At 33.2% G+C, this 72089-nt stretch overlaps 3 protein-coding genes and 2 pseudogenes across 5 annotated transcripts in view; 1 reads left to right on the top strand and 4 right to left on the bottom strand.

The window, feature by feature from the left end:
- LOC131652761 (alpha-dioxygenase PIOX-like) overlaps positions 1-745 on the bottom strand; it is a 5186-nt gene extending 4441 nt beyond the window's left edge. The window contains exons 1-2 of the mRNA XM_058922718.1: positions 555-745; positions 126-389 (exon numbers count right to left, since the gene is read on the bottom strand). Of these exons, the coding sequence (XP_058778701.1) occupies positions 126-389; positions 555-677 (387 nt within the window). The 5' untranslated portion in view covers positions 678-745. The remainder of the gene's footprint in view (positions 1-125; positions 390-554) is intronic.
- Positions 746-11433: 10688 nt separating this feature from the next.
- Positions 11434-12902, top strand: LOC131650464 (uncharacterized; annotated as a pseudogene).
- Positions 12903-43887: 30985 nt separating this feature from the next.
- On the bottom strand, positions 43888-54539 carry LOC131652762 (alpha-dioxygenase PIOX). The gene is made up of 10 exons (XM_058922719.1): positions 54330-54539; positions 47918-48181; positions 47662-47811; positions 47435-47568; positions 47130-47343; positions 47024-47046; positions 46277-46627; positions 45922-46124; positions 45550-45793; positions 43888-44333 (listed from the first exon to the last, which is right to left on the bottom strand). The coding sequence occupies exons 1-10, from the start codon at positions 54450-54452 to the stop codon at positions 44108-44110; spliced, it is 1932 nt and encodes a 643-aa protein (XP_058778702.1). The 5' UTR covers positions 54453-54539; the 3' UTR covers positions 43888-44107.
- Positions 54540-58538: 3999 nt separating this feature from the next.
- On the bottom strand, positions 58539-59885 carry LOC131650463 (WAT1-related protein At5g40230-like; annotated as a pseudogene).
- Positions 59886-67465: 7580 nt separating this feature from the next.
- LOC131652760 (WAT1-related protein At3g28050-like) lies at positions 67466-71175 on the bottom strand. 3 transcript variants are annotated; one of them, XM_058922717.1, is made up of 7 exons: positions 71023-71175; positions 70058-70126; positions 69832-69945; positions 69089-69320; positions 68366-68524; positions 68120-68271; positions 67466-67791 (listed from the first exon to the last, which is right to left on the bottom strand). In XM_058922717.1, exons 2-7 carry the CDS (start codon positions 70117-70119, stop codon positions 67617-67619), a joined length of 894 nt encoding a protein of 297 aa, XP_058778700.1. In that variant the 5' UTR covers positions 70120-70126; positions 71023-71175; the 3' UTR covers positions 67466-67616. The 3 variants fall into 3 exon arrangements, with proteins under 3 accessions (XP_058778700.1, XP_058778698.1, XP_058778699.1); XM_058922715.1 differs by lacking the exon at positions 71023-71175 and adding an exon at positions 70331-70872; XM_058922716.1 differs by lacking the exon at positions 71023-71175 and adding an exon at positions 70371-70508.
- Positions 71176-72089: the final 914 nt, after the last annotated feature.

Genomic DNA, 72089 nt, shown 5'->3' with positions numbered 1-72089 from the left:
TTTCACATCAATAATTTTTATTGTTCTTTCCTTATATCTAAATATAGCTAAATCTCAAAAAAAAAAAAAATCCAAAAAGTCAACTATTAAATACCCCCTCCGCTTTAAAATGATTGTTGTTTTACCTTGTTCTTCTGATCAACAGGGAGAATATTTCTGCCGAAGAAAGATCCTTGACTGCCAGCACCATCATTAAAAGGATCATTATATCTTCCATCAGCTGTTCTATATGGAAAATCAGATGGATTTGACCTAATTCCAACAGGTGTTGTTCCAACGTTCAAGAGATTGTATTCTTGATGAAGATGACGCCTTATGGCCAAGTACAATAGCCCTAAGAATACAGGCAAACGGTGCCATATTCCCAACTTGTCAATGGAATGCATAATCTGTACAAACCATGCAAAAAAAATAAAATAATGAAGTTAGAAGTCATGAGCATAATAAAGTTGAAATAATTAGTTAAAACAACAATTATGTATGTTATTTATAAAGAAACATGAATGAAAAATATAATATATATAGTTGATTTAGATGAAGAAAAGTAATTTTACAAAGAAGAGAAAGGCATCTATGATGGTCATTTTGGCCACTGCATCATGAAAATCTCCATGGATAGAATGTTTCACAACTCTTGAAATAAGAGTTTTAATGGGATCTGTTACTATAGACCACATGGTTTTGATTTGATACACAGATTAAATTTGATGAAATGTGAGTTTGATATTCTTCATATATAGGCTATATTTATATACGTAAAAGTGAGAGTTGAGAAGTCCATCTATGGCTGCCGAGAAAATGACCATTTTTATATTTTAATTAGAGAAAATGGATGGTGTACTGAAAGTTTAAATTATTTTTACACACTTAATCAATAACTATTCCGTCAAGTGAGACAATGAGTCTGTTTGGTAAGACTAATTTTTGAGCTTATAATTTATAAGCTAAAATGATAATTTAGACCTGTTTAATAACGGTCTTGTCATCACGAGCTTATAATTTATTTTGCTAGCTTATAACTTATTTTTCGGATGCTATTTCAAATAGCGTTTTAGCTTATAGCTTATCATTTTTTTCTTTTTTTTATCCTTATTTAAAAAAAAAAAACCACTTTTATCTTTTACAATTTATTTTAATTTAAAATAAAATAATTATGTATTAAATAACTTTTATGTCATTTTACATTTATAAGTTAGTTGAACAGATAAATTTACCAAACACTTCAATTAGCTTATCAGCTATCAGTCTCAACCATCAGCTATAAGCTATAAGTTATCGGTCATCAGCCATCAGCCATAAACTATAAACTATCAGCCAACCGCTATTTTTATCAAACAGACCCAGTAAATTTTAAATTATTTATCTGATTTGACACTTTAAAATACTCTAATTGGATGAATGTGTTATTAATGTTTAGTTTTGTTCAAAAGTTGGTACTCAATTTAGAAAGCAACTAATTTAAAAATTAATTCTTATATGTAGTCACAGATATTGAAATTAAAATCATAATAAAATTTTTTATTTATTGATCCAACATACTCTATACATGAACCAGAGATAGGTGGAAATCGAATGAACTTGAGTTCTCCAGCGGTCGAGTGAGATTTCAATGCGATGGAAAGACCCGCGGCATTAAAACTCCAACACATAAATTAGTAAATGAGTGAAAAAATAATTTGAGTGTATGAATGAATGAATACATATAATGAAGTGTAGTGTATTGTGCTATATATAAAGTGGTTAGTTAAAACAGTCTCCATGAGATTCGACGCCACATGTGTGTGGTTGTTAATCCGATTAAATAGTGAGGATTGTGCTGGAGGCTGGAGTCACGTGTCTTTTGTTGGGGTGAGGTCTCACATGCTTCAAGTTCTTTTTTATGTGGTGCTTGTTATTGGGCTCTTCATTGTGGGCCTTGTGAGGGACCTAAAACAGTTGTCCCCTAAGTCCTTGTTCATATTGATAAATGAGGGATTGTCGTGCATGTCTTTAATTCGAATTCCAACAAGAGGAAGTGGAAGAGCTATGATGGAACATCATCAGTAGAATTGGGAACATGCTCATTAATTACCTACCTTGTTATTAGCGACATTTAGCAAGGGAATCTAGACGTGTAGCCCTAATCCTCACAAAAATGATGCCTTCTTGTACTAGAGTATTATTACCAATATGAATTAAGACCTCGATCGTTGGTGGTGTAGCTCGCATTTCCTAATATTTATTATCATTGTGTTTCATACAATTGTCTTTGTTGTAGGATTTACGGCGAGTCCTGAAATTACACTACTACAAATAATACATTATATGACAAAACGTTCACCTCGGCCAACAAACATTATATGTCACATTTTAATTTTAAAAAATACTACATATTCCCTCAGTTGAGTTGGAAACCGAGGGAAAAGTATCCAAGAGACATGCCTTCGAATCCCAACAACTGCATTTTAGCACCTTTTATTTTATTTTAAATTGTTTTAAGACCTATTATCTCGGTTGAGCTGGAAACCAAGTGCAAAAGAATTGAGGGGACATGCCTTCGAATCTCACCAACTACATTTTAACACCTTTTAGTATTTTTTTTAATGACCTATTACCTTAGTTGAGCAGACAACCGAGGGGTAAAGAATTGAGGTAACATGTCTTCGAATCCCAGCAACTATATTTTATCACCTTTTAATTTTTTAAATTTTTTATGACCTATTACATCAATTGAGCTGACAACCGAGGGATAAAGTATAGTTGTATTTTAATGTTTTTTATTTTTTATTTATGAACTATTACCTTGATTGAGCTAGCAACCGAGGAGAATTTTTTTTTGTCTAATTTGATAAAAAATTAAGTAACAAAATCTTTCAGTAATCATGATCAAGACATTGCCACTATAACAAATAACGCTTTTCATGACGAAGTTTTCACGTCATTCACAAAAAATTGAGGTTTTATTCCAAGGTACGCCATATATATATATATATATATATATATATATATATATATATATATATATATATATATATATATATATATATATATATATATATATTGTTGTCTCGATTATTTTAAAAACCAAGGTGATATACCATTCAGAACATGCTTTGAATCCCAGCTAATGCACTTTATATTTTTATTTGTTAACAACTGTAAAATAAATGATTTAACCTTTTGGTTTCTTTGATAACGTGAGGGATATAATAATCAAATTTTAATATAAAACATTGGCTGAACAGATTTCACCCTAATGTTATCTTATTTGTAGTCGCTCCACCGTCGAATGCATTTTTTTAGGATGGATTGCAAACATGAAAAAATATATTCTTCTACCTTAAATTTTTTTTTTAACTTTTGTAATCCATCTCAAACAATAGTGTTGATGTTGTTGTTGTTGTTGTTGAAGGTTTTGAACAATTGTGAGTTATTCCTAAAAGTGTTCACTAGTGGATTGCAAGTGCAAAGTTTTTTTTTCAATTTTTGGAACAAACACCTAATTAGAAATTGGATACATTCAAAGCATGCAAATTGTATACGCTAGTGAAGGCAGTGATAATGATAGCATCAACAATCAATCTTTGTGAAGGCAGTTCTGTCATCCAAGTGCATATCTCTAGCATCTTGTATGGGGTCTGAACATGCTGTATTATTAATATTATGGGTAAACATTTTTGATATTCTGCAAAGATTTGTTGCTATAATGTATTTTTGATATTCTGATTAAACAATGTAACTATTTTTTTTATATAAAAAATATTCTAACCCCTCGATTTTTTTTTTAAACCGAGGGGCTAGAGTACAATAATATTTTTAACAAAAATGGTTACATTATTTACAGAGAATATTAAAAATACATTGTATGCAACAAATATTGTATGGGACCTGCGCATGCTGCAATTTTAATATTCTGGTTAAACAATCTTGATATTCTGTGAAGATTGATTGCATACAATGTATTTTTAATATTATGGGTAAAAAACGTAACCATTTTTGTACAAAAGAAAAATTACTCTAACCCCTCGATTGTTTTAAAAACTGAGATGATAGTTAAGTGTTTTTTTCACTATTTTCAATCAACAGCCTAAAACAAATCTTTATCGTCCATTTAAAGGTTATCAATGCTCAAGAATCTAACATTAGTGATCCGTGTGAAACCTAAGGAATATCCATTATATAAGTTCTCTTACGACATTCGAAATCTAAATGAAACATATGAAGCGTTTGAAACCTAAGGAATCTTGGAAAAATTCTCTACGATGGATTGCAAGAGTAGAAAATCATCCGGGTTCAAAGTTTGTTTTATTAAATTTTTATTTGTACCGAAAATATTTTTTATTATTGATATTAATTATCTTACCTTTTTTTCACCAGAAACAAATACATACAAGATCCGTCTAGAATATCCTTTAACAAACTCTTTTGTTTTGTTTTGAGAAAACAGTTTCCAAGTATTTGATCTTTCCCAGAATATCAAGGAATTGAAGATCCAACATATGATATTCATGAACAATTAATGTAATATTCTGGATAAACATTGTGATCGCGACAATGGGGTATGTCTATGATTATGACTGCAAGTGCACAGTCTATCGTGTAGTTTTAAAAGATATCGAACCCACAAGGACTAAGAATCGACCTAATGTAGTTAATCGCTACTACGTAAATCTAAGGCTAATATCTGATTGATTATTGATCAGACGGGAATTAAAAAGGAATATTATTGAATTAAATCTAGGATAAGAATATCGGTATGCAATGGCCGGACTTCGGGGATCTAGTAAGCCATCGATGCGGATCGTAATTTTAAAATCACTTTTCTGTAGAAATCATTAGTTTAAAAACCTTCCTCTCACACTCTCGTGTTTATTGATTATGATTTCACTATTAAACCTAAGTGAGCGCTCTCGCTGTATCAATTAAAGTTCAAAGTGATTTTTGAAAACCAATGAAAACTAATTACCCTTAAAGCGCTCTCGCTGTATTTAAGGTTAATGCCTAATTTCTAAGGTCCAGTTAAAATCTCAAACTCTCGTTTGTATTGATCCTAACTTCTATTATTTTTAACTCTCGTTACAAAACAGTTTAATTAAGCGTTTAGAAATATCAGCCAGACAAATAAATTCAATTAAAAAACTACATTGATAGTGTTACTCGATTCCCTCGGTTATGTGACCTTACATACCGATAAAAATAAATTAGCTGGACATTGTTTAATAAACAAAACAGGATAGATATAGCATGTAAATAATGATCCAGGCATAATTCTATAAACTAACATAAACTGACAATGATAATTAAATGCAAATAAATAAACCTGAATTAATATAGCAAACTGAATTTGAAATAGAGCAGCACTGGTTCTTGAATCTTGAGTTCTGGAAATTAAATTTGACGCTAAAACTAAAACTAAATCTGAGGCTGACAAAGAAAACTAAATCGCAATAGAGTTTCCGGTGTGGAAATCTATTGCAGGAAGCGGGTAGGAAATAAGAACAGAATCTGGAAATTGCAGAGGAACTAATTGACGGCAGTAGGGTAAAAATTGCGTCCTCTCTCAATGATTCTTGAGGGATATTTATAGAGTTGCAGATTCTTGGGTTTTATCACGTTCCGTAGCTGTTGCTGTTCTTTCGGAGGAGAAAATGGCGGAGAGTTGGAAAGCTGCGTCTTCTGGGCCTGGGTGTGTGACTAACGTCACACACCAATATTAAGGGGGGTGCCGAACGGAAGAGAGGGGGGTGCGCCGACCGGCGTGGACCTCAGGGTGCCCCACGTCACGTGCAACTCACTTTTGCGCATATGGGCTTATTGCTTCAGCATTGCTTTGGGCCTCTTTCCTTCTTCTATTTGCACCTCCTTATTTAAATGTCCTTTTAAGCAATTTCTCTTCCATTTTAGGTCCTTTTTCCGACTATTTCTTTTGCGAGCTCCGATTAAATAAATTCCTGAAAACAAATAGAAATAATAAAACCAAAATAAAATAGAATAATAATGCATGTAAATTAAGCTAAATATACGATACGTTTTCGTGTTATCACATTGTAACAAGTTTTATTAAAAAAATGTAATATTTCAGTAAACACTGTAACGACATTTATTAAAAAAAAAAACTAAGGAACCCTCGGTTTTTATGATAAACCGAGATAAAAAAAGTTGCTAGTTTTTGTAAATAATAAAAGTGCAAAAAATGGGGTTCGAACTCATGCGATAATAAACCTTTACCTTGGTGTTTTAATCACGGAGGTGATAAGACTTTACTTTTTATGACGACCTTATTTACCTCTCATTAGTGAATCCGAGCGCGAATATTACAACTATCCATCTTGGATGCAGAGTGCTAAAATGTAAACTTAACCTAATGAAAGTATTTGCATAAAGTACAACTCCATTATCTATGATGGATTGCAAGAGCAGGAAAATATTTTAAAGTTGGTTCCTTAATGTAATCTCTTCTCTTTTAATTTCTTGTTAAATTTTTTTAATGTTAGTTAGGAAAGCATGAATGTAGCTTTGCAATGTTACTTGTTGTTGTATCAAGTAAAATATTTAATATTGTTTTTGTTGTTGTTGAGATTTAATGTATAACGATCATATTGATTTTGTTGATTTGTTGTTATTGTTGTTGAGATTTAATGTTTAAGAATTCTACTGATTTTGTTGTTGTTGTTGAGATTAATATTTAATGATTCTATTGATTTTTCTTTTGTTGTTGTTGTTGTTGTTGTTATTGTTGATGATAATGAGGAAGATTTAGAATTTTTCAACAAACTTGATGCTATGCAAATTAAAAAAGGGCTAAAACTAAAATTATATAAACATAGTATTTCACCTCAGATATTAATTCTAATCGAGGGGTAAAGTGACGCGCTGTGAAAATCCAAAAAATGTTGTTGTTGGGGATTGAACCCATGACCAGTTCCATTTTTCCCCTCAGTGGAACTTTACTTGCGGGGAAAAGTGGCAAGATTTTAAGGCGCATAAGGCGCCCTTTGTTACCTCGCCTATGAAACCGAGGTAAAACCCATTTTTCATCTTCGGTAAAAAGGTTTTTTGTAGTAGTATTATCATATCCCTTTTTCGTTTCTCGTGGATCTTGAGAACTCTTCTTATCTGTTTACAACTTCTTTCATCTTCTCCAAAATCCTTCAGCTGTTTATTATTTCAACCCATTTGTGCCACCTCTTTTGGTGGAGTGCTCAACGAGCAAACTTTCGAGTTCATCTCTATTAAGTAAAATTTCAAAACCTTTCTCTTCTTTTAAATCAGTTTGCTTTGCTAGGGTTTATGAAGAACGGGATTTTGAAGTATAAACTCACCGTCGATGGTGGGATATTGGGTGGTGATATATTCTTTGGAAAGTTGTTAGGCCCCTTACGAAATCCTTTGTCATAGATTACTTTTAATAGGAATGCAAAACTCAATTTTATATCAGCCTCGTGGTTCCACTTATGGTCATTTATTTTTATATGTTGACATACATTTCAAATGGAGGACTCTCGTTCAAGAGCTCGAGGAGCGATAAAAGATAACTTAGTTGTGAGGGTAGATCCGGAGACATTGGATATCGTCTTTGAATTCATTGATAATGGTTGTATAGATCATGCCTTCATTGAGGTGGCCCTTCCTCAGAATGGGGGGTGCATCCCCTCAAAGGGTATGTGAGGATATGCAATAAGTATGATGGGTATGTCATCCCTCTCCATGAATGCATATTTTCTTTGATATGTTTATGTCTTCCTTTCAATCACTTCGAGGTAGGCGTTCTAAATTCCCTATCAATACCCGCTTGGAAATTGCACCCGTAGAGCTAGGCTTACACCAATGTATTCTAGTATTTATGTGAGTATAATAAGAGTGTGTTGACCTTGACACTATTAATTATCTCTTTGAATCTCAACGCAGCTTCGTTGATTCAGCGCATGGTCAAGATTTGATTTCTCAAGAAAAATAGCAAGATGTTTGAGGTTTAATCTGACGGCGTGATATTATCTTGTTACGCTTCATACCAAGGTGGTTCATGCTAGAATATGCAAGTTTGAGCCGCCTTCCGAATCTCGAGCGAATTCTCCAAGTTCTAACGTCTGAGTCATTTCTTGGTGGACACCAAGTTTTATGTTTACAGCTCACACGACTTGTCCCCAGAAGAAACTTATCTAAAGAAGAAAGTGATGGCCTTCTTTGACGGATGTGGTTTCATTGGCGGAGTTTCTTCTTTTGTGGCAATGCCAAAGAAATAAAATAAACGATGAATAGAAACACACTGCACTTCTTTTCTATACTTCTTTCATGGCGACCATATTCTTATTTTCTGGTTTGGAGATAAAATGATATGTTATTACATGATGCTACAAATGAATAAGATTCATAAGGTCTTTAATTCTTCTGTGGGGGCCATCAATGTTCCAACTATTAGGGGTGTTCCTGTCACTAGGTTTTTTGCTTGTCTGTTCTCACTTAACCCTCTTGTCTTGATCCCCTGAGAAATTTGAGATTCTCCCGATCATCCTGCGACAAACGGTACTTTTGAGAGGATAAAAGTAGAAAAAGATAAAGGGATAGTATAAATCCAAATTCTAGTGTATTTTGATATGAGAAAAAACCCTTTATTTATAGGAGAAATTTTAGCTAATAAAGAAAAATGATCAATGAGTTTTTTAACTCTCATAATTAATTATGACCTAAGTTTAATTGATTATGTAGGCTAAATATGGAAGATTTTCAAATCCATTGTCTCTTAATTGATTATAAGCTCATTTAAATGACTAGGAGGCATTACAAAATACTTAATAGATTAACCCTGGAGTTTTAATTGATTATCTAATGTAAAATACACTCCTAAAACTTTAACTAAGCCAATAAGCAACTAGGTACTCGGATAAAACGTTTTCAGGTGATTTTATATTAAAAAAGGCTTCAAAAATATTTTAGCATGTGTGTGTGAGTTTCCTTAGTATCTTAAGAGATTATTCAAATACAAACCAAACGAGCTTTCACACTTTCTCTCTTTACAAAACTAGACGAGCTTTTACACTTTCTCTCTTTCAACCTTGAAGCTTCAAGCTCCCTAGCTTGATTCATCATTGATTCTACACTTCATCAAGGCATTGACTTCTTCTATATGATGAGGCTTAATAAAGATTTTTTATAGATATTATCATCACAGGTTGCTTGATCAGAGACCCTTAAGGACTCAAGCGAATATTGTTTGACATTAGGTGTTGTCATCATCAAAACCACCAGGATCATCTACCACCAATATCATTTGCATATAGTTGTACATGCAAGTACATAACTCCACACTGTTCAGATTGAAACATGCCCAAGGACAATAAAGCCCAATCATGAGGAGGCCTAGTCCAAGAACATGTGCGCCAAGGCATTGATAACTCAGAGCACTCACCACCTTCGAATACAATAGGGTTACCTCCCGTGTGAGGCACCATATCACACTGTGCAACAACCACTCACACTATATAAAGTCTAACATTATCACCATTTCATGTATTATCTTATTCACACACAAAAATTTTGTTTTCACTCATTTACTAACTTAAGGGTTAGAGTGGTAACCTTGCAAATCTATCCTCTTTCTATCATACTAAAATATCATTCCACCACATTAGAAATCAGCTCATTCCATCTTCACATACTGCCTATTGACAGCACCAATGTTCCATACAATAACTAGAAATATGTGGAGATCGAATGGACTTGAGTTCTGATGCGGTGGCGTGAATTTCAGGTAAAGTGGAAGAGGACCTTCGAACGAGTGAATGAATGAGAAAGTATTTTGAGTGTTTGTATGAATGAATACTTGGAATGATACATATTATGCTTTATATAAGATAAATAGTTAAAATTGTCTCCATAAAATGCGATGTGACATGTAGGTGACCGTTCGTTTTGATCCAACAGTAAAGAATGTGTTGAAGGACAAAATCGCATATCTTCACTAAGGTGAAATCTCATATACTGTGCACACTTTTATGTGTGACACTTTATTGAACTATTTATCATGGGTCTTCCAAAAACAAAAATAATTTTTTAATACAAAATCTTCAAACTTAAAATTTTAAAAAGAATGCATCTTTAATATACAAGAGTTTAACTAATACTCCCTGTATTCTTATGTGTATTTTTAAATTTTTTATTATTATTAGATATATTAATTATTTAATATATTTTTAAAGCAATTATAATAGAAATTGGTGGAAGTATTTAATTGACTGTATATAAGAGTAATTTAAATGATCCGTATTATCTTGAATAATTCAACAATAGAGAAAAATAATTAGAATATTCAACCACGAGGATAATGATAATGATTTTTTAATGATGATAAGTTGTCTTAATTATTCACATATAGATATATTTTTTGTCTAAAAATAAGGTTGCTTCTTTCCAAATAACATGTTGGGTTGATTTAATTGAATACATATTGTTTAATGCAATTATGCAACTAGTCCGGCTGTGAAGAAACCAAGATAACATATCATAGTGTTAGGATTTGAGCTATTATATGGATACAATCAAATCAATTAACTAATTTAAAAATATGATTCCTGATATTTTGCTGATCGAGATGTTTAACACGTGGTCCTTTGGATTTAGGGTTTAAAAAATAACAAAAAAATCGTATTTAGAAATGTTACACTCTATCTATCCTTCTAGGACACTGAATTTAATTAAATACAATGAAGATCAACTTGATAGGGCTGGCCACGTTTCAAGAAAAAGTTTGGTTGAGTCAAATAGCTAGTATTGTCTTTAGTTAATCATAGGGATAAGAATAGAAAGTTTGGTGGAACCAATGAGGTAATTGCCATTTGTTTTCTTTTCTTATTTCAGCAGATCCATAAATATAGGCCAAAAAAGGTTACATCTATTTCTATAACTAGAAGTAAGTAAATTATATTTGAATTGAATAATCAATAAATTGGAATGTTAGCAATTAGGTTGTTATGAACTTTCATAACTTTCTTAATGAAAAATAATTATAAATCACTGTAGTATCTATTTGCTAGATAGTTTGCTTTCAAGTTATATTTTATTTTTAAGTTTCAACTAGAGGCAAACACTGGTTTGCCAATTTTAATACTAGGTCAAATTCACTATATGCATATGTGATAAGGGTGAATTTGAGTTTTTTTTAATAAGCAAATTCATAAAATGAGTATAAATGTATAACGGATACATTAAAATTGTTAGCACAACAATTGGGGAGAATCGAGTAAGGAATATTCTTATTTTTTTGAGATTTTTCTTTAAGCAACTCACTTTTGTAGAAAACATACCATTTGTCCACCTAAAATCTAAAGGTGTTAGGTGAGTGGATTCTCCCGCTTATAAATGCTCAAGTCACCACATTCATACTCAATGTGGGACTATTTTCCCATACCACTCACGCTTGTTATATTCTCAACATTCCTCCTCAAGCGTGAGTCTACAATGCTCTCCTCAAGGGAAGCTCTTTCTTCCACATACATTTGTACTTTTGTTGACTCTTCAACGGGACACTCTTTACCCACACACAGGACGCTTACCCATGACTATGTGAGGTACTTTTCGATTCAAGTAAGCTGGTCTTTTTCTCGAAACCAAAGACACATGATACCATTTGTTAACGCAATAATCGGGGAGGATCGAGTGAGGAGCATTCTTATTTTGTGTGAGACTTTTCTTTGAACAACACACCTTTGTAGGAGACACACTACTTGTACACCTAAAACCTTAAGGTGATACGAGAGTGGATTCTCCCACTTATAAATGCTCAGGTAACCATATTCCTATCCAAATGTGGAACTTTTCCCCCACACTACTCATGCTTTCTATATTCTCAACACTTCCCCTCAAGTGTGAGTCCACAATGTTCCCCTCAATATTGGAAGCTCTTTCTTCCACTTACACTTGTACCGCCGTTGACTCTCTTCAATGAGACACTATTGTCTTTACCCAAATGCGGAACACTTACTCATGAACATGTGTAGTGCTTTTCGATACAAGTAAGACGATCCCTTTCTCGAAACCAGACTCTGATATTATTTATTAGCGCAAGAATCAGAGGAGGATCGAGCGGGGAGAATTCTTATTTTTGTGGGACTTTCCTTTAAGCAACACACCTTTGTGAAAGACACACCACTAGTCCACCTAAAACTTTAAGGTGATAGGTGAGTGGATTCTCCCACTTATAAATGCTCAAGTCACCACATTCCTATCCAATGTAAAACTATTTCCCCCACACTGATCACACTTGCTATATTCTCAACTCCCACTTTAAAAAGGATTATCGAATTCATTTGACGGGTATAATTGATTGTATTCGATATTTATTAGCCCAAGGGTTAGCTTTTTGTTGTAATGATGAATCAATTTCATCAACAAATAAGGGGAATTTTCTTGAACTTATGAATTTTCCTGTTAACCACAATGAAGCTATTTATAAAGTTTCGAAATATTGTCGCGGAAATCTTAAGTTCACATCTCCTGATATTCAAAAGGATATTGTTAAAGCTATTGCAAGTGTTATTACGCAAGTTATACTTGATGATCTTGGAGATGACGTATTTTCTATTTTAATTGATGAATCTCGTGATATTTCAATGAAGGAGAAAATGGTTTTAGTTATACGTTATGTGAATAACAGAAGAAAAGTTATTAGGCATTTTCTTGGTGTTGTTCATGTCTCAAATACTAGTGCTCTAACATTGAAATCGGCTTTGGAGTCATTATTTGCAAAATAAAGATTAGGCTTTTCAAGGATACGTGAACAAGGATATGATGGAGCAAGTAATATGTAAGGTGAATACAATGGTCTAAAAAGCTTGATATTAAAAGAGAATAGTTCTACATTTTTTATTCACTATTTTGCCCATCAACTCCAAATAGCTCTTGTGGCATTAGCAAAAAAAACATTATGAAATTTCTCTATTTTTTAATTTGTTTGCTAATTTGTTTAATGTTGTTGGAGCATCATGTGAGCGTCGAGATATTTTTCGTGAAAGTCAAGCTACAAAGGTGAAAAAAGTATTACAACAGGAAGAAATCTCTAGTGCGTGGCTTGAATCAAGAAATTACAATTAAGAAGGCAAGGGAAACAAGATGAAGCTCACATTATGGTATATTACTTAGTATAGTTTCTATATTCTCTTCTATGGTTGATGTGTTAGAAATAGTTGATGAAGATATAGATAAAAAAAAGGTGAAACACTAATTCTAATGAATTATATGCAATCTTTTGAATGTATTTTCATCTTGCACTTGATGAAAAAAGGTTTAGGAATTACACATGACTTATCTCAAGCATTACAAATAAGTGATCGAGATATTGTAAATGCTATGAAGTTAGTAAAAGTATCCAAAATAAAGCTACAAGGTATAAAAGATAATGGAGAAAGTCAAAGCGAAAAATGGAGAAAGTATCTAATTTACATCATTGTAAAATCCAATTGTTTTATGAAGTGATTGATCGACAACTTCAAGAGTTGAATAATTGATTTATTGAAGTAAATACTGAGTTGCTCCTTTGTGTAGTCTGTTTAAGTCCAAGAAATTCATTTTCTGCGTTTGATAAGAAGAGGTTGATTCGTTTAGCGCAATTTTATCCTTTCGAGTTTTCCCAAGTTGAATTATTGGCACTAGAGTGTCAGCTTCAAAACTATTTCTTAGATGTATGCTCTGACAATAAATTTTTATAATTAGAGGGGATTAGTGATCTTGCTATCAATATCGTAGAGACCAAAAAACATATTGTGTACCCGTTGGTATATTTGTTTTTAAAGTTATCTTTGATATTATCTGTGGCAATTGTAGCAGTTGAAAGCGCTTTCTCTGCTATGAAAATTATCAAGAATCATATGTGAAATCGCATGGGGGATGAATGGTTAAATGATTACTTAGTTACTTACATTGAAAGAGATATTTTTGTAGATGAAAAAATCATTCAACATTTTTCAAAACATGGAAAATCGTAGACGTTAATTATGATGTAAATTTATATTTTTGAAAATGAAATGTTAAATTTATTTATTGATATGTAAATGTATTGACCTCACAACTCAAAATTTCTAGCTCTGTTCCTGGTTGTATTCTTAACTCCCACTTTAAAAAGGATTATCAAATTCATTTGATGGGTCTAATTGATTGTATTAGATATTTATTAGCCCTAGGGTTAGCTTTTTGTTGTAATGATGAATCAATTTAATCAAGAAATGAGGGGAATTTTCTTGAACTTATGAACTTTCCTGTTAACCAAAATGAAGCTATTTATAAAGTTTGGAAAAATTGTCGCGGAAATCGGAAGTTAACATCTCCTGATATTCAAAAGGATATTGTTAAACCTGCTGCAAGTGTTACTACGCAAGTTATACTTGATGATCTTGGAGGTGACTTATTTTCTATTTTAATTTATGAATCTCATGATATTTCATTGAAGGAGAAAATGGTTGTAGTTATATGTTATGTGAATAACGAAGGAAAAGTTATTTAGCGTTTTCTTGGTGTTGTTCATGTTTCAAATACTAGTGATCTAACATTGAAATTGGCTTTGGAGTCATTATTTATAAAATATGGATTAGGTTTTTCAAGGATACATGGACAAGGATATGATGAAGCAAGTTATATGTAAGGTGAATACAATGGTCTAAAAATCTTTATATTAAAAGAGAATAGTTCTGCATTTTTTATTCATTATTTTGCCCATCAACTCCAAATAGCTCTTATGGCATTAGCAAAAAAAAAAAGTGAAATTTCTCTATTTTTTAATTTGGTTGCTTATTTTTTTAATGTTGTTGGAGCATCATGTAAGCGTTGAGATCTTTTTCGTGAAAGTCAATCTACAAAGGTGAAAGAAGCAGTGCAACAAGAAGAAATCTCTAGTGGGCGTGGCTTTGAATCAAGAAAATATTACAATTAAGAAGGCAAGGGAAACAAGATGGAGCTCAAATTATGGTACATTACTTGGTATAGTTTCTATATTCTCTTCTATGATTGATGTGTTAGAAATGGTTGAGGAAGATGGTACAAATTTAGATAAAAAAGGTGAAGCACTAATTCTAATGAATTATATGCAATCTTTTGAACTTATTTTCATCTTGCACTTGATGAAAAAAGTTATAGGAATTACACATGACTTAACTCAAGCATTACAAATAAGTGATCAAGATATTGTAAGTGCTATGAAGTTAGTAAAAGTATCCAAAATAAGGCTACAAGGTACAAAAGATAATGGAGAAAGTATTTAATTTACATAATTGTCAAATTCAATTGTTTTATGAAGTGAATGATCGACAACTTTAAGAGTTGAATAATCGTTTTATTGAAGTGAATACTGAGTTGCTCCTTTGTATAGTCTGTTTAAGTCCAAGAAGTTCATTTTCTGCGTTTGATAAGGAGAGGTTGATTCGTTTAGCTCAATTTTATCCTTTCGAGTTTTCCCAAGTTGAATTATTGGCACTAGATTGTCATCTTCAAAACTATTTCTTAGATGTATGCTCTAACAATGAATTTTCAGAATTAGAGGGGTTAGTGATCTTGCTATCAAGCTCGTAGAGACCAAAAAACATGTTGTGTACCCGTTGGTATATTTATTTTTAAAATTATCTTTGATATTATCTGTGGCAATTCACTACGCCAAATTTGGCTTTTAACAGCACACCTACGAAAGCGCTTTTGCCCAAAAGCGCTCTGGTAGATTTGGCTAAAAACAAAATTAAAAATCACGCTAGAAAAGCGCTCTTATAGGGGGGGTAATGAAAGCGCTTTCTAAAAGCGCTCTTATAGGGGGTGGGTATGAAAGCGCTTTCTAAAAGCGCTTTTATAGGGGGTGGGTATGAAAGCGCTTTTGAAAGTGCTCTTATAGGGGGTGGGTACGAAAGCGCTTTTAGTAATAAAGCGCTGGTATAAAGGGGCATATGAAAGCGCTTCTGAAAAGCGCTCTGGTAGCCCTTTTTAAAATTTTCATAAAACTAAAACACGCTATTTTATTCAGAAACCCAAAACTCCTCCGTACATCTTCTTCTTCTTCCTCGCTCATGTACTCTTTGCTTCCTCGCTCTCACTCCCTCCGCCGTGGTCTCAGCCCCTCCTCCGTCCCTCCGTCATCGTCTCAACTAGCCGCCGTCGTCGTCTTCTTGCTGCTTCTCTCAGAATCAAAGTCTTGTGGGATTTTAGGGTTTTTCTTGGTCAAAATCAAAGTCCAGTTCTGCTTCTGTTCAGGTAAAGTCTTCCCACTATTTTAAGAGCAAATTGTGAGAATACTTTGAAACATTTATGAGAGATAATGGTATAGTTTACTCTAAAAGTATGATATCAAGCAAATAGTTTCTGGTTCTGCTTCTGTTCATAATTTCTGTAATGTAGAAATTTGTTTTTGTGTTGCTATCTTATTTGATCCTGAAGTGATAATGGTATAGTTTACTCTAAAAGTATGATAGCAAGCAAATAGTTTTTTCTATGTATCTTTGGCTTATGATTCATCATAATGGTATAGTTTACCATGTACAATGTTTGACAAGTCTAATATATCTTATCAACAAATAATCATAGCCTGATATATCTTTGCCATTATATCCAAATCAAATCCCACTCTCCTTTGATTGTAAGTCAGTTCCTTCACTATGCTTCTATTGCTTACTTCTTCTTCTGGATACAAGCTCAACTCTCCATCACTCACATAAGTTAATTCTTCCGATTTCTCTAAATAACACGATATCACGATAGAGGACGGTTATTGTATTTTGAAAGTTAAAGAAGATGTTTGTGTTATTTAGCTAAATCTAAAGGGAGTTGAGTGTATTTTCCTCTTTATTTTGTTAGACATCAATGCTGCCCCGTTATGAAAATACATGCTAAATTGTTGTTTTCTCATGAGATATAATTGCTCCACCTTGATTTCTCCATTTGTATGACTCGACTATGATTTGTGGTCGTTTTCACGACGTTGTTTTGACATGCGTATTTGCTGCCCCGGTTTCTAAGTAGTTGTTAAACTTTGATTTACCTTGCGGTACTATGGATCTAGAATTGCTATAACATCTAGGTTATGATTATTTTTCAGGGGATATTAAAGATTTTTTAAAAGAATATCACTAGAGACATCAGATTAGCTTACGGTGTGTGGTTCCAGAAGTTTCTGAATTTCTCTAAAGGTAATTAGTTATTCTTTTGCTAATATAAAAATGTATGTCAAAATAATATTAATCTATTCTTAATCATTGTAGTTTGTGCTACAGTTTGCATATAGTTCCTTCACTTTTATGATATTTGTATTTAACTGCATCGTGTGTGTGTTTAATTTTACAGTTACTTTGAAGTCTCTGATTTCTACTTGTACAACGCCGATTCAAACCTACCCATCTCCCACATAAAGTCTAACTCAGGTTACTATCCCTTTCTTCTTGCTTATAGTTTGTTATTTTCTGCTTATAGTTTATTGTTTATGGTTCTATTTAATATCAATTTAGTGTCTCTCAACCAGTTTTTTGGTTTGTGGACTTATATTACCTTGAAATAAGGTAATTTCGGAAAACCGACTTTATTTTTGAGTCCGTGGGGACGTTTTACCATAGCCATGTAAATTTCGTTCAATTCCGACAACTTTCTTTTTTGACGCTTATTTTGATTTGTACCGATTTCGTTTCCGATTTACTTGTACATGCATGGTTTGACTTCCATTTGACTTGTATAGATTGTTAGCTTATTAATAGTGTACTAATGTGCTTTAGTTTGTTTGATACAGGTTCAATGGCTCCGGATAGAGATGCTCCACCTGAAAACTCACAAGAAAGAGATGCTCAAGAAAGAGATGCTCCGGATACAAATGCTCCACCTGATACTGAAGCAAAAGAAGTTGCACGAGGCATCACCATTATGAAGGGAATCATTCGACATAGAGACCAAGGATTAGTATACCATTTGGATTGGAATTCTGATAAACAAGCAATTGGTCCTAATTCTGCAAAGTTGACAAGCTATATTGGTACACTTGTTCGTATGCATATTCCGGTCTCCATAGCTAAATGGAATCTGAAAAGCGAAGAGTTGGATGCGGAAAAAAAAGCGATTTTGGACGAGCTTCAGGTATATATCATATATGGTTAATTGTTGTTATTATCTTGACGATAAATTGTTTAAATTACTTATACTAACACACTATGCGTATGTTTTTTTGCAGAGGACTCTTGAGATACCAGATGATCGTAGACGCTACATACTTAGTTTGGCCGGAAAAAGATATAGAGGGTGGAAAGCTTTTTTGACAAACACCTATCTTAAGGATAAAGATGGAAACTTTCTTGAAGAGGCACCGGGACGGCCAAAAAAGTATGAGATCTTCATTGATGAAAAAGATTGGGCTGAGTTTGTAAAGCAAAGAGATGAAGATTTTCGGAAAAGGAGTGCCACGAATAGTGCGAGAGCATCCAAACCCGCGTATCCATACAAAAAAGGGCGTTTGGGATATGCACGCTTAGAGGATAAAATTGTAAGTAAATAGAAATGCGTTTTAATTAATTGTCTAAATGTGCATGTTTTATTTGACGATTTTATCATTTGTGTCAATGCATAGTTAGAGGAGACTAAAAGTGAGGAAACTTCACTTCCTGTACATGTGTTATGGAAGGAAGCTCGTGTGGGCAAGAATCAAGCTGTCGATCCCGATGTTCAGAGAGTTTATACTGAATGTGTAAGTATAATGTTGTGTCTTTAATTAAATCAAATGTTTTTTAATATATAAATGATTTTTTATCTCCACTAATAATTATTGAAATGTAAATGAATTACAGGAGACCTTGTCGCAATCGGTATCCACCGGTGAGGGGAGCGTACTTAGTAGAGCACTAGATGCTCCTGAGTATCCCGATCGGGTGAGGGGTAAGGGTCATGGTGTGACTCCAACCTCTTTTTACAAGAGTCCTAGGAGAAGATCAAATCTTACCAATGAAGAAGTGTTGCAAAAGTTGCAGGAACTACAAGCACAAGTCTCTGAATTGCAAAGAGATAAAGATATGTATATGAGAGAAAAGTGCAACACTTCATCGGTGAAAGAAACTAGTGATAAGGCTAGTATCAACTGTCAAAGGAAATTTCCCGAGGTAATTATAAATTTTTTTCCTTACAAATTGTTTTATTTTATTAATGATAATGACTTTATATTTACTATTGGTTTAGGGCATTTCATCTTGCCAACTATACTTATCGTCACCGAATTATCGACTAGTTGGCAAGGGAAAAGTGCACAACACTTTGGGAGATTTACTTCACCATAGACCGCTCCCGGATGGACACCTGAAAGTATCGGTGGATGTTGTATTAGATCATGATGCGATGCTACCGGTACCTGACATGGTCTCAGAGACGACATTGCTGCGAGATGCAATAGGATCATTTGTTGCATGGCCCTCGGAGCTCATTACCATTAGTGATGAGGTATATTGAAAACGATTATGAATCATTTAGTTTTCGAATGTCAATTCTAAACCGTTTATTAATTATTTTTTACATTTTAATTTTAGACTGCGCCTATAAAACCCGCAATTAAGGGTAAAGGGATTTTACAGGAGGAGGAGTCTGTTGCATCACTAAAAGAGGTACATTTAAAGTGTTAATATATAATCTGAATCTAAATCTGCATGATTTTATATTTTACCTAACTTATATGATTTTTAGGCATCCGCTCGGGAGTCACAACAAGTGACGCAGCAAGTTCGTAGCGTACCACCCACTGGTCCTCCGAAGATAGCGGCAAAAAAAGGCGGTGCTTTTGTGCCTCGATACCGGACGACACTCGCAACAATGGTTGATATGTCTGATTTGAAGGATGGTGCTTTACGTGAAATCAATATGGATGAAAGTGTCTTCGGTATTGAATTCAAGTCACATATTGCAATTGATGACTTGGAAGAGATTTTTACGCATGAACAACTAGGCGTCGGTAATATGCACTCATACATCCGGTAATATTCACTCATCCGATATATTATTTAATTAGTCCCACAATATAATTTATTTACACATTTCAATGAAAATAATCGAATGTTTATTATGTTTTTATTTAAGGTTGTTGTATGACAGAGTGTTACGCGGGACTGTATTGTCTAACAGATTCCGTTTCGTGTCTTCCGCCCATTGCAGCGGAATGACAATTGCTTCGGAACCGGAATCAGTTAGACAGCTCTTAGTCGATAGATTCATGTCCACCGGCAATTCAGAAAGTCTGCATCTTTGGGCGTATAATACCCGACCAGTAGGGTTAGTTTCTCATTCTTGGTTCATCTAATCTCTGTTTCTTTTGTGTATAGCAAAATTTTCATATAACCTATTGTTTTAATTTATAGAGCACACTGGTTGTTGCTTGCTATCAACCCTATAAGAGAAGTCGTGTATTATCTGAATTCGATAAATGGTGACTGAACCAATTATCCGGCTATGAAGGAAATCGTTGATTTGTAAGTGGGATCGTTCTAAATATTCGTGTATATTTATATATTTATTTATTTGTGGGATTGATCTAAACATGCTTTTATATATTTGTTAATTAGATCAATACAAGTGTTCCGAAGTCAACGGGACGCACAGGTATCCCAGACTAAATCAAACAACATTACTTGGATCAAAGTGCAGGTACATTATTTTTCACAATTTTGCTTATAATATTTATGCTACTTGATAAAACAAGACAACTATAAAATCTTATTTGTTTTTCTATGTAGTGTCCGCAACAGCGAAACAGTTCAGATTGCGGATACTTTGTTTTGAGGTTTATGAAAGAAATCCTTTAGGCGAATCAATTAGAGATTCCGCTCACGGTATGAATTTATAACTTAAGATAATTTCATATAATTTATTACATTTAACTAAATATATCATTCATATTATGTTTTTGTTTTGTAGTACCTTGACGAATTCCGTGTTGCTGGGTACCCGAGACTTAAGTTGGAAGAAATCAAAGAGGATTTGTGTCACTTTTATATTAAGCAATTTTTCATGTAGGATTTGTGTCGATTTGAACTATAATATTATTGATGTTGTAATGATGTATATATATAATTTTGGATATTATAATGGTATTATATTAATATATATATATATATATATATATATATATATATATATATATATATATATATATATATATATATATATATTGTCTTACTGATGGCTGAAATTATATCGTCGAAAATATATTACAGGTCGAAAATATTACAGGTTGAAAACATATTACAGGTCGACTGGGAGGATTAAATTACAGGCTGCACATTAAAATACCTCATTTAGCAACGACAGCGCTTTTAAAAAGCGCTCTTAAAGGTCCACCTACAAAAGCGCTTCTTAGTAAAAGCGCTGCCAAAGAATAATAAAAAAGCATAAAAAATATAAAAAAAACGCAACATACGAAAGAGCTTTTGGAAAAGCGCTCTTATAGGGGGGGCTACCAGAGCGTTTTTTCCAGAAAAGCGCTCTTATAGGGGGGGCCTACCAGAGCGCTTTTTCCAGAAAAGCGCTCTTGTAGGGGGGGCCTACCAGAGCGCTTTCTGAAGCGCTTTTGTTACCTACGCCAGCGCTGGCTTTCACAGCGCTTTTAAGCGCTTTTAAAGCCCATAAAAAGCGCTTTTAAAGCCCCTGCGTGTTGTAGTGATTGCAACAGTTGAAAGAGTTTTCTCTACTATGAATATTATCGAGAATCATATGTGAAATCGCATGAGGGATATGAATGGTTAAATGATTACTGAGTTATTTACATTGAAAGAGATATTTTTGTAAATGTTGAAAATGAAAAAAAATCATTCAACATTTTCAAAACATGGAAAATCGTAGAGAGCAATTATGATGTAAATTTATATTTTTGAAAATGGAATGTTAAATTTATTTATTGATATGAATATATATTGACCTCACTATTCAAAATTCCTGGCTCCGTCCCTGGTTGCATTGTTTCGCCTACAACAATTTTTTTTAAAAGTTGTATTGTTATGTATTCTGCAACATTTCACGAAGTGTTGTTTATTTCCGAATTTAGAAATACAAATTGTTTACTGCAACACTTCATGAAATATTGTCTATTTCAAATTCAAAATACAAACTTTACATACATATTTTCTTACCATTTTAAAACACAACCATGATAATTAATTATAATTAATTATTAATAATTTACAATCCAAACATTAGCTAAATACTTAACTAAAAAAACTTTTTTAAAAAATAATCTCAAAACATATAACGGTAATAAAGGACATCACATACTCTATTTTTATTTGACAGGGGGCAAGACATATTTATACACTAATTAACTAAGTTTAACTTGAATTCCTCAAAGTGTTTGTTGAAATATATCCATCAAATTTTGAAAGCCTTAATAAATCTCTTCCGTGAAGAATTCATAAAGAACCACGAATTTCTTTTTATTTTCTTTACTAAATGAAGGAAACCACGTATTTCAGTTTATGGCAAGGTATATATATCAAACCTCGAAGTAATTACAAACTGAGTTTTCCAATTTGGATATGGATTTCCTAAAGTAGATTGAGTATATATTTACGTAGTCTATCAATGGTGGGTTAGAATAAAGACTAAGCTTTCCAAATTCAAACTTCTGTAGATTGTGGATTTCCTCCTGTTCGTTTTAAATGTAATTAATGTTACGCTTTAAGTGTTGTATAAGATAAACTTGCTTTTTATTTAAGAAAATATTATGTCTTTAAATATGGAGTAAATAACAAGAATTAAAAAAATATTAGTTGAAATATCATGTTAACTATTAACTTTAAAATTATATTTCTATGAATGAGGTTTTTATTATAATAATAAGGCAGAAATTATATATTAATATAAAAGAAAAATAAAAGTTATATAATCGATACCAGAAAAAAAATTGAATTTTAGAAGTATGCAACAAAAACAACAAATGCGACAAAGATTAAGTAAGTCGGAACAAATAAAATAATGCATAACAACAATACAACCACAAAAGAAAAACAAATCAACTAGTTGAACAAACCGAACTAACTTGAAATCTTGGACGCAAACAAACCTCCGAAGATAATTAGTTGGAGGGAGGAAAAAACAACTGCCTACAACAAAGGATGGTGGTTAGTCAACCAACACACCCCTAAATTCCCATCTACTTGAGCGAGTTCCACTTTCAGTCTAATAAAGAAACTCTAGAACTTAGAGTATGATCATGAACCCATTTACACGCCAAGCTAATGATCAGAGACATTCAATTATTAACCGAAAAGCTTTCCCAACAAAAAACGATCTTATTACTTAATTTTCAAATAGTCCAAACCATAGAGAGTTAGATTAAAAATAAGATTAAAGACGTATGTTTACCTTGACCCAAGCCCTAAAACAATTCAAGCAACCCTAAAATCGAATGTTGTAATGGCCCAGCCCGTCCCCACCAACTTAACACTTTATACTAGATAGATGAGGCAACCTACATAAGACAAAAAGATGATTTGTCGACTCTACATGCCCCATGCACACTCCACACCTTGAATTAATAGAACTAGACACAATTGATGCCTCAAGATATTCTGCCAAGTCAACAACCTCTTATGAACTAACTGCCAAGAGAACACTACAACTTTAGAAGGCATCTAACTCTTCCAAATTCAAGAAAGACCCCACACCACCTTATTGGACATACTATTCAAAGAATTAACCAAAGCCAAAAAGCTATCATAAGCCAATTTCATGGAGAACCCCCTATTTTGAAATTGGTTTCAAAATCCATACATCTTCATTGCCTCACTTAGCCACACCTGATATGGTGGTGAACAATTCCTTAAAAAGTTCCTCCTTCCATACTAGGAACACTCACCTCCACCTAAGACTCCAAACCTATACCACCAATTTCCAATAACCCAGAGCACCCACCATTGAGCTTTTTGCTCTTAGATTATAAATAACCTCTCAAAATAGACACATTGAGGGATTGTCTCCACCCAAACATCATGCTAGAATCTAGCCTTATGACCATCCTTAACCACGAGAAAAAATAAACTAGTTTAACAGCTCATCGACGAAGACCCAGTGAGAGAAAACCCCATCCATCAATGAGACCTCTCACTTTATCCAAACAAATTTGTTCCACCTTTAGCGCCTCCTTAGAGAAAAATTCTTTCTAAATCGAAAAACTTCTTCCAAATTGAGCATGGCATTCATGAAAGACAAAAAGAACAATGAGATTAAATTCAACACCGAGTTCAACAGGACCACCCTACCACCTAAGCTCACAAATATATTTCTCTAAGAAGATAATCTCTTAGAGATATTCATAAAAGGATTTTAAGTCAATTCCTTCTCCGGGTTCACCCTCATCGAAAACCCTAGGTACTTGTAAAGGATGGAACCCAGTTTGCAGTGCAAATATTCCCCAACATTATCTAGAAATGGCCTAGCCACATTGACTTCAAATAGACAACTCTTAGAAAAGATCACTTTAGGCCCAAAGATTCATCTTAATGGTGAAGAGGTTCTCAAAGGACAAAACCCCCACCAACACCGTATCAGTAGCACACTAGAGATGGAACAACTCTAACCCTTAAAAACAAATAAAGGTCAAATTGTCTTTATAATCAGTAGTATTTTGTGGCCCTTTTCACTTGGTTTCATTGGAATTTCATGTGAAAACTTTAACTTTAGTGTAAATAATTGGTTTTTAGCTTTATCATGTAAATATCACTTAGTTTGATCAATTTCATTTCATTTTATAGGTTTCCTTGCATGGTTGAAGCATATTGGGCACTACATAGGCAAAAGAAAAGCTTCAAGATAAATTTTTGGATGAAAATCATGATTTTCTGGTTGGTGTTAGCGTGGTAAAAGCGCACTTAGAGGTGGCCAGTCAGAGGGTAGCATGCTAAGCATCCTTTTCTAGCGTTTAGCATCATTTGTGACAGTTTGCTCTATTTTTCGTGTAGTCGTGTAAGCGAGCCATGATGGGGCTTAGCACGGTCTGTTTTTTCAATTACTATATATGCTTTTGTGCTTCAAATTTTTAGTACACAATACCCAATCGATTGGGTATGAGTGCCCGTCTATTAGACAATACAAATTTTTTCCAAAACTATTTTTACCATTCCAAATTCAACTAGAATGGCTCTAGAACATTTTTAGGGATATTTTCTTAAGAAATAAGGGCTTACAGTTTTTTTTGTATGTTTGATTTAACTGTATCACTTTACGAAAAAGCTGTTGTGTTTTTACAAAATACAGTTCACTCAGACGCGACAGGGCGAGTTTTAACACTTCCCCTTTTTCATACTTTGAAGCTTCAAGACTTGTCAAGTAAACCAATCACACGAACACTTGCTTAAATCTTCTCGGAGATGAGGCTTGCAATTTATTCTAATTGAGACCCATCATTAGAGGATTTTTGTTGTAATCATCAAATCCTAGCTTGTCTGCTTGCAACTTTAATCGCTTTGCATTCTTGAATTTTCATATGTTGTAACGATTGTTATGCAAGTTTCAATACATGTTGCATCATCAAACACTCCTTTTAGTTGTCATCATCATAGGAACATTGTCACACTTTGATCACTTCTTCAGGTCTCCTGCAAAACATATTTCCACACATATAATATTCTTCAGGTCCACAAGAAGGACCAACCAATCATGAGGATCATCAACCATAATAATTGTAGCCTATATTGCGGCTTCAGTATTCAGGGTAGACAGTGTACCAACCACCTCGGCCTCCCCCCAACCGTACTTCACTTCATCTGTCGGCTCCACTGATGTCACACCCTTATGAGTTAGGTGGTCGATTTTAGAATGTTTTCTGTGCGTGATCCACCACACTTCATTTGACCTACCCCAAAGATCCAAGTGGGCCTTCCCCTAATCTTCGTTGGGTTCACAATTGTTGGTTCTTAGTAAGAGTTAAACGAAATAATCAGTGTATTTCCTCATAAGCTCCATAGCATATGTTTCCTCCTCAGTCAATATACACGGGGGCATGGGTACTTCAATATGATTCCCTTATTTATTTTCATCTAATAAGAGAGCTTCAAATGAGTCAAACTAAGAAGTTCCTCCCCTTGAGAGTTCTTAAATGCAATTCTGAGTTAGAATCATCAACTAAGGGTGTATGGCTTCAGTTTCTAGGCGGTCATGAACAAGGGGAATGTTATAGGAATCAAGAGATATCTCCATTATCACAATAGAAGAAGCATCACTCTGAGAATCACTCATTAGGTTAACGGTACTATCACTCATCTTGAATAAAATACAAAAAAAATGCTTAAGGTAAAATCTTGATGAGAGAAGGGTACCTGATTATAAGAGATAGGTGAAACAAAGTGAATGGAATAAGGCATAAAAATTGATAGAAATGTTACAATTAATGATGAACACCTTTAGGAAGGAAGAGGAGAAGATGTATATTAATAAAGAAAACTTGAATGCAATGGATGTTGAAAAGTTTTCCAGGTCTCAACTTCACATATTTATATGCGGGAGATGATTGAACGATCCAAATTTGCAATGGAAAGAAGTATAAAATCAACGAATGAAGCTATCCTTGGGAACACATGCAAACTTGAGTGCTCTGTAATTCATTCCATGCCCTAACTTGTCGCATCAACACTCGTGTCGGAAAAAGGCGATGAAATGTTTCAGTAATGGAAATGCATTTAATGCTTTTAATGCACTTTTTCCACTACTCTTTCAATTGAGTCCAAACATTTATGTTCTAGCTCACATCGAACAACGTCATGAAGGCCGACCAATATAACTAAACGCTTCCCTAGCCAACTCAGTTCCTAGCAAAGACTTGGGGGAAACTATTATGGTCCAACCAAAAGCCTAAAGAGATGTGACCCATTTCAGCTCAAATCCTTTCCACTTAACCAAGATATAAAAGCCAGTTCACACAGAAAGCAAGGTACATTCTCTTATCTCCATGTTTTACTATACTCATCTTGAATCTTGAACTGACTTAGGTGTTGGAGTGCTAGTCTTGCAAGTCCATCATGTGTCGTCGTATCTATTGCATCCAATTCTGGTTCCTAAACAAAATACACACACATATATTGATACACTTTGAAAATTGATAGGAATCTTATAAAAAAGAATAACTTTTTTAAGCAGTATTTCATATTTAAGAACAAAGAGAGAGGTAGTATTAACTTATGTGCTAAAGTAACTAGTGTAATCCTCCTTGATGTATGAAGTTAATAGTAGGCTAACTCAAGTGATTTAGAGTTTGAAAGAGTTGAACACCTTTTGAAGTGGAGATTTTTTTTCTTGGAATTACTTTAAGATAAGCTGCTAATAAGTGCCAAATTGTAGTTATTTTTGTGTATAGTTTTGTGGCACTTATCTTCTCTTTTTCCTCAATTTAGACGAGTTTTAGTGTATATTACATAAATATGTAGATTTTGTGTTTAATCGAGTTTTTGATTCATTTATGTACCGACTAATAATTTTTCATTCATTTTGTAGGTATTTGAGCATGTATGGAGCACTGAGTAATAAAGCTTCAAGGATGCAATTTTGGATCAATAAAGGAAGAAGCAAATGAAGAAAATAAGAAGATGCTTCTGGTCTGAGTCGCCCGGCGGAGCAACAGGCTCGCCGGGCGAGCGTTAGAAAATAATGGTCTTGCTTCTGCCTTGGGCCGCCTCTTGTTCGTCGGGCAGAAGAAGAAGGAGTCGCTAGGCGAAACAATTCGTTCGCCGGGCGAAAGAAGATATTTCTGTCCACTTGTTGACATGGCGCAAGCTGTGTCGCCAGAATAAAGCTGTTCGCCGGGCGGAGCATTTGGCTCGTCGGGCGAACGCGTCGGAACAGAATTTGTTTATATTTCATTTTCATTTCATTTTAGGTTTTGTTTGGTTGGTTTTGGGGATTTTTGTGCTCCCATGCCAATTCCACCCATTTTTCTTTTGGATTAGCTTAGATAACAACTTTGGGTCTTGCATTCGGTGATTCGGAGGTGGATTGCTCATCAACCGGCACTGAAAAATCAGAAGATTTGTGGTTTTATCTCCATTTCTCTCTATGTATTTATCTTAGTTGGGTTTTGTATATATATTTACTTTGAACTCATGTATATTTTTCGCCCATGCGTTATATAAAGCTTGTTTTACAAATTTTTGTTGATTGTTGTCTTAGATTTTTGCTATGTGCTAAGGATTTGGGTTGTTTTAGAGATAGACCTCTTGAATCCTTATCTAGGATGATTATGTATTAGTTTCTGGATTTTGGAGATGGATTTAGAGCTAACAATCTTTATAGGTGTCGAAGATTAATGCTTTCGTGTTGGTTGTGTCGGTTGAGAGATCGTCGATACAATTGATATGGACGTCTGCTGTGTTGTTGAGGTGTGTTGAGAGATCATCGCCGAGATGATATAGTAGTTCTCTCTACTTTGAGTTAGAAATGACTCAGAGTGCGAGCGATGTTGGATGACATTGACGAGTATTGTAGGTTGAGTGTAACTAGTCGATAGGTTTTAGTTTGTGATAAGTAGATTATATATAATGCTTGATAAGTCTTTTTTTCTGAAGAATGAATTTTTTTGTGTTGATATTTACTTTTCCGCTTTCATATTTAAATTAATTAAAAACCAAACTCATAACTTTTGAAATTGTTGAACGGCAGTTCAATGCACTAGTCCCTGTGGAGACGATAACTTTTCCCGGAGTAATACTTCCTAACTTTTGTTGCTTGCCGCTTTACCGCTTCAGCAAAATGGCGCTTGCATTGCAATAGTCTCTTGGTTTTGAGTTTTATATATATAGTACATATTGTATATTCTCACTTGTTTATATTGATACTTGTGTATGTTTACTATACTTGCAAATGTTTTCTATGCTTGTAAATTTGTTATATCATTGTTTGTTCTTTTCACGTTTGCTTGCGTGTGGTTAGGAATAGCCGGGCAGAAGTAACTTGAAGGAACGCTCTTAAATAACATGCGTCGAGCTTACGACGTAAAACAAGCATGTTTATTCTTTTTTAGTTTTTATTTAGTTTAGTTAGTGTGATGCAATTGTCTAAACAAATTTAGATCGGACCAGTTCTTAAATTTCAAATCTTCACTTTTAAATTTATTTAGACAATTTCATCTAGTATTTTAGTTTGTTTATATTGATAGTTTGTGTGTTTTCCTTTGAGCTCGTTTTGAGTAAATTATGGAATTGGAGGTGATTTTCCAAGTTTGATCGTTTCAAATTGCGAGTGTATGGTAATGATTTTGTTAAAGTTTTGTACACGTCCAAGGTATGTGTTTATCGCTTTCTAGACTATAGCATATTCATGATAATTAGGCTTTTTACAACTTTTATGCCATTCATTCTTTTGTATAATTGTTCGTTTGTGAATCATTTTAGTTACTACCCTTTTTATGAGGTAGCTTTCCATTGTTCACATATGCTGGAGACCACAATTCTTGTTCTAACTGGATTTTATTATGCTTAATCTTTTATGTGTGTTGATTGTATAATTGCATGAAAGTGACCAAGGCATTTTTGTTTCATTTTGAGCACAACTACCTTAGCCAAATAGTCTTTTCATCTTGTGAGTGTGTGATCATTAGTAACCCCTTTGAGCTTTTTGTCAATATCCATGTTATTTTTGAACTTAATGTTTGTCTATGAGTGTTTGGTTTTCCTTTTTGTATGGAGGTTGATGGCTTTTTTCTTGAACCCTCAACTTTGTGTTGTTGTATGAATTTTTACCCTGCCTTAGAAAGTAGGGAGTATTCATATTATGATGTGGTTGAATTCAAGTTGGGGAGAGAATGGTTGTGCACTTATCGGTTTATTGTTATGAGGGTGAAAGAGAAAAGAAAAAGAAAAGAAAAAATGTGAAAAGGAAGTGAAAAGAAAAAGAAAGAAAAAAGAAAAGAGTTTTGAAAAAGAAAAATAAAAGAGTATGGAATAATGTTGTGTTAATAAGTATGTGATTGGTTTGAGAAATTTGAGATTATGAAGAAGTTTGATTGGAATTCCGTTGTTTGAGCTTTTGTGAGTTTGATCACTCCCTTAGGTTTGAGCAAGTTTTTGTTTCGATTAGCCATAGGAATTATCCCTTGTTTGTTAACCAAGCCACGATACAACCTTGAAAAGCCCTTGTGATTCTTGTTTTTGTATTTTTAATACAATTTTTGGATGACGACATGATTTAGTCTTTTGTTTGCAAGATTGTGGGTGAGTGAAAATACCCCACTTTTGTGTTTTTCATCTACCGATGATTGTGTGCTAGGTGTGATTCATTTTTGAACTAGTGTTGTTTTAGAATGTTTGGCATATTCTTTGTATTTAGCATTTGTGTCATGTTTATGTTGTCGTCGTATTTTAGTGGTAAGTATGTTACTTTGTGTGTAGCGTTTTGCATTTGAGCCATACATTTCGCCGGGCGGAAGAAGAAGGAATCGCCGGGCGAAACAATTCGTTCGCCGGGAGAAAGAAGATATTTTTGCCCACTTGTTGATATGGCGCGGGCTGTGTGGCCAAAATAAAGTCGTTCGTCGGGCGGAGCATTTGGCTCGCCGGGCGAACGCGTCGGGTTTCATTTCATTTCATTTTAGGTTTTGTGTGGTTAGTTTTGGGGATTTTTGTGCTCCCATGCCAATTCCATCCATTTTTCTTTAGGATTAGCTTAGATAACAATTTTGGGTCTTGCATTCGGTGATTCGGAGGTGGTTTGCTCATCAACCGACACTGACAAACCAGAAGATTTGTGGTTTTATCTCCATTTCTCTCTATGTATTTCTCTTAGTTAGGTGTTGTATATATTTTTACTTTGAACTCATGTATATTTGTCTCCCATGGAGTTATATAAAGCTTGCTTTACAAATCTTTGTTGATTGTTGTCTTAAATTTTTGCTTTGTGCTAGGGAGTTGGGTTGTTTTAGTGATAGACTTCTTGAATCCATATCTAGGATGATTATCTATTAGTTTCTGGATTTTAGAGATAGATTTAGAGCTAACAATCTTTATGGGTGTCGAAGCTTAATGCTTTCGTGTTGGTTGTGTCGGTTGAGAGATCGTCGATACGATTGATATGGATGTCTGCTGTGTTGTTGAGGTGTGCTGAGAGATCGTCGCCGAGATGATATAGTAGTTCTCTCTACTTTGAGTTAGAAATGACTCAGGGTGCGAGCGATGCCGGATGACATTGACGAGTATTGTAGGTTGAGTGTAACTGGTTTATAGGTTTAAGTTTGTGATAAGTAGATTATATATAATGCTTGATAAGTCTTTTCTTTTTGAAGAATGAATTTTTTTGTGTTGATATTTACTTTTCCGCTTTCATATTTAAATTCATTAAAAACCAAACTCATAACTTTGAAAACTGTTGAACGGCAGTTCAATGCACTAGTACCTGAGGAGACAAAATTTTTTCCCAAAGTAATACTTCCTAACTTTTGTTGCTTGTCGCTTTTGTAACACCCCTTTCTAATACCCCAAATTAATATAATAAACAAATATTCCGAGTAAACATGCATATAAACCAGGGGCCTCACATCGACGTTTTCAAAAAAACTAAAAGCTTTTAAAAACCAACAAACATACATCCATAAATATACAATTCATCTAGTCATCATAATAACACATCTTACTTAACATAATTCATTAAGAATATGCATACACAGCAGAAATAACGAATGCTCATGAATTTCATAATGATTCATGTCCCATACCATGATCATATCACAAATAATATCCAAGACGGAATCATAACATCATATCCAAAATACTTGGCAATAAGGCCTCTCACAACAACAATAAACATCATACGAAATAGTAAGGTAGTATCAAGACACAAATCCAAATAAAATACGAGTTCAACACCACAAATCCTAACCCAGTGTTACATGACTAGAGCATCGACTCACTACCTAATCAAATAACAAAACTCGGAGCTCTTCGGCTAAGCCACGAACAAGTAACTACTCATATGAACCTGCACGTTACCAACCAAAGGAAATATTCAAACAGAAGGGTGAGAATTCAAATTATTATAGAAAACATAATAATGGGAAATGCAAACATAAACAAGCATACATTAATTTCACAATTCATCACTCTTCTCAAAATAGACAATTCATATACTATATATCAATCATCACACAAGGCAATCTCATAGATACAAAAACAATCACATAGCACACAATTTGACTCGAATGTATAAATGTGACTCAATGCATGTGGTACCCTGTGAACCCAAAGTTTCACCGCTTTCTGATTCAATATCTAGAATCCAAGCCACGCTTTCGATCCGAACAAGATCAAAGCCAATATGCCTATCTCCAATTAAGGATCACGTCTTCTACGCCTATTTCCATTCAAGGATCAACGTCTCTTACCATGTAAACCCAAGTTTCACCGCTTCCACCATAAAGCCAACCATGCTATGAACGTATGTACAAATGCCAACATTATATGCAATTAAGATTATCTCATAAATCTTAACTTACCGCATACCACAATAATTCAACTCTATGAATTATCCTCCAATTGTACACAACATTCACAACACAATCAACAATTACAAGAAAGTACTACTACCATCATATATCCAATCACAATTATCATGAATATATTACCACACGTCATACCAACAATTGTTATTCGCCACATACCAAAACATAACGCGCACAAGACAATTACATGTTATTTCACATAACAACATCATAATTAATCAATCAAGTGCTAATCTGTTATATTCTATCATATAGAACATCACAATAGCTTCCTAACGCTTCAAACGGCACATAAAAAGGAGTTACAAATCAAAAGTTATGATCATTAAAATTTTCACAAAACAAGGCATTTTCGCCCGGCGGAAGAAATCTCTCGCCCGATGCTCCAAGGCAGTAGCTTGGTCACAAAAACCCTCGCTCGCCCGCTCGACTCTCCCGGCGAAAACCTGTGGACGCTGGCTCGCCCGGCGAAGCAAAACGCTCGCCCGACGCTCTACACCATACCGTATTTGATTCTAACCATCAAAACTTAGTTCAAACATCATTTTATCACATGTTATGAGCTCCTATTCATTTTTCTAGTCATGGGTCATCCATATAACGATTCAAACATGAACAATTCACCAATTCCTATTGATTTCACATGAACCCTAACATTTACATTTCATGAAATTGAAAGATGAAGAGATTACATACAAAACATACATAACATTACCCAATCATGCAATCCTATAAGAATTTGGATTCTAACCCTTACCTCTATTTTAAACTCCTCCAATCTTCAAGAATCTCACAATCCCTACTCTTCTCCCTTCTACTCTTTCTCCAAAATGAATGTTATGGGAACTAACCTAATTTCTCTCTTACTATCTTTCTCACATAATTGGGCTTAACTCATCCAATTATTCTTTCTAACTAAATTAGGCCCATTAGCTATTATCTTATTATTCTACTATTTACTCAAATAGCACAATTAACATAAAAACACATATTTAAATAATCATCATACCATATGACAATTAAATAAAAACAAACAATTAGTAAAACACCAAATAATGCTAATTAAATAAATATCTAATAAAATTGGGATGTTACAACTTTACCGCTTCAGTAGCTGCTGAGTAGGCATAATCTTTCTAGGTCTCGTATTATGTCTGTTGATAGTGGAGTTAGGTGCATGGTGTGTTTAATTTTGGTTGAGTTTGTGGATCATTTGTTTGTTCAGTTTGAGGCTAATTAGTTGATCTAATACAAAGTGTTTAGGTGGGTGGGATGTCTTTACCTCCTGCTCAATTGATCATATGGGTTCTCGAGGTTTTTTAGGGGTTCAGTCAAGATAATAATACTCTTTTTAGATATGATTTCGATATGACATTGAGTGCTTCCGGTTATTAAGAAAGTTTGTAACAAAATAATTTTTCATCATGAAAGTTTAATGTTTAATCACCGGGTGAATTTGATAATTGACTTGACTTGAAAGTAGGCTCATTCTCATTCTCTAACTTTTAATTTTTCCTTACTTTACTTTGAGCATCACCCACTCGAGTGCCTTCGCTTTTAGGGGTGTGTGGTGTGACCAATTGTTCTCTTTTGTTTTCTATAGGTGGTCGAGTTTACCGCCCTTCAATTTTTTGTTTCTGATGACGTGTTGCTTTGATCCTTGAGTAGAATTGTTCTTATTTGTGTGTTGGTGTTGTCTACAATTTACTTTTCTTTTCTTCAGCCTTTGTTTTAGCTGTTTTACGTATGTTGTTTTTTGAACACTGCGCTCGTGTTTCCTAGTGTATATATATATATATATATATATATATATATATATATATATATATATATATATATATATATATATATATATATATATATATATATATATATATATATATATATATATATATATATATATATATATATATATATATATATATATATATATATATATATATATATATATATATATATATATATATATATATATATATATATATATATATATATATATATTCTTTCAAAAATTATTATTATTATCTTATATTTTTAGATTTAAAGACATTTAGAACACCAATTAGAACATCCTATTTAAAATTAAGAAAAATGCTTTACTAGATATGATAATTTTACCGGTTTAGTAATCACAACTAAAATATCTGGATTCAATAACAATTTTTTCTGTGGTGTAATGTTTTTTGTCTTTTTGTTTTTCAACCTATATAATATATACTTCGTATCAACCAAAGTTTGAAAGCTTTATTGAATCTTTTCCTTCAAGAATTCATAAAGAAAGCTTTATTGACTCTTTTCCTTGAAGAATTCATAAAGAAACCGTGTATTTCCTTAATATTCTTTGCTAAATGAAGAAAACCACCTATTTCAGTTTATGGTAAGGTGTATATGTCAAACCTTGAATTAATCAAAATCGAATTTTCGTATTTGGATATGGATTTCCAAAAGTAGACAGATTATATATTTATGTATTCCATCAATTGGTGGATTAGGATCAAGATTTAACTTTTCAATTTCAAACGTTGATACATTTCCAAAAGATTAAACTTTTCAAATTCAAACGTTGATACATTTTCAAAAGATTAAACTTTTCAAATTCAAATTCAATTGTTACACTATAAGTGTTGGGTAAAATTTTCTATTTTCCATTGGTTTGACTGGATGTTGCCATTGTCTCTGCATTTTGCTTTTTCTTGTTTGTGGCTCTCGCCTTAGTAATTATTTTGATATTACGTGGTTTGATTAATCTCATAATATTGAAATTAATTAGTATTTTGAGAGATTCTCCATATAATTCATGTATGTTTCGATGTCTATGTAAAACTTAATGGGTTTTTCGTCCCTTTAAATATTTCAAATTTCGTTTTTAGTCCCTCCAAAATTTTCCTTCAAGAAATCGTCTCTTCAAATTTTTTCTTCCGAACTATTGGTCCCTAACGTCAAATTTCGTAGCTAATCAGTGGCTAAAGTCGTAGCTAATCTCTAGCAAATTTGACGTTAGGGACCAATAGTTTAGTCGAAAAATTTTGAAGGGACGATTTCTTAAAGGAAAATTTTTGAGGGACTAAAAACGAAATCTGCAATATTTAGAGGGACCAAAAAGTTCATTAACCCAAATGTAACTCTGTCCTTTTTACTTGGGTATTATGTGATTTTACATGCGATTTTAATCGCGGATTTTGATTTTGATTTATGGACTCATAAGTTATTTCTTTTGTATTTGTTGAGATCTGGCTTAAAACTTTAAGTGATTAAAAAAATAAAACAAATTTTGAGAATGGAGAAATCATAAATCAAGCTGGAAATCAACGAATACAAAATAGACATGAAGGAGGCTGACAACGGAGTTGACGGGGAGGCGCTTAGTGAGGCTGGTGTGGCGGTGCACATTGAGACTTGTTGCAAAACTAGCATTGTGTGATGTTAGCTTCGAGGATGGTGCGACAAGAGGCTGGTTTCGGAGCCGGCGAGACACCTCAAAGCAAGGTTGGCGGTGAAGCCGGTGTAGTGGGATGTTTGCAGTGGAGTAGAAGGCAGCGACGTGACAATGGGTTCAGGTATGGCGAGCGATTCAGTTCATCGGAGATAGGGTCCATTTTTCTCGGTTCGTGTGTATTGGGCTCATTGTTTAAATTCTTGGATTAGTTCTTTTAGGAATATGTATATGTTGCATGCTTGCAATCACAACCTTCAAAACTTTAGCGTTGAAAAGAAAGAAAGGGGTGTGAGAATCCTAGCGGCAATTTTAGATAGGAAAGAGTAAATTCCTATGAGTGTGTTCTTGGAATTCAATTAACTCTTGGAGGTATCTAAAGAGGATTGGAAAAAACTTTTAAAGACCTTGGGTTTGTGTGATTCATATATTGAGAGTTGAAGAGATTAAGAAATTCTCGGGTAGAAAATAGAGTTTGTTATTGGGAACTTGAGTAACTATTTCCTTGTAACTCATCTGTAATATTTTGTAACAACTCTTAGAAGTATATTGAATCAGAGATCTACTCTCTCCATAAAGTAGGTCATTTGATCGAACTGGATAAACAAGTTATTTTGTTTGTTATCTTTACTTTTATCTTTTTCTGCCAAATTAAATTGGTGTCTTTTGCACAGAGAATTTTTTTTATATAGGTCATTTATTTTGGTTAACATTGTTCTTTGTCCCCACACATCAAGCAGTTTGATGTGATTAAACTTTTAATAATTTTGCTAAAGTGTTTTTAATTATTTTATCAACTTCACAACAAGTGGCACCATCCGTGGGACAAAGGTGTTTTGTTTAAAAATGAACACATGAGTTTTAAATGGCAATCTAGAATTTTTTGGGTGACAATGATTTTAGGTTATGGAAAATTAAGATGTAAGAAATATTAACTCAAAAGACAGGCATTTAATGGCGAGGCATCGAAGCCTTCACACCTAATTGAAGAAGAGAAGGCCAAGATAGTGGATAATTCCAAAGTTATATTATCTTGTACCTTGGAAATAAAGTTCTAAGGGAATTCACCATGGAAAAGAATATGACTTCCATGTGGAAAATACTTAAGTCATTATATATGACCAAGTCTTTTCCTCACAGGTTGTGTCTAAAATGACAAATATACTCATTTTAAATGGTAGAGAACAAATCCATAGTGGAGTAGTTGACATAATTTCACAAGGTTATTGATGATCTTGAGAATATTGAGGTGAAGATTAATGATGAAGACAAGACTTTATTCTTGTTGAGCTCGTTACCCAGATCATTTGATCACTTTTAATGATGAAGATAAGGAATGCACTATTACTTTAGATGAAGTCAAGACGATTATGAGATTCAAAGAGTTTTTGAAGGTGAAAGATTTGAAGATTGACAATAGTAGTGAATGTAACACCCCAATTCTTATTATTTCGTATTATTTTATTAATTAAATTATTTGTGTGGTTTGTGAACAATTGGTTTGTTTTTAAATTATTCGATGTGTTGGGTTAGTCGGTGTGAGAGTGTCGAACCGTGGAATTAAAACTAGTAATGATGTCGGTTAGTGGAATGTTAATTAGTTAAGTGGTAATTGTAGGAAATTGTGAAATAGTAGTAAATGGGCTTAAATTAGAGGGAGTGTGGAAGATTAGTGGGGTGTGAGTAATGAGCCCATGAACTTGGATTTGGAAATTATTATTAGTTACTAATATTTTGATAGAAAGAATTAGAAGTCAGAAATACAAGTTAGGAAAAGAGGAGAAAAATGGTACGTATAAGAGAGGAAAAAAGGGAAGAACACCAAGAGAGAATTTCAAAGAATCAATTGAAAATAAGAGTGAAATTATACATGGGTATTGGGATTGTATGATAATGTATGATAGATAGAAACATGTTTAAGATGAAATCCCTAAATTTCCATTGTTTTTTAATTGTTAGGCTTTGATGATAATCCTTGATATGAGATGATTAATTGTGTTTGAATTGGTGATATATATATATATATATATATATATATATATATATATATATATATATATATATATATATATATATATATATATATATATATATATATATATATATATATATATATATGGAGCATATCAAGTGAGAACATTTTTAAATGATAGATGAGAAGAATAAATATCAACCATTGGATCCATCATGAGAGAGAATGTTAATACATTAATGTGACTATTAATTTCTCTCTCTTGATAAATCCAATGGTTAATATTTATTAATCTTATCTCTCATTTTAAAATACTATCACTTGATATATATATATATATATATATATATATATATATATATATATATATATATATATATATATATATATATATATATATATATATATATATATATATATATATATATATATATATATATATTGTTAATGATATGAAATATTGGATTGTTGATAGAAGAGGTTTGGGATTTTGAAAAATGGGTTTTTGGACTATTTTCGAGTCTGTAAGTAGTTACACTGTTAAAAAGTGGTTTCTTGGCTATTTTTGAGCTCGTAACCGGTTACGTGTTTTGGCGTAATATCACTTGATATGCTCCCTATATATATATATATATATATATATATATATATATATATATATATATATATATATATATATATATATATATATATATATATATTGTTGATGATATGAAATATTGGATTGTTGATAGAAGAGGTTTGGGATTTTGAAAATGAGTTTTTGGACTGTTTTCGAGTCTGTAACTAGTTACACTGTTAAAAAGTGGTTTCTTGGCTATTTTTGAGCTCGTAACCGGTTACGTGTTTTGGCGTAACTCGTTACATTGTTCTGACATAATTTTTCTAAACATTTGAAAATTCATAATTTTTACTCGGGTGTCCATTTGTGTGGAAATGATACATTTTGTGAAAACGTGAATTTCGGGTGTATTCTTGAATGATGTGAATTCTCACCCTTCTAATGGAATGATTTTTTATAACGGCATCGCTCAAGTACCGAAGATTAGAGTTGCTTCTAGCAAGAGGGTATATGAAGGAGTTATCGTTATTTTATTTATGTATTTTGGGTTTTGAGTCATGCTTTGGTCATGTAAAACAAGGAAACATTTTGATTCATGTTTTGAGGAATTTTTGTATTCTTTTTCGATTTTGTTATTTTAATAAGTTATGTGAAGTTTGGCTTTTATGCCTAAGTTTTCCAATAAAGTGAATTATTATGAGACAATAATGTGCTTTGTCCGAATAAATGTGATTCCACAACTACATGCTTATGTGAAAGTGTATGAAAAGCATGAATTTTAATTAAGAGTTAATGAGTATGATAGGTGTTTGTTGTTTTTGAAATTATTTGTGACACCCTTGAATTAATATGCATGATATATTACTCTGATGTATGTTATATCTTCCGCGGGGTTTAGAAGGGTGTTACATTAGTGATATTAGAGCATAGTCGATCAGTTGACCAAGTTGTTAATGAATTTTTTCCCTGTGGTATTCGATATGTGTATGTAGCACTATCGGTACTTGTTGTTCTAGCGAGAATCTTTTGTTTGAATTCTAAGGACAATGGTTGGAGGAATGAGCCGGTGCAGGATGGTGTTGTGATGTTTACGTTGTTGGCATCCTTGAATGCTAGTGGAAAAGTAGCGATTGGTGATTTAGAAATTGTTCATGATTTTTCAGAGGTATTTCCTAAAGATACCAGTGATTTACCGCCAGAGCATGAGTTAGAGTTTGCGGTTGACTTAATTCCTGGAACTAGTCTAGTGTCGATGGTGCCATATTGTATACCGGCATCATAATGGAAAAAGTTGAAGAATCAACTTGAAGATATGCTTGAGAAGAGATTCATTCGTTTGAGTATGTCACCATGGGGTGCACTAGTTTTGTTGGTTAAGAAGAAAGAAGATTCTTTGAGGCTTTGTGTGGATTATAGACAACTAAATAAGTTTAATATCAAGAATAAGTATCCACTCCCGAGGATTGATGACTTGATGGATCAGTTGGTTGGTGCAAGTGTGTTCAGTAAGAAAGATTTGAGGTCAGGGTATCACCAGATTCATGTGAAGGCTGAGGATATTCAGAAGACTTCTTTTAGAACGAGGCATGGCCACTATTTATTCTAAGAGTGAAGAAGATGCTGTTGAGGGAGAAGCAGTCGTATGCTAAGTTTTTGAAGTGCAAATTTTGGTTAAAGGAAGTGAGTTTCCTTGGCCATGTGATTTCGAGCGGAGGTATTGTTGTTGATCCGTCGAATATTGAAGCTCTATCCCAGTGGGAAGTTCCAAAATATGTGTCTGAGATTAGAAGTTTTCTTGGTTTAGCAGGTTATTATCAGAAAATTATTGAAATATTTTCCAAATTAGCTTTTCCTTTGACGCAGTTGACTAGGAAAGGTCCAACTTTTATTGGGGATGTGAAATGTGAAGAGAGTTTTCATAAGCTTAAGAGAAAGTTGACGACAACTCCTGTTTTGATTTTGCCTAATCCGACAGAACCATTTGTTATGTATTGTGATACTTCATTGATGGGATTGGGAGGTGTATTGATGCAGATCAGCAATTTGTAGCTTATGTTTCAAGGAAACTCAAAATGCGTGAGAGGGATTATCCGACACATGACTTGGAGTTGGCTGCTGTTGTGTTTGTATTGAAACAATTATAATACAAATTAGTTTTAAATATAATATATATATATATATATATATATATATATATATATATATATATATATATATATATATATATATATATATATATATGGGACGTATCGAATGAGAACTTTGGCTATTATGAGAACTTAGAACTTTTAATAATAACCATACGATTTTAAATCAATGCCTTAGATTTCACTCAAATTTTAAAAAACAATAATTAATACATAGATTCTGGTTTGAATACATATCACACCAATGCAAATCTCATCATTGATTTTCAATCGTATGGTTATTATTAAAAGTTCTCAGTTCTCATAATAACTAAAGTTCTCATTTGATACATCCCCTATATATATATATATATATATATATATATATATATATATATATATATATATATATATATATATATATATATATATATATATATATATATATATATATATATAAAATTTTAGGCTAATACGTAAAGTTTATTAGCAGAATATATAATTTAACTTAATAAAATAAAATGTGATAAAATAATATTTAAGTATTCTAAAAATATAAATTTACAAGGCAATTTTCATACTTCTAAATATCACTATTAGTTTAAATATAAATAAAACATAATTATATTTTAAAACCTGTGCAATCACTAAATTAAAATATTTTTTATTTTGTAAAATAATTAAAATATATATTAATCAAACCCGTGCAACGAACGGGTAACTTACCTAGTAAAAACAAAAACAACGGTTGCTTGAATTCGAAGCATAACCCTGAACTATTTCAAAAAAATATATTACATCGTGCATCCAAGAATTATACCTCGTTTTTTTGTTGGGTGAGGTAAAAGTGTTGTCATAAAATGTATTATTTGTAGTAATGGAGAGGAAACAATTCAACGGGGTAGATGTAGGTTGGGATCAACAATGGAGAGTTGACTCAAAATCATTCCAAAAATCATAAGAACCACTCAACGTCAAGCTTAACAACAAGCACCTCAGCATGCATGGCCTTCAATTCTAGAGGATTTTGATTATGAAATCCCTCAAACTCCTCATACTACAAAACCTTCAACTCTAAAGGATTTTTATTATGAATTCCCTCAGATCCTCTAAATGAAATTATCCTCCAATCTTTCATCAAAATAAGAAGAATGACCAACAAGAAGATCAACTTTCTTATGTGTGAGATCTCTCAGATATCACTGCTATTAGAGTTGTTCAATGATGATGAGGAGGACATGGAGTAATATTCACTTGTTTTGCATGCTTGCTTTCCTGGTCTGTTTCTTGTTTCTATCTTTTCCTTGCATATTTTCCCTTTTATAATTAGACTCTCCTTTGAATAATAAATTTAATTATTTTAGGAAGTTTAATATATGTGTTATTTCCCTCCTTATTTGAAATTCGTTATCTATGTGTTTGGATTTATTTTTCAGCATTTTTATTTTTTTCACCTTTTTCATAATGCCAACATTGGAGAAGTATACTTTAGGGTGTGTATGCTATGCTCATTATATTTGTCAAAAGGATTTTTAACCACTTAAATATGTTATATTTGTTTCTCTTCTTGTCTACCTCTCTGAGAAATGTGTTTTCATCATAAAAAAGAGAAAAAATGGATTTATGTGCTTGCAGGTACATTCTCTACATCATTCATATTATCTCAATGGTTTTAATGATGACAACACTATAATGTGATGTTTCCATATGAAGTTATGATCAAGATGATTAAGTTGTTTCAGCTGGTGAAATCGGGATGTTGAAGCCTAAATTCAAGCGGCATTAAGTCCTAAATACGTTAAGTCCTACCTCGTTATTGATGATACTATTTATCAAGCAATCTATGATGATGGTTTCTATCAAGAATCCATACTAAGCCTCATTAGTTATAATACGTTAAGTCCTAAATGAAGTAATGAATCATTAATAAATCAAGCAAGGGGTTTGGAAGCTTCAAATATTATGAAAGAGAGAAAGTGTGAAAGCTTGTATGGTTCGTGTGTGAGGAGTGATTAGAGTATTGTAAAGATATTAGAGTAATTATTAAATTAATAAGGAAATGCACACACTCAACTAAAAGTGTTCTAAACATTTCTAAGTTTGCTAAATAGCCTTAAAACTATTAGAGGAACTATCGAGGTGCTAATGTGATTGATCAAGGATGATCCTCAACATTTAGGAAGCTAGTAATTTGTAAACACCGCCTAATTGATTAAGGGCATTAGCCATTTGATTATATAAAGGAAAAAAAGCTTCTTAATTGATTAAGAAAACTCCTAATAGATTAACACATTGGCCATTATAGGATTTCCTTTTTAGGAACTAGGGTTGTAGTATTTTATAGTTCATAATCGGTTAACCCTATGGTAAAATCGAATATATTTGAAAGCCCATGGATTATTTTCCTTTTTGAACAAGAACTTTCATATATAAATAGAGGGATTCTCCTAACTTTCAAAACACGCCTGAAAACATATTTTTGCATACTTTTTCACTTTCTAACTATCTCTATCTAATTTCTTTCTTTTTTACTAAATTTTCTTTTTCACTTGAACCCACTTTCAAGAAAGGAAAATAATCTTAGTCACATGGTGATTAACCGATGAGTTTTCCCAACAAAAAAATTATTTTATGACGCAAGTGCCAGATAGTCCAGACCACCGCATGCCAGATTAAAACTGAATCTAAAGTCTCCCTCTTGCCACTACCTAATCACTAAACCACCTCAAACACCTATGGAAACAATGTGACATATGCACTGGCCTACACTACCACTTAAAAAATATATACCAGATGAATCGTTATGTTACAAAGAACAAACAAGTGATCTACCGACTTTACCTTACCTAGACACACTTCACACTTCAACCCACAATCAACCGATAAAATACGACGCTTACCAAGATATTCCCTAGTCGAAAAACCTATCTTGCAACATCTTTTAGGAGAACACAACAAATTTAGACCAATTGTCCCAATAGAAAACCAACTCATGAATCATGTGATCCTACCTAATCCCACCCTTATCTACAAGAGAGGAAAAACCGTCATAGGCAGACTTCAATTAAAACATCCCATTAGGATCGGGATTCCAAACTCAATAATCCTTTGTTTGATCACTCCCTCAATAAACCCAATAAGGACCTTCATAAGCTAAACCTCCCAAATAAACATGTTACACATCCTATTAAAATTCCAAACCCAAGCACCCCCAACCAAAATGATACTTTGATAGTGGAATTTCATGAGTTCTCTAGTAGTATCTTTAACTTTAATGTTGTTTCTTCTCTTGCCACCTAAAACCTAAAATAGCTATAATATATCTATCAAAATTATTTTATAGTAAAAACATATAAATTTAAATAAAAAAACAAGTGGATACTAACTTATTTGAAATACAACATAAAATTGTTTATTTAGAAGACGACATGTGATTATTTTAAAATACTTAAATACAAGATATAAAGTATAAATACGTTCACATAGATGTGTATGTGTGCAACTAAACACAAATACAACATCAAGTTATTAAAGAAACTCCAAATACAAACACATACATGAGTTCACAAATTTTGCTAAGTTGAATCGATTAATTAGGAACACGAAAGTAAATTGGAATATGATTATGCTTGTTTGGGGAAGAATCCCAAACAGAAAAAGCACTTGAAGAGTTCAACCACTTGTGTGTCATTTCTGGATGGTGACGATCAATGACTTCCTTTAAGCTCTCAGTTGTGTTCACCCATTCCAAACCTTTTTTAGTGTATGTCTCTTCATCGTAGTTGCTTGTAAAAAACCTATCACCCTCTAGTCTCCTGTAATATGTATTAATATTCAATCAAATTCAAATATAATATAGTCTTGGAGTGAAAGACTCAACGTGTTTTTGCACAATTAATATATAAATAAAGTTTAATATTTATACACCAACAAATAAAAAGTTATACATATGTATATAACATGTTATTAGATTTATATTTTCTGCATTTGGTTTATGAGAAACGCGATGATTTTCGATAAGGTGCCGTATAGTTTCGACGTGGTGTATTCTAATATCTTGTATTTATCTTGGAATTGGCTAGATTTATATTTTCTGTGTGTGATCTTATATGTTTAATAACCTTTGAGTTGATATTTTTGCTCATATTACACCATGACTTGATGTTTCTGCTCATATTACACCATAAATATTAGTGTAATCTTCTTTCTTAAACCATGGTTAAGTTTGCCATAGTTAAATCCTGGAAAACTATAAAAACTTAATCACAGTCATTTAACTGTGGCTAAATAATCGTGGTTAAACAACGAATTTTCGGTAGTGAACAATAAAAATCAAACCTTATCCCTCAAGTAAGGTTGACTATAAGGGACAATGTTCGCCATGATGTTATACTCGTAACCATGCTTCTATCGAAATTGTTAATCTCAAGATATTTTTTAATAGCTTCTCTTATAGTTTTTCTAGGCATTCCTTTATCTCTAGATATGACTTGTCTCCATTTATTCTACTCTCCTTACCACACATTCAATATATCTTCTCACTACATGCTAAAATCATCTAAGTCTATTTTCCACCATCTTTTCTGATATAGGTGATAACCCAAAACTCACTCTAATATTGTCATTTCTAATCTTATTATGTCTAGTCTTACTCACATTCAATGCAACTTCTTTATCTCTTCTACACATATTTTATTCTCGTATTGATTTTTAATTGCTCAACATTCTATTCAGTACAATTTTGCAAGTCTTACCAGAGTTCGATAAAAAAATTCTTTCAACTTTTGTGACACCTTTGTCTCACATAAAACCTCTGAAAAACTCATTCATTTCAGTCACTCAACTTTTCTATTTCTTCATTATTTTGTATTAAAGGTTCAAAATATTTAAATATTTAAAGATGAATTTATAATAAAGATTCTTAATAGTATATATTAAATATTCTTAATAGTATAAATGTGATTTATGAAAACATAAAAAATAAGATAAAGGTGTAGACATCAAGAAAATAAAAATGTTAATTGTTTTTACCTAGATGCCATGAGAAGGAATATCACAAAAGCAGTCTCACTAATTGCAAAACCCTTTATCTTTTTCTCTGCCATGAGACCTACTAGCACATCAAGCTCCTCAACATCATCACCATATACTTCTTCCAACACTTTAATGGCTTCTTCATCATCAGTCAAATCTTCCCATTTAGAAATAGGTATCAACAATAGTCCTCTCCTAAATTGGTTATATCTTGCTACATTCCTCTCTCTATCTCTATAAACTGCACCATTTATTAGATCAAATTATAATATCAATTACACATCACTTTATAAAATAAGAAATAGTCTATGGATCCAAGAAAATAAATGGTTTTAGAATTTGAATTTGTGATTCATATATCTTACGTACCTTCAAGAGCAGCCAAGTCAACATGATCAGATCTTTCAGTGCCATCTATATTATGTGGTACTAAGTTTCTTAGCCATGATGGGTAGTTCCAAAGTTCTAGGGCTCCACAAGCTTGGTGACCCATTGATACTAATTGTTTTGCATTACCTATTTCCAACAAGGTCTTTTCCCCTTGTAGTCCAATCAAATCATTCATAGGAATCCTATATATTACCAAACAAAGGAGATTTATTAGATGCTTTGATCCCAAAAAAAGTGTTCAAGAATCAAGAGTGTGTTGATAATATTTCTAATAATTACTATCATCGGAAAAAAGTTATGATAATGTAAAACTAAGAATATAATCTTGTCATACTCTTTGATTAATGGTGGAGATTTGTTTTGTCCAGGAGTGGCAGATATGTCTCTTAAATGCAGTGAGTCAGGTAGCAGTGGATGCATTCTATAGACAGTGGCAAATTCCTCAGTTAAAGAGTATGGAACACCATGATTTTCTGATCTCTTCATTCCCACAAATCCACTCAATATGGAGTTTCCAACATGCCCAAATTTGTCCTTGAATTGTTTTCCCAATAATCCATACCAATTGGCTCGCATGCCTGCTAGCAAAGTGTCGGTTTTAAGAAGCTCAACAGTCCAATCTATGGTATGGATCTTCGCAATCACAGCTGAAGTCACCAATCTAGCATGGCGATAAAGTTCTTCACATGGTTTTAAATTGCGATTGCGGCTGCGGATGCGGTTGCGGTTGCGGATGTTGCGATTGCGGTCATTGCGCTTGTTGCGATGCGCATTGCGGCCGTTGCGGCGTGAATTTTTTAAAGGAAGTGTTTGAAATATTATATTGAAAAACACTTAATGTTATGTTTTTTCATTATATAAGAAGTAAATTGAGTTTTAGACTCCTAATATATTGATTTTTGATGAAAATACTTAAAAAAACATGATTAAAATTGTCCGATGGGGTTCCTAATGCATCCGGAAGCGAGACTTTAAAATCACACCGCAATTGCGGTCCGATGCGGTTGCGGAGGCAACCGCATCCGCAATATTGCGGGTGCAATTGCGGTTGCGGACCGCAATTTAAAACCATGGTTCTTCATCTTTCAAGAGTGGATATTCCTTCTAATAAAGTACAATATTAAAAGAAAATGTGTATTAGTTTTTTGTACTAAAATGACATTATAGACAACAATTAATAGACATACCTTGAGAGCATCACAAACAGCATTGTGTTCTTGAACAAAAAGGGTCTGCAAAGTTGTGACACCAGCCCAACTGTTACGAATGTCACCTGAAATTGCAGTTCCATCTTCATTATGAAGAAGATGACCTTCCTTTGATATTTTCAACTTCCCATCTTTAAAAGTCCTCACTTTGTTCAAAACTTCTTGATTGCTTCCATATATCACACTTCCATCCCTTTTATCATAAACATATACTCATGTTATGTGTAAGTAAGTTAATTTAAAAGGTCTTAAATTGAGAACATATGTAATAGAATTAGTCTTACCACCAAGGTGTACGAATGTTTGCATGTCCAGTTTTGATATCATAGAAACCAGTTGGAATTTCTTTTGTTTTAAAGAACTTGAAAGATTTTAATGGACATTGACTTGCAACTTCTGATGGTGCAGTGAGTTCAATCTATATATAGTAATGACATTTAATATTTTCTAAAGTCATAAGTATACACTAAAAAAAGCCAAAGATATAACTTCTGATGAAATCCATTTGAACCTGCTTAGTGTCCTCCAAATGATCAATCCAATCATGTATCATAAACTGAATCCAAGAAGCTGCAATCACATTGAATTGTTTTCCAGTATCCTTGTATGTTTTCCTCTCTAGAAGCTTTGTGACCACCACCATTGGATCTGGCTTCAACAACTACATAAAAAATAATATCCAATTTTATATAATTTTTCATTATAAAATTTTTCCACTTAAGTCTAAATATAAATCTCCAATTAGAAAAATCCAAAATATTTTATACCTTGTTCTTTTGATCAACAGGGAGAATATTTCTGCCAAAGAAAGATCCTTGACTTCCAGCACCATCATTAAAGGGATCATTGTATCTTCCATCAGCAGTTCTATATGGAAAATCAGATGGATTTGACCTAATCCCTACAGGTGTTGTTCCAACATTCAGGAGATTGTATTCTTGATGAAGATGACGCCTTATGGCTAAGTACAATAGCCCTAAGATTACAGGCAAACGATGCCATATTCCCAACTTATCAATGGAATGCACAATCTGTACAAGTCATGCACACACAAAAAAAACAACAAAGTTAATGTAGTTAGGTCCAGTTTTGCAACAACAACTATGTATATTATTAATAAAGTAACATGATAGAATATGCTAGGGCTAACTTTAGATCTAGGGTTGCAAAAGAGATAAAGACATAAAAACAACAATCTGATTTTTCTTACTCAATTACACACCAGCTCATTACAATATATAGTTAGGGTTTATCTAATGATAAAAGGGCCATGGGCCTACATAAAAGACAGCTAGTGCAGCAACTAAAAATTATTACTAAATACACCCTTTAATAAGTGTAGAAGTTCTTAAGTAAAATGGATCTTTTCTTCTCTCTAATGGGCCTTGAATTGCTGCTCTTATCAATACTCATAGGCCCAATGAGAACCTTGTCCTCAAGGTTCAAGGTGTTAGTGGCATTTTCGGAATTTTTGAAAGCTGTAAGAGGATCCAATGCAAGTGGGGCCGAAAATGAGGGTTGAGATTGACCAAGATCAGGGGATGAAATCTGGAATGGACGCGTGGCACAAGGAGGGATGGAGGAAGTTTGAAATCCGAACGTTGAGTGTGGGGAACGAAGAAGGTCTTCCTTGGGCAGTGGGAAGATAACGTTGGGAGTAGGTGAAACAGAAAAAGCTGGGTCTTTAATGGGAGTAGTTGGGTGGGATACAGCTGGAAATGGGGGAAAGCACGTGATGCAGTCAGTGGGCGAAATAGGACCGTTGGATATTGGACACGTGGCTAAATCATGCGTGGGATTGGAACCTGTAGGAAGCATTAGAGGTTTTCTATTAAGTACCGAAGTACTTAGTGGAGACATTTTATTTTCTCTTCCTTCAGTACTTTGAGAGAACTTCTCCATACTTCTAGATTTGCTCTGCTCAGTTTCACAAGAAATCTTTCTTTGAGATATTTTTTTACAAACACTCAGTTCTCTCGCTATGCTGGAGTCATCATCCAAGCTTGCTTTCTTCGGATCCTTCACGACCAAGGCCGGCACAGGTGAACCTTGTTCGACAACTGTTAGATCTGTAGGTTCTCCTTCTTGGTTTGGAACAAAATTAACGGTTTGATTTGCAGGTAATGGCTGAAGATCTTTCGTTGGGTCCTTTCCATGGTAAGGACGAAGCAGAGATATATGAACAACGGGATGGATGCGAGAGGAGGACGGAAGATCCAGCTGATACGCGACTTCTCCGACGCGCTTTGTGATTCTGAAAGGGCCAAAGTAGCGTTGGGATAATTTTTGGGAAAGTCTGTTGTGAACAGTTTGTTGGCGGTACGGTTGAAGACGTAAAAGGACCCAGTCTCCCACGTTGAAGGTAAAATGTTCTCTGTGTTTATTGGCTTGCTTCTCCATCTGGACTCTACTGCGTTTGAGGTTCTCTTTTAACTGTGTGATAATTTGTTCGTGTTCTTGAAGCAAAGTCGGGAGGTGATCGTTCTCAGGCGCGTTTGCGAGACAGTGATGGATGTTTGGTGGGTCACGGCCATACAAGGCCCTGAAGGGTGTCATTTGGATAGCTGAATGGAAGGAAGTGTTATACCAGAGTTCCGCCAAGTGAAGGAACTTGAACCACTTGCGAGGGTGGTCACTTACAAAGCAACGAAGGTATGTTTCCACAGATCTATTTGTCACTTCCGTTTGACCATCCGTTTCTGGATGGTATGATGTACTATATTTTAATTTAGTTCCTTGTGTCTTAAAAAATTCTTTCCAGAACTTGCTGAGAAACAAGGGGTCCCGATCCGAGACGATTGACTTAGGGGTACCATGCAAGCGGTGGATTTCGACAGAGAAGCGATGTGCCAGATCTTGAGCTGTGAACTTAGCTGGCAAGGCAATGAGGTGGATGAACTTAGTTAATCGGTCGCAGATCACCCAAATCACAGTGAAGCCGAATGAGTTTGGCAGATTGGTGATAAAATCCATAGTAAGTTCTTCCCACACCTGATTTGGAACTGGTAGCGGTTGTAGAAGGCCCTTCTTTTTTTGAGTCAAGTACTTATTTTGTTGACAGATTGTGCAGTGCTGAACAAATGTTTTAACTTGTTTGTAGAGTCCTGGCCACGCAAAAGAAGCTGATATTCTGGCCATTGTAGCTTTAACTCCGGAGTGACCTGCTGAAGGAGTGTTGTGGAATTCCTGAAGTATCGAGTGCCGGATTTCTGCAAGTTCAGGTATGTAAATTCGTTCCTTGTAGTAAATCAGCCCTTTTGCCACTGTAAAATCGTTCTGGTTCTTACTTGTTTGTACAAACTGTGTCAACATGTTCCTCCCCTGAGCATCGTGGGTGTAAAAGTGTTGAAGTTTGTTGATGAGATCTGGAATTGGAGAAGAGACAGCAAGTAGAAGGGATGCATCATCGCAAAGTTTTCGACTCAGAGCATCAGCAACTAAGTTTGTCATGCCAGGTTTGTAGAATATTTCAAAGTTAAATCCCTGCAGTTTAGAGGTCCATTTCTGTTGTTCCGGAGTCTGTATCTTCTGCAATAATAAGTTGCGTAAACTCTTTTGGTCTGTATAAATATGGAACTGTTGACCCAAGAGATATTGACGCCATTTTTTTATTGCCTCTGTTACAGCATACATTTCTCTAACATAGACTGAGGAAGCCTGAAGTCGCAGACACATTTTCTTGCTGAAGAAAGCGATAGGGTGTCCATCTTGGGAAAGCACAGCACCAATGGCCACACCCGAAGCATCTGTCTCAACGACGAAAGTCTTAGTGAAATCTGGCAAAACAAGTACCGGCATGTCGGTCATTTGTCTTTTTAATTCTGTAAAGGCCAAAGATGCCTCTGTACCCCATGTAAACTTATTTGATCTTAATAAATCGGTGAGCGGAGCGGCGAGAGTGGCGTAGTTGCGCACAAAGCGCCTATAGAAACCGGTGAGGCCTAAGAAACCACGGAGCGTCGTGAGAGATCGGGGTGGAGGCCAATCCAAGATTGCCTTCACCTTTTCTGGGTCAGGTGCAACACCACCTACAGAGATAACATGACCTAAGTAGTCAACTTTGTCCACTGCAAACACACATTTAGACATCTTAGCATAAAATGAGTTAGCTTTTAATAAGTCAAAAACGACCTGCAAATGAACTAGATGATCATGAAAATTGGGGCTATAAATAAGAATGTCATCAAAAAAAACTAAAACAAATTTTCTCAAGTAGGGTCTTAAAAGGTCATTCATGGCTGATTGAAAGGTAGAAGGAGCGTTAGTTAGCCCAAAGGGCATCACTAAGAACTCATAGTGTCCATCAAAAGTGCGAAATGCTGTTTTATGTGTATCTTCCGTTGCAACACGGATCTGGTGGTAGCCTGAGCATAAGTCTATCTTGGTAAAAATTGTTGCTGAACCCAATTCATCTAATAACTCATCAATTGTCGGGATTGGGAATCTGTCTTTAATAGTAACTGCATTTAGGGCTCTGTAATCAACACAGAAACGCCAAGTGCCATCTTTTTTTTTTACTAGTAAGACGGGTGAGGAGAAAGGGCTGGTACTGGGAATTATGGTTCCTTCGCTTAACATGTCTTGTATAATAATGGTCATGGCTTCTTTTTGTGAGTGAGGGTATCGGTAAGGCTTTACATTAATAGGAGGTGAGTTAGGGAGTAGGGGTATGTGGTGGTCATGATATCTTGGTGGAGGGAGGCCTTTAGGGGGTTGAAATATGGTGGAGTAGGTTTGAATAAGGTCAGAAATAGCAGGGTGAAATTCTATGGGCTTGTTAGGTGGGGGTGAGGGTGTTAGGTCAAGTTTTTGGGGGTCATGGTCAATCTGATTGAAGATCATGAGGTGAAATGAAGAGATGGAGTCAGTATGGACCATTTGTTTGAGTTGGTGAAAAGTAGTGGGTGAAGGATGGGAACTTGGATCTGCTTGAAGGGTAAGGGATGTATTTTGATGGGTAAAGGTAATAGATGGGATAGAGAAATCTGCTTGAATGGGACCTAAAGTTCTCAACCAAGCCATCCCTAAAACAACATCTGCCCCTTCAATGGGCAATAAGTAGAATGGTAGGTGAAAGGGTTTGTCTTGCAAGGTGATTGGAACGTTGTTACAAATTCCTTGGCATTGTATGTGAGAACCGTTGCCCACCATTACAGAAAAATTTGGAATTGGGTTTGTGGGTAAGTTCAAATGTTGGGCAATTCTGGGCTGTAATATATTATGGGTACTGCCCGTATCCACCAAAACCATGACTGGCAGCCCACTAATGATTCCTTTGAATTTAAGAGTTTGGGGTGAGAAATGACCGGTTAAGGCTTGAGTGGATAATTGAAAATAAGTATCATTATGATTTTCCTCAAAATTGTCTTGATCCTCACTCGCATTCAATGCTGTTGATAATTGAGGAGATTCTTCCTCATCCATTAGCAAGAGGAACTTGGCAGTAGCACACTTGTGGCCAATAAAAAATTTTTCATCACAATTGTAACAAAGACCTTGGGCTCTTCTTTCTTGTAATTGGGCAGGTGTCAACTTTTTTATTGGGAATTTTGGGGTAACAATGGGATTAGGTGGTCTGGTAGGTTGGGGAAATGGAGAAACGCTAGTTGTGGCAAGTTTTGTAGTTGATGAAGGAAAAGTGGAATTTGGGCGGCCATATTGGGTTTGAGGGGGTTTAGAAAAACGTGGTTTGGAATCTTTTAATTTGGATTCAATAAGTTTTGCTAAGCCAATAGCTTGGGAAATTGAGGTGGGTTTATGAATAGCCATTTCGTTTTGAATTTCAATGGTGAGGCCAGAAATGAAGCAATTTAAAATGGCATCAGGTGGTAGACCAACAACTTGGTTTCCTAGTTTTTCAAACTTAGTTTGATATTCCACAACAGTTCCCTCCTGTTTCAACTTAAACAATTCTGCCTGGTGATTTTCATAAGACGAGGGACCAAATCGCAATTCTAAGGCTTTAGTAAAAGAAACCCAATCAGACAGCAATGAGTTTTGGTGCATCCATTTGAACCACCCTAAAGCATCATCTTTCATGTAAAAGAATATTAAAGATAATCTATTTTCATGAGGCATATTATAAAAACTAAAAAATTGTTCCGCTTGGAACAACCATTCAAGAGGATTAGACCCATCAAACATAGCTAGTTCTAACTTAGGTGTTCGTAAGGGTGGTAAAGGTGGAATGTTGGCATATTGGGGAAAAGGGGGTTGAGGGAAAATTGGAATATTAGGGTTGGGAGGGTAGAGTGGTGGAGGTGGAATGTAGGGTGTAAAAGTAGAATGAGGTTGAGGGGTTGGAGTCTGTAGCATAGAGTTAACAGTAGGGATTGAAGGAGAATGTGAGAAAAGTGGGGTGGGTCTAAAAGGGGTGTTTTGTGGGGTAGAAACTGTGTGAGGGTGGGAAGAGTTAATAGGAATACCTGCTGTATGAAATGATCCACTGTGAACAGTACCGGATCTGTGATGAACAGTTCCGGAGCCGCCATGAACAGTACTAGCTCCGCTATGAATAGTGTTGACGGGAATAGTTCCGACGTGAACAGTGTCTGCGTGCTGTTTTTCCTTCCCAGCCAACAGTTTGTGTAGACTTGACATGACAGCTTCATGTCTTGAATCAGAAATGACTTTTTCATTGTCAAATCTGGTTTGTAGCTCCCCAACTTGCTGTGCAAGGTCAGAAGCTGCCAAATGAAACCTTTCATCCATTTGCATTTGAGTATCTTGCATAGCATTGTTAAGTTGAAGTTGGGCTAGGTTAACAGCTTCCTCTATGATTTCTCTAGAAGAAGGATTAGGAGGTTTTGGGGGTGCCATGAGTTCAAAGAGATGAAAGCACCAATGATAGAATATGCTAGGGCTAACTTTAGATCTAGGGTTGCAAAAGAGATAAAGACATAAAAACAACAATCTGATTTTTCTTACTCAATTACACACCAGCTCATTACAATATATAGTTAGGGTTTATCTAATGATAAAAGGGCCATGGGCCTACATAAAAGACAGCTAGTGCAGCAACTAAAAATTATTACTAAATACACCCTTTAATAAGTGTAGAAGTTCTTAAGTAAAATGGATCTTTTCTTCTCTCTAATGGGCCTTGAATTGCTGCTCTTATCATAACATGAATGAATAATATAAGATATAGTTAATTTTGATGAAGAAAAGTAATTTTACAAAGAAGAGAAAAGCATCAATGATGGACATTTTGGACACTGCATAATGAAAATCTGGATGGATGGAATGTTTCACAACTCTTGAAATAAGAGTTCTAATGGGATCAGTTACTATGGACCACATGGTTTTGATTTGATGAAATATGTGTTTGATATTATTAACAGAACAACTATAGGATATTTATAGATGCAAGAGTTAGAATTGAGTCTCATATGGTGGCTGAGAGTGATCATTTTTACAATAATCACTATTATCTTGAATAATTTAACTGTAGAGAAAATTAATTCAAATATACTACCACGAGGATAATCATGATAAATTTTTTAATGTCATATATATATATATATATATATATATATATATATATATATATATATATATATATATATATATATATATATATATATATATATATATATAAATATAAAATAATGCTGCATATTTCCAAATAAAACGATAGCTAGATCTAATTGAATACATATTGTTTATTGCAACTAGTGTTGCTGTGGAGAAACCAAGAAAACATATGGATAATAAAACAAAACAGATGAACTAATTTGAAATTTGGATTAGAGAATCAAGATGTTTAACACGTGGCCATTTGGATTTGAGGGTTAAAAAATTAACAAGTGCCTTTAAAATATTGTTTAAAGAATTAAAAATAATAATTTTGTACTATCTTTTTAAACCATGCAATACAATGCATGAATCTCTGTTTTAAAAAGATTAGATTTGAATATTTTAAAATGAAGTGGTACGAAACAAAAAACAGTGGGTGTGTTTTGTTATCATCTTAATACATTGCATGAATGTCTATTTCTTAACATTAGATTCGAATATTTTAAAACAAAGTGGAGTGATGTAGTCAATGGATACACGTGGTTTTTCAAATTTTCATTGAGAATAAATGTGTTTTCCCTAGCACCTACACCTACAATTAAGAATATGAACATGTGTTTATAAATGGAGATAATTTTTACTCTACAAGTCAGTTTTGTAGGGTTGAATTAGGTCTAATCACATTTCTTAACATAATATCAAAAGTCTCGTTTGAGATTTGGTAGATCAACTAGTATCAAGTTTTCGCTATCGGATCACCTGCCATTCATTTTTACACTTCAGTTGCCTAGTACTGGACATGAGGGTGTGACCTGAACATATACTTAATTATAAGTGAGAGCAATCTTCACCTTATAAACCAATTTTATAGGATCGAGTTAAGTCCAACCATATTTCATAGCACCTACAAAAAGACGTTTTTCAACCCCTTAAAAAAGGTATGAGTATCATCGTATAGTTTTCTAGAGAGAAAAACTTAAAGAAACAAATAAACGAATTCTTAGAATTCATTGTTTTAATTGAATTTTCTTTTAGAAATATTTTTACCAACACTTCTAAACATCTTGTAAGAGATTTATATGAAAAAGGAGGAGAAATTTGAAAATAATTGGGTAGAAAATAAGAGATGTTATGAATTTGAATGAGATTTTTTTGTAACTTTTCTCGAAATCTATTGTAATAACTTTTGAATTGTAGTGGATCAAATAATTTGTCTCCCTAAAAGTAGATTGACTTGATCAAACTAAGTAAACAAAATATGTGTGTACTTGTCATTTATTGGCTACTCCTTCTTGTGGTTTTGCTTACACTAGTTAGAACATTATTTTTAGCTTAAGACTACTTATTTTAGTTGATATTTTTTTTGTTTCACTCAACAAAATTCTTGGTGTATTTTTGTTAGACAAGTTACTCCAAACACAATAAGAGTGAATCGTGTAGGTTTGAAAAACTATGTCTAATTAAAAAGTATTTGATCAAATAAATTGTTTAAGACAATTTTATCAATCCAACAAATATTAGACATCCGAATAAATTTAAAAAAAAACAAAATTAGAGTAAAGACAATATTTAAACACACGAAAATGAATAAATGGTGGAAATAAAAAGAGATAAGGGATAAGAGAATTGCATAAAAAAATTATAGAGGTTCAACCTAATCATTTGTCATACTCCTCTCCCTAGGAATTTATTCTTGAGAGTTGTCGGTATATGAGCTTTTCACATGTTATGCCTTTGAACCTTCTAACAAATAAACTAGAGTTTTACACTGACTTTCCTCCAAACCAAACACAAGATTTTATGTCAAACTAATCTCATAACCAATAGAAACAAATAGAGATTTTCACGATCAAATGAGGATCTTACACCAGGCGAAGCTCACAAACCAAATAGATATTTTAACGAACAATCTCACAAACCAAATGAGAGATTTTATTGGATAAACTCACAAATCAAACAATAACTGTGCACAAAGAAATATTACATAAGAGATAAATTTCACTTGCATAAATTAGAATAATACACCAAAATACACAAGAAATGACTCACTAATATTTTTCACTCTTACAACATTAAGGTAATTTAGTGAAAATGAAAGAAATGAAAAGGAAGAGAGTAATAAGTAAGAAAGTAAAATGAAATACATTTTCTAGTATATTTTGAAAGTGATGAGAAGTCATATATTTATAGGTAAAACTTTGGTTCAAAAAGAAAAACTATCCATGAGCCTTTTAATGCTCATAATCCGATATGTGCTAGATCTAATCGATTATGTGCTTCACAAAAATGACAACCCTAATTTCCACAAAGAAAAACCTACAAAGACTAGTGTCTTAATCGATTAGAAGTGTTCTTAATCGGTTAATAATCTTTGTGTCTTGTTCACACCATTGAAAATAACATTCAGGATTTGGAGTTTTCAAGAGCTTCTTCATCTTCAGCATTAGACCATTCAGCTTCCTGTTTTAAGATTGATGTTCCATCTTGAGAGATAGTCACAAGATATTTCTAACATTTTATTATAGCCTTCCATGTTTTGTTGTCCATGAATTTAAGGAAAGCTATCATTGTAGCTTTCCTATAATCATAGTGTCATCCAATACAGGTGGTCATTGACTAATCATTCATCCTTAGCATTGTCCATGTGAACATAAAATACTTTTCCCTGTAGCTCCTCCAAACAGAACATAGTGTATGCTCTGATGTCATATAAAATTATATTATTTGCTAGACAGATATTGGACACGATGTATGAGACAATGTATACAACGTTCTTATAATAGATTGACATATATTATCAAATAAATCATAAGACAATAAATGCCACAAATGATGTTAATCCAATTCGGTGCAACGTCACTTACGTCAGGGGGACTTCCAACCCAAGAAAGGAAATACATTCTCTATAATATTAGTACAGTAGTCTTAGATGAACAAACCTTGTTCAATGCCTCTTAATTACTTAATACTACCCATGATTTTCTATTTAGGACTTTCCCTAAATATGAGAGAACCTCTCTCACTTTTTCTCATTCACTACCTTAGTGATCAATACATAAAACATGTTTAAGGATTGTTGAGTTACAACTCAACTTAACAAACCAACCTGTATGCCTTAAATTTGGAACTTAGGCGCTATAGAGGTGAATAATTAACAACACAAACAAAAACTCAAAGAACAAACTCTAACACACTAGATATTCAACTCTTACTTCATGTCTTCAATGTTAGGAATGAGTCTTTATATAACAATTCATCTGTTGGGCTTTTCTCCAATTAGCATTTGAATTGATAACAACATATTTGATTTTGATGAAGGTTAGATTTTATTTGGGCTTGTTTGTTTCACCTTTAAAAAAAGGAATTTTTTCTTTGTACTTTTGAAAATAGATTTTACAAAATCGTTTTTCAAAATATTTCAAGTTTTTCTATAATTGTTTTTTCTAAAATGAAACACTAATTTTGATATCTTATAACATAAACATACATTATTGAAGACCATGTCTTAGTCAAAATCACAATTTTTTTCAAAAAATTATATTTCAAAAATGATTTTTATGAAAATCTATTTGAAATAGCTTTAAAATTAAGTGATTTTTTGAAATTTTGATATTCAAAAAAAGTTTCAATAAAAAGTTAAAATACCTAAAATAACATTTTAAGAATCACTATTGAAACCAAATTTTTATTTGAAGCTTTTAGAAAAAGTTTCTTTGTAAATATTTTTTACACAAAATTATATAACTATAAAAATCATTTTTTTAAAAAAATCAAAACAAACGATGTCTTGTCTCATATTAAAACATCATGTCTCATATACGATGTCTTGTCACAAAATACATCTTGAACTCTTGTCTCATATAAGAACATCTTGTCTCATATACGATGTCTTGTCACAAAATACATCTTGAAGTACTCATATTGTTTTACCTAAAGTAGCCAGTAAAAAATACAGCAATTTTGATAACCATGTTTTAAAAAAATTCATCTATTTTCTTTTCAAAAGTTTGAGTTCTATAACTTTGCAAAAGAGGTGCATGTGCATTCTCTCTAGATGGTGCCTCCAAACTACCAACATCTTCCTCTATCTCTTCTGTTGCTTTTCCCCATAATACACCATAAAGGCCAATTGAGATGATAGCGGCTCCAATTATACTGTAAAATGTAAAAAGCATATAGACAAATGAATAGTTCAACAACCATATAATTAAGTAGGAAAATCAGAAATGAGCAAAATGGCAACATCTTTCCCAAATGAAAATGTCCATGCAGGTTATTAAACTAAATTAAGGCTATGGTTAGATTGATTTATTTGAACTAATCTACTGGCATCAGCATTTGTTACACTTTTTTAAAGAGCTTATGAATATAGCTTATACTAGTACTTCATTTAGTCCATTACTGCCTTGTGACCGGATATTGCAAATTCAAACCCTCAAAACAATCTGTTTATTCGCAGAAGTTTGTAGTGTAACTTACAGTGGAAACAATGGAGATGAGTGAGAGATTTAGTCCTATTTTCCAAACACTTGCATTTGGAACTGATAACAAAGCTACAACCGTCGATATGATGGTTGCACTTACAGAATATATATATATAACAAGACTAAAGTTAGTTCGTCTGGGAACTCTTTCAAGATATGTACCTGCTAAGTTATTATAGGAACTGAAAAATTTAGAACTAAATTTTTGAAGCGATCATTAAATAACAAGTGAAAAAATATTTACTTGTAAAGGGTTTTGATTTTCTGGTGTCTAACAAGTGTTCGTGTATAACACCGACACATGTGGTTACAGTCAATCACTTCCATTTTCTCATAATATTTCTAATGTTTACGTGTAAGTGTTGTGTTCATTGTCCGTGTCTGTGTGTGCCCTGCATAAACTTAAGCACTAGGATTTAAGGTATAATCTCTCATTTTAAGTAATACTAATCCCACCTACCTGTAAAATGCACCAAAGAGAAACCAGAAAATATTCGACTATTAGCAGAATGCCAGCAATGGCCCAACTTGAATCCACGGACTCGAGAAATTCATTTGGTTGATCAAGTAAAGAGAAATTCCAGATGGATGATCCTTTGTAGAAAGTTAAGACAAAAGCACCTGCTATTGATATTATGCTTCCCATTACCTTAGCATTACTACTTCTACTCTTTATAGCTAACTTTTCCATCCTTAATAGATTAGGGGATAAGAGGAAAAATAAACAAAAGATTAAGATCTATAATATAAGAAAATAAATGGTTCTGGAAAATTCAAATTTAACCTTTCTTCTTTACCCTCCACCTCATTGATTTGGGGGTAAAAAGTGTCCAAAATTTACTTTTTCTAACCAAATTGTACTATTAGTTACACATAAATTATATTTGATTTTAATTGTTAAAATGAGACAAATAGTTTGTTCTAAATATACTAAAAAGTTAACCAAAAAGCGGAAACTCGGTTTGATATTTGGAAACAAAACAAAATGCTGGTTGACAAAGTACATTTTTGCTATGACACATGGCATATTTGGAAACAGAGCCAAACCAAAAGTGCATGTTTGAAATAAGAGCCAAACCGCCATTCCTTTTGTCCACCCCTCTTCCTTTTGTCCATCGGATTTTCTGATTTCGCCCCATTTGCATCTCTCTCTCTTCTGATGAAACCTTTCCATTCACCTTTTTATTTTATTTCTTCTTCCTCTTCACTTTCTTCTTTTTCTCCATTTGACGAAGCGATACATTTATGAAAGCTAAGAAGAACCATATATGATTTCAAGCAATAAAGCTTTTAACGGAATGTTGTTTCGATTTCAAGCGACAAAAAATGTTGAGATCTACTTTTGGGTTGTGGATTTGATTTCAAGCCATGAAGATGGAGATCTGTTTGTGGGTTATGGTTTTGTTTCAATCGAAGGAGTAGAAAAAGCATGTATGAGTTTTTGATGTGGTAAGAAATTCAACCTTTTATGTTCATATTATTTATATCAGACGCATATGCTTACGGGTTGTATATGCTTACGGGTTGTGGAGTTTTTTAGGCAAAGAAGTTGAAAAAGCATATATGAATTTGTGATGTGGTAACAAGTTCAACCTTTTCGCGGTGGTAGATCTGTGGTAGCGACAATGCATTTCCGATGGCGACTGTGGTGGTAGATCTCTCTTAAAACATAAGTTAAGATTTTTTAGTGATTTTTTGTATACGAAAATGAAAATGATGTTAATATTCATAAATAATAACTCGATTATGTCTTATTTAATCTGTTTATGTTTTGAATTTTAGGAAACCAACATTTACTTGTAGGCATTTGGCCTTTGATGGTGAAGGTGATGATTATTGATGAAATGGTTGTTGCATTTTATGGACTGAAATGACGATGATGTAAGTTATCTTATCTCATAATGCATTTTTTTTACTTAATATAGTGAAGATGATTAATTTAAGTTACACATTTTGCTGATTGTTATGATTGATTAATATGACATGAAGAAACATTGAAGATTCATGAGATATTGGATGCACAAAATGCATCTTTCGATGCTTCTATGGCCAGTTTGAAGGTGAATGGTATTAATGTTGAAGCTGAATGGTATTAAGGCCATTGTTGAAGTGTTCTTTTTCATATCACTATGTGCTAATTAGTTAGGATTTTATAAGATTATCACTTTATGCTATCTTCATGCATGTTATTAAAATTTCACTATTTCAGCAAGGGATCATGGTCTATTATTATCATTAATAAACTGATACGAAAAAATGTATTTGATTAATATGAGTAAGTGTTTGATTATAAATGATTGAAAGTGAAGGATAAACATTTATCAATCTAGAACTGACTTGCACATGCTGTTGATATAGATTTACATTCCTTCAGTCAACATTTGAGGTTCAAAGTACAAAAATCCAAGGTATGACTTAACTTATAAGTTGCTTCCCCAAAGAATCCAAGGTATGACTTAACTTATAAGTTGCTTCAATAATTATAGTGGTAACTTATAAGTTTCTGGTGAGCTTCACATTCAATGTTGCGAATTTTATTTGTATACATGGATTGAACTGTTTACCAAAATTAAATTGGTTATATAATCTCAAATATTTTTTAAATTATAATTATTGTTTACGTGTTAGTGTCGAGCTTGGTAATTAGTTTTTTTGTGTTAGTACTTCAAATGTTGTTGATTATTGAGGATAATAAAAGCTCATTTTTCAGATCTACTGCCAATAGAATATGATATTTCATTTTTTGTGTTAGTACTTCCGAGATTTTTTTTAAAATGAAGGCTGAAGTGGAAGTTGAGAGACTTGACCAACTTAATGCAAGCAGGATGAAGGAAATTTCTTTCAAAAAGCAATCAGAACTCAGAGATATATTTGTCCATGCTCATATTGAAATTGGATGAGTATTTTGAATGGTTACACAAGGGAGACGATTTTGAATATAATAATTTTTTCATCTTACACATCATTGCAAAACATGATAAGTCATGGTATGAATGGAATGAAATCATCATATATTGTTATTTTCAACTATATTCAATTGTTTTCTGTTAATGTATATAAAACAAAAAGATGGTACATTATTGAAAAAAATTAACATTGTTTCTTTTGGTGAAAATGCAGCTTTGGTTGGGACTTGGTTGTTAAATTACGTGCATGTGAACAAAAATAAACTATGAGCTTGACTTATTTCTGAAATGTTGCTTATATGCAGACAACTTTTATATCTGATTTTTTGAGGTAGAATATTCCAGTCAAGTCTCATCTATCAGGTACGTCTTAATACTAATTTACTTGACATATATGTGAAGTTTTTGAATCTTATCTAATACTGTTATTAACAATGACAAACAAGTGAATGTATTTAGAGTAATGAACCATGGACGGTTTACTTTGACTTTCATATATATTTTATATGATTATTTAATGGGTTTGGTTTATGAATTGTTGAATTTTAGATGTTTATTTTAAAAGATCAAATGGTAAATCTGAAGCAACATTGTTAACATTCTTGGATTATGTAGTATGTGTTGTGTTATATAAGATGCATTGGCTGAAAGGTGATTTTTTAAGAAATATTCATGTTGTAATTTGTAGATTAATGATATTAAGGTATGTGTCTTCCACGTTCCTGTGAACAGGTTGTATGAAATATTAACATGTACTATAAATTGGTATTTACTTGGCTATTAGATACTAATGTGAACTACTTAATATTTATATTTTCAAATTATGTGTCAATGTCAGTGTTTTTTTTTTGGAGATGTCTAGAGCTATAGAATACTATCCATAAAACTGATTTTCTCTTTCTGTACATTGCAGGATACTATTATCCGTTTTACACATATGCTATCTGCAACTATCTACCCTGATGCACATCTTAATACTCAAATGTATATTTTAAAAAATTCATTTTATTATATGTACTGTATCCGGGCTATGGTTATAATAATATAAACAATTGTCACTACATCAGAAAAACTATAACAAGTACAGGGAGTTCATAACATTTATTGGGTTGATTTTTTTTTTTTTAAACTGAAGAATATATTAAAAGAGAAAACAAAGATACACAAAAACAGGGGGGACAACACCAAAACCCCTAAAGAGAGCATAACCTAATTCTAGGAACACCTTCCTTATCTAAAAGGAAGTCTTTAGCAATAGTAGAATGAACAAAATTAAACCAAGCATAGCTACGAGACGCAAATCCTATGTTCGCCAAAGTATCAGCACAAAAATTGGCCTCCCTAAAAGCATGGGATACCATGAAGTCCATAGTGCGAAGGATCGCAACACAGTTGAGCCAACGAGATCTGATACCCCACGGAACCAAAGAAGAGTTACTAAAAGCATTTACAACCAAAGTGCAATCGGATTCCAACCAAATATTTTTCCAGCCCAAATTTATGATCTTTTCCATGGCTAAAATGGCTGCTAACAATTCAGCCAAACTAGCGTTGCCGGAGCCAAGGAAGTCACTGAAGCTACCAAGATGACAACCCTGGGCATTTCTAAAAATACCACCACAAGCCATCAAGGAAGGATTCCCCATGGCAAGCCCATCAACATTCACCTTAATCCAACCAATCGGAGGAGGAATCCAAAGGACCTCCTTAGAGTAAACATGCCAAGTTGGACGTAAATTCACATCAAAACCTTTGAGAATAGAGAAATTTTGGATGGAGTTATTGGAACAATTTAGAGTGGTATCCCCCACCAGTTTAGCTCTAGCCATAATAATGCTAACACAAGATTTCCAAGTAAGCTTCTTGCCCTCGAACTGACCCAAGTTCCTGGCCCTCCAAACCTGATAGAAACAGTTACAGATGCAAGAAATAGCCACCACCATAGCTTGAGGAGAAGGTTGAGCATTAATCAAATCAATACAATTCTGCAAGTAACCAATGCTACCCAAGAATTGCGTTTTATGACAGAGCCAGGTCCAAATATTCTTAACAAAGGAGCAGTGGAAAAAAAGGTGAGAAGAAGTCTCCAAATCCTTTTTGCAAAGCGTGCACATGGAGGTTTGATGGAAGCCACGAATACTCAGATTGTCATCCGTGGGCAATCTATTATGGAGCAGTCTCCAAACCAACATAGAATGAGAAGGAGGAACGCCCTTGTTCCAAGGAAAATTAGAATATATCCATTGAGCCGCAGGGGAAGAGATATTCTTCTGCAGAAGCCTGTAAGCAGACTTAAGATCAAGCTCCCCAGATTCATTGCTTTTCCAGACCCTAGTGTCTTCAACATCCCCCTCAGGCAGAACAATGGCAGAGATTTTAGCCATCAACTGAGGGAAGGCAGCTTGCACGTTAGCAGGGACACACCAAGAGCTATTCAACATCCAATCATTGACCTTAGTATTAAGAGTAGCATGATAAATGTCAGGAATTTGCATCAGCTTTACTAAAGGCTCCTCAAGCCAACAATCCATCCAAAAATTCACCCGGGCTCCATCACCAATCAGCCATTTCGTATTTTCCAAAACCTTAGGATAACACTCCTTAATGCTAGACCAAATGGAAGACAGATTCATTGACTTATGGAACCATTAGTAAAACTACATATTTTAATGACTGATATCAACTACATTTTTTCTTCGGGAATAGCTTATTTGTTAATATTAAACTACATGTTTACCTTTTCAATACTCTTTGACAATCTATTATGATAATGATCATGCCTTTCTATCCTTTCCTCATCATAGAGTAGCTTTCCTATTTGACGTATTGGCAATTGATCTAGACAAAATGAAAGACATAGTATTGCTATGTTTTTTATTTCAAATTTCTTCTATAGTTGAATAATAACCACATGTTCAGGAGGCAAACCTTAATGACTAATTAATTAACATGAGTTATAAATATTTTTAAATATTTTACTCCATATTTTTTAATAAATAATATTTTTTTATTTGACGTTCCTTTTAAAAAAAATAACATATGATATACAAATATCATCACAAAATTATTGTTTATCTAAATGTTTTTATATACGTAAAATCCTATCATTCTGTTTTGTCTTAAAATTAATTTGTGATTAATTTAGGGATCTTAGCTAAAAAAAATCATTGGACCTAAACCATAAATGATTTGTGTTGAAAGATTTTGCAAAAGAAGAATTATCACATGCACATTGAAAGGTTGCGGAAAAATTAAAAGCATTGATTTATCTAATACAAGTTTAAATAGTTTTTAATCATATGTTTGACTATGTTTTGTTGGGTATTAAATGTATCATTCTCAAAGTTATTAATCAACTTTTCATTTTATTTTTTGTGTTAATCTTGGACAATTTATTAATGATGTTATGATCTAAATACTTTTTATTCAAAAATAATATACGAGAAAAAATTTATTATTGATCTAAATATTTTTATATACGAAAATTTACTATTGATCCAATTATTTTTGTAAATGATACATAAACATAAATAATATTTATATACGGAAAAAAATTTATTATTGATTTAAATATTTTTATATACGTAAAATGATATTTATGATCCATAAAATTTTGATTAAAAAAAGGTATACAGAAAAAATCTATTATTATCTAAATATTTTTATATACGAAAATTTATTATTGATCTATATATTTTTATATACGAAAGATCATATTTATAATTTAAATATTTATGATCAAAAAATGATATACGAGAAAAAATTTATTATTGATTTAAATATTTTTATACACGAAAAAATCTATTATTGATTTAAATATTTTTTCTTTTTTAAATAAATATATTATGTAAACAAATGCGCGTATCAGACCAGAACCCGTGCGTATGCACGGGTTTCTTACTAGTTATTATAAATCACTCGTCTAGTTCAAATATAATGATCAAACCTGAAAGTGACAGGAAGAAGAACAAAAGTAGCAAGAGCATAAGCATAGGCAATAAAGACATGATTGTTCATTCCTTCAAGTGTTGCTGCTTTGAACAAAGTGAGTAAGCCCATGTCAATACATTCCAAGCTTATAATCACCATAACTGGCAGAAAATCCATGTAAAAGGACCATCTTGTCATCTTTTCTGTCACAATAATCACAAATTATTTTCAAGTTCAGAATTTCTGTGATATTTTTTTATGATAAAGGTTTTAATTTTGACTATCTTTTGAAACAAGAAAAAAAAATTTCAAATTTTTCTTAAAATATCAATTAATAGTAGTTCATTTTACATTAAGAACTTGGTCCCATGATAGCAATATACTACAATAATTTCAAATTTTTCTTAAAATATCAATTAATAGTAGTTCATTTTACATTAAGAACTTGGTCCCAATGATAGAAATATATTACAAGTTACAACCGTTGATGAAAATGATAACTTGGCTACTGCCATAAGCATTAAACAGATTTTTTGGAAATTTTGATTATATTTCAAAAAAATTAAATGAATCATATCTCAAAATTTTAAGTAATATGTGATGTTATTTTATTTAAAATATTTTTTTCTATTTTTATTTAGGGTCATACTAACGAGTGTCTCAAGGACACTCTTTAAGAATTCTTCATAAAAAAATATTCTTTAAAAAAATCAATTATTTCAATTTCTAATGCATTGGTTACAAGTATTTTTAAAAAAACATATATTTTTATTCTTTAAAAAAGTCGATTATTTCAATTTTCAATGCATTGAATACAACTATTTTGAAAAGGAACATACATTTTAAACTCTTAACGAGTATCCCCCGTTAGCATTTCCTTTTTATTTATAATAACATTTCACTTGGTCCAATTTGACTAACTCTTATCACACTAACCCTTTTTTTCTATATTTTTTCTATATTTGATTAACTATATTTCATTATTGGGATAACTTTAGAACAGAATAGAACAAATTAGTTCATTCTTCATCAATTCAAACATTCCTTAAATTAACATGATTTAGTATAATGAGTGAAAAAATGTAATAATTAACATAACTAATTAGTCAAGATAAAATGGAATTAAGATAACTAATCATAAACAGTTAAACACAAGTATGGCGATTCATTCACCTTGGCATTCCATCGCTCAGCATTATGTTGAAATCTCATCCCTACCGAATCGGTGCTGCCTTGCGGTGGCAGGGTGGTTCTAAAAAGGCGAATCAACGGTGGAAGAAACAAATTGGTGGCGATGGCATTTGAGTTTCCGGTGGTGAAAGGCTTCACACAATAAAGTCCCAGTGATGGCATTGAGAGTACGTACGAGTGTTTGCAATATTCACACGTATCTACTACATTTTCATTGAAGTCTATTGTATAAGCACTTTACATTGAGATAAGTTCAAATAAGCTTCACTTACAATCCATTTTGAGGTTATATGGCAATTTAATAATTTCATATATCATTTGGTTTTTACATAAAATGTCTTTCATTTTCTTCTTTTTCATACAGGTATTTTACAATTCATGCTTTGATGTGGTGGGCTTTTAGTTCATAAAGAAATTTTGATTTGATAACAATGTTTTTATACATTTCCATCTATTTTCTTTTCGAATGTTTGAGGTATATAACTTTGCAACAGAGGTGCATTCTCTGTAGATGGTGAATCTAGGAAACCAACATCCTCCTCTATCTCTTCTGTTGCTTTTCCCCATAATACACCATAAAGGCCAATTGAGATTATTGCGGCTCCAATTATACTACAAATTGCATAAAGAATATACATAAATTAACACTTTATCAACCATATAATTAAGTTGGAAATGTCTAGGTGCAATTGTAACATTGTTCCTAAATTAAGGTCTTGTTTAGATAGACTTATTTGAACTAATTTACTGGCACAAACACTTATAAACCTGTTTAAAACAACTTATAATACGTTAATAGCTGGTTAAATGGGCCGCATAATAGTAAATATTAGGCTACGTACATCTATCGTCCTCATACTTCATCTAGTGGGAGCGTTATATATTCCCTCCCCCGTGTTTCAAACAAGAATCAAATGCAAAAATTGAATAATTTCCATACCTTCCAACATAAAGAGAATCACCAAGGAATATAACACCCAAGCCAACAGAAATAACAATTTGCAGTGGTTTGAATGAAGTTACATAAACAGCTCCCTTTAAGTGAATTGACCATGCAGAAACTATATTGCCTATTAACTTTCCGAAAATTCCCTGGAAAAACGAAATGTGTCATCAATAAACTGCTGAAGCTTAAGAGCTTAAATTTTTTGGTCGAAGCATAGCAGTAGTTTGTAGTGTAACTTACAGAGGAAACAATGGAGATGAGTGAGAGATTTAATCCTATTTTCCAAGCACTTGCATTTGGAACTGATATCAAAGCTACAACTGTCGATATGATGGTTGCACTTATGGAGTATAACAAGACTAAAGTTAGTTCATCTGGGAACTCCTTCAAGATATGTACCTGTTAAATGAATATAGGAACAGAAAATTTTTAGGACTAAATTTCTGAAGCTCTCATTAAATAACATGTAGCTTATTTTAGAGAGGAGTAATACTAGCAACCTATAAAGTACTTACACAGACAAGTCGATACTAGAAAAAATTTGAAAAAATAAATAAATTGAACGTAATCACATGTGTTGGCGTCGTGCCGATGGACACTGTTGGACACTGGACACACCTTCCATCATGTTAGCGACTTTCTCAGTTTCTTGTAACACACTTTTCAACATATTATTGATTATTGAGTGAAATTGAAATGCAGAGTTGAAAAGAATCGTTGGATGTACTATTGAAAAGAGAATTAAGTGCAAGTGGTAACTGCAATTGAGATGATTAAGTAACTGACACCTGTGGTTATAGTCAATCACTTCCATTTTCTCAAATTATTACTGAGGTTTACTTGTCAGTGTTGTGTTTATTGTTTGTGTTTGTGTTTGTGTTTGTGTCGGTGCTTCATTAATTAATGCACTTTAGGTTTTAAAGTATGATATCTTTCATTTTGAACAATACTAATCCTACCTACCTGAAAAATGTACCATAGAGAAACCAGAAAATAGTCGACTATTAGCAGAATGCCAGCAATGGCCCAACTTGAATCCACTGACTTGAGAAATTCATTTGGTTGATGAAGTAAAGAAGAATTCCAGATGGATGGTCCTTTGTAGAAAGTTAAGACAAAGGCACCTGCTATTGATATTATGCTTCCCATTACCTTAGCATTACTACTTCTACTCTTTAAAGCTAACTTTTCCATCCTTAATAGATTAGAGGATAAGAGAAAACAAAATAAGTGGACAATAGAAAAAATTCAATCTTCCCAATAAATCATTTGTGATTGTAATAGAGTTTGTAAATGAGTCATGCCCTTTTTTCACACACTAACAAGTTTCAAGAGTTCCTTGAGTGCAAGGAGAGTAATTCAATGAGTGCATATGTGGTAGAGTTTGTAAATGAGTCATACCCTATTTTCAAAGATTTGTAAATGAGTGCATATGAGTACAAGTATCAAGAGTTCTTTGAGTGTAAGAAAAAAGTTGCGACACTTGTATGAATTTTCCGAAACATGTCGTACGAGTGCCATACATGTGTCGAAACCAACACGTGTGAAACACTGCAACACGCTTGATCCTAGAGGTGTCCGTGCTTCATAGGTTGTGACAATGCTTCACATATTTCAGGATCAGAACGACCAATGTTCTTTGAGTAAAAACATCAAATTAGTTTCAAAGGATAAGAATCTGCCTAATTCCAATATAAAGATCAAACCTGAAAGTAACCGCTAGCATGAAAGTGAAAGCAGGTACCAAATTAGCAATTGCTGAAGCAAGCGTTGGAGAACTATAATTAATACTAATATACCCCAAAATCTGAGATCCACATCTGCATAACAGCACCATACAATTCCAAAAGAACACAAATCATCAGATTCAAAAGGCCTTAATAATATTCAATCACTGTAGTTAAGCTAAGTATAAGGCCAATTTGCCATTACCCTATTGCCCCAAGAAGCATACTTTTGCATATTATGGAGAAACTCAGTGGAGGAGGAACCATTCTTGATCTGCAAAAAGACATGAAAACAAAACATGAAATTCTTTGTCAATTGTAGTATAAGTACGAAGTGCGTGTTTGGAATCATGTCAGTTTAACAAAATTACAATAACACACTATAATTCTGTCGAACTCACCGTCAATCTAAACATGCACTAAATCATATTCATATGTTTTTTGTTTATAATATTGAAATAAATGAAGAATTGTGAACCTTCTAGTGAAAAGAGTGACAGGAAGAAGAACAAGAGTACCAAGAGCATAAGCATAAGCAATAAAGACATGATTGTTCATTCCTTGTAGTGTTGCTGCTTTGAACAAAGTGAGTAAACCCATGTCAATAAATTCATTGCCTATAATCACAAAAACTGGCAAAATATCCATGTAAAAGGACCATCTTCTTCTCATCTTTTCTGTCACAATAATCACAAGTTATTTTGAAGTTGTTCGGTAAGATGTTTCTTGATGATGAGGTTTTGATTTTGACAATCTTTTGAAACAAAAAACAAAATGGAAGTTTTCTTACACTACAACCAATGATGATGATTGACAAAAAAATCTAAAAGTTTTCTTAAAATATCATTTATTAGTAGTGGTACATTCAACAATAGAATTAGGCCAAGATGGGTCCATGATGATAGCAACATACACTACAACCATTGATGAAAATGACAAATTATTACCCTACGACATTATCTAGTTTTGTTTTTCAAATTATTTAATTTCATTGCTCAATTGAAGGTAGAAAAAATAATAAATCAAATTATACTAGCTCAGTTGATAGTAAGTATTGATTAAAACCAAATGATACTGCAAGATCCGGAGTAAAAGTAAAATGGAAAAAAAAAAAATACACTAATTACCAAAAATTATTGGTGGAGAGAAAATAAAATAAAGATAAATTACCATGAATAAATAAGTAATGTCATTGATAACCAGCAGCTCAAGCACCGTACGCCGAATCGTTCACTTTCACTGCTGAATCGGTGCTGCTCGCGGTGGCCGGTTTGTCCAAAGAGGCGAAATGACGGTGGGAGAAACAAAATTGGCGGTGATGGCATTTGAGTTTTCGGTGGTGAATGGCTTCACTTCACACGATAAATTGGCGGGTGGGTGGGTGAATTTCTGGTTAATAATAATAATTTGAGGACTTTTTGTAATATTATTATTATAGCATACAAGAGTATATGAAATTAACTTAGTGGATTTTTTTGCAAGTTAAATAAATTTATCTCCTCATTAAATTTCTCATTCCACCTTTTGAATCTCTTAGTCACCTAACAAAATTTGAATTATGTTTCTCCTGCTATCGTAAATGCATATTCAAAAGTATATTTTTTTTTCAAAAATATTATTTTTTTTAGTAGGTGTATCTACGGAAACATTTTAAACTAGTGTTTGTTGGCAAAAACTACAAATAAATTAAGTTCAAGGATTGTTCCTTAGGTACATCTACAGAATGTCTTAGCGTCAAAATATTCCGTAGATGTACCTACGGAAGCATCTGATATATTTTGAACCAGCATGATCACTCCCCCATTATCACATTTCTTCTTCAACACTCGGTCTCACCACCCTAAAAAAATCACACTTCATCAATATCATTTTCCACTCCAAAGCTCCAACTTTTTGGTGCAACAAATCAAAGGGAGCAAGAGAAGACTCAATTTCAGATATATAGTCATCTTTATCCATTGCATTGCCCATATTGTGCATGAATTTTCTGCAAAAAAAAAATGTATGTTGCTTCCGTAGGTACATCTACGGAACGTGTTGAAGATGAACACGTTCCGTAGGTGCATCTACGGAAAGTGTCTGTGTTATTTTTTTGTAGTAGTCTTATAATTTTGTGTTATTTTTGTTATTGGTTACGAATAGGTATGTTGTACCCCGATAATATCTCAAGAGAATTAGTTCTTTTAGTCAATGTTTCTCCGAATATTGAAGGGGTAGTCGTAAAGGCGGTAGATGTC

This window comes from Vicia villosa, linkage group LG2 (genome assembly GCF_029867415.1).
Source record: "Vicia villosa cultivar HV-30 ecotype Madison, WI linkage group LG2, Vvil1.0, whole genome shotgun sequence".
Classification (NCBI taxonomy): domain Eukaryota; kingdom Viridiplantae; phylum Streptophyta; class Magnoliopsida; order Fabales; family Fabaceae; genus Vicia; species Vicia villosa.
The sequence above is the reverse complement of the archived record's forward strand: the minus strand, read 5'-3'. Positions and strand labels throughout refer to the sequence as shown.

Coding starts and splice junctions, on each gene's coding strand:
- LOC131652760 (XM_058922715.1), bottom strand. CDS start 70,524: ATGAGAAGAAGATGGTCCTTTTACATGGATATTTTGCCAGTTTTTGTG. Junction 69,321..69,831: donor ATGCTAGCGGTTACTTTCAG/GTTTGATCTTTA, acceptor TAATCTATTAAG/GATGGAAAAGTTAGCTTTAA. Junction 68,272..68,365: donor TCATCTCCATTGTTTCCTCT/GTAAGTTACACT, acceptor TCGTTTTTCCAG/GGAATTTTCGGAAAGTTAAT.
- LOC131652762 (XM_058922719.1), bottom strand. CDS start 54,452: ATGTGGTCCATAGTAACTGATCCCATTAGAACTCTTATTTCAAGAGTT. Junction 47,344..47,434: donor AACATTCGTACACCTTGGTG/GTAAGACTAATT, acceptor TTATGATAAAAG/GGATGGAAGTGTGATATATG. Junction 47,047..47,129: donor CTGTTTGTGATGCTCTCAAG/GTATGTCTATTA, acceptor GTACTTTATTAG/AAGGAATATCCACTCTTGAA.